This window comes from Equus asinus, chromosome 6, assembly GCF_041296235.1.
Source record: "Equus asinus isolate D_3611 breed Donkey chromosome 6, EquAss-T2T_v2, whole genome shotgun sequence".
Classification (NCBI taxonomy): domain Eukaryota; kingdom Metazoa; phylum Chordata; class Mammalia; order Perissodactyla; family Equidae; genus Equus; species Equus asinus.
Window position 1 is genome coordinate 17,073,272 of NC_091795.1, and position 61,497 is coordinate 17,134,768.

Consider the following 61,497-nt stretch of genomic DNA (forward strand, 5'->3'; position numbering starts at 1 on the left):
ATGGCCTGTCCTGGGGACAGTCCTTTTATCTTAAATTGTTTTAGGCAGTGAGGGGGAAAGATCAAAGTTTCCTTCAGAGTCTTTTGTCCTTAAAAATACTCAAGCCAAAGAGATATTTTGGAGTGGCCCATTCTGATCCCCCACAGTCCCCAGAAGTGGAATTTCTGGGTCATACGGTAGTTCTATTTTTAACTTTTTGAGGAAACTCCATACTGCTTTCCACAGCGGCTGCACCAATTTACATTCCCACTGACAGGGCAAAAGAGTTCCAGTTTCTCCACATCCTCGCCAACACTTATTTTCTGTGTTTTTTTCATAGTAGCCACCCTAATGGGTGTGAGGCGGTTCCCTTTTTATAAAGACACCGGTCTCTGGATTAGGGCCGCCTAATGACCTCATCTTAACTTGATCGTCAGCAAAGATCCTGTTTCCACGTGAGGTCACAGTAACAGATACTGGGGGTAAGGACTTCAACATCCCATAATTCAACCCATAACACATACATTCATATATACAGAAATATAATTTATATTTGGTTTTTTACAGAAATAGTATTCTTTTTTACAACTTTTTTTTTGATGTAACAGTATGTCTTGGAAGTCTTTCCACCTCAAGATATTCTTTTTAGCTGTTGCTTATTAGTACATGGTATGTACTAATATTTCAAACACCACTATAAAGAACGCTCTTTACAAGCCTCTCTGTGCATCTGGGTGAGTATATCGCTAAAATAAAGATCTAGAAACATAATTGTCAGGTTAGAGGTTATGTGTGTTTACATATATGTGTGTATATATATATTTTCTTTTTTCTTAAAGATTGTCACCTGAGCTAACATCTGTTGCCAATGTTCTTTTTTTTCGTTTTTCTCCCCAAAGCCCCCCAGTACATAGTTAGTATATTCTGGTTGTAGGTCCTTCTGGCTCTGCTATGTGGGATGCTGCCTCAACATGGCCTGATGAGCAGTGGCGTGTCTTGTGCCCAGGATCCGAACCTGCGAAACCCTGAGCTGCCAAAGTGGAGTGCGTGAACTTAACCACTCAGCCACGGGGCCGGCCCCCACATTTATATTATAAAATATCTCCTGCCAAATTGTCTGCCAAAAAGGCTATGCCAATTGATACTTCCACCAGCCGTGGGAGGAGAGAACTGGTTTCCCCACGATCTTGCAAACCCTTGACATTATCTGTCGTTCCCCTCAGTCTGGTCCCCTTGCTGCACTGATTGCCTTTCCCTGACTGCCTGTGACGTTGAGCATCTTCTCACCTGCTCTTGGTACGTCCTCTGCGGTGAACTGCCTGTGTGTATCTGTGTCAGTGAGGATGAGATTCAGCTGCACTTAACGGAAAGCACGTTACAGTGGTTCGAACACATACGTGTTTGTTTTATTTTCACATCAAAGAAATCCTAACATAGGTGGTGGAGGGCTGGCCCGGCAGCTCCATGTCACTAGGGTCCTGGACTCCCTCTGTCTTTCTATACCTTCTGCATCCTTAGGATGTGGCTTCCACTCTCAAGCTTGCCTCATGGTCCCATGGTCACCTCACACCCACAATCTAGACTGTGGAAAGGACAGGCTCTTTTAAAGAACATGTCTATCAGTCCCACTGAAGTGTCATTGGCCAGAACTGAGTCACATGACCCCACCTAGGTACAAGGAGTCTAGCTGGGCACACTGCCAGAGTCCTGTCACTGAGGAAGAAGGGGGCTGAGTGAAGGGTACAGCAGTCAGTGCCACAGCATCCTGTCCCATCTTTCACAGTGTGAGGAAACTGGGAAGGGTTGTGGCTGTGCTGGATCAGGGCCTGGTGGGTAATGGCAGATGACAAGCAAGAGGCTCTTGCTTTCCACTTCTGACAGCACCCCCTTCAGCTCTCAGGAGCAGAGTTCTTTCCAGCAGTAGCAGATGCTAGTGGGGTTCCCAGCACCCCAGTGATGAGCAAGGCTGCCAGGGGGAGGGGTGGAGGAGAGTGGCCCCTGGGAGAACCCGGTACCCTGAGTTACAGGGTGTGCCTACTGAGAACAGCCCACGTGGTCCCAGAGCCCACCCTCTGGGCTGGGTGGAGGGTGGGCTTAGACTAGAGTAGGGGCAGAAAGAAAGAAGCAGGAGGGAATGTGGGTGGTGCCAATCAGGAGTCCTAGGTGTCCTTCTCAGTCCTGCCACCAATGTTTTGTGTGGCCGTGGGTGACTCATCTGTCAAGTGGGGACACACCCACCCTACCTGCCCCCGAGAGGAGAAGCCAACAAGGTCAGTTCTTTGAGAGCAGATAGGAATCGTCGCGCAGCCGGGAGTGATTCATATCATGGGTGCCCTCTTAGAGCAGGCAGGGGGCCCGTGAGGGGGGCTTTGGCGATAATCAGCAGATCTTCCTCTGGCTCACATGGGTGGGGCCTGGTGGATCTGTAGGGCCATAGGACCTCCCCTCGCCTCGCCCCTACTAAAGCCCAGCTGCTGGAGAAACCAGAAGCCAAGAAGCTGAGTAGCCCGGATGCAGCACACAGGTGGAGCTGAGCGAGCGCTACGTGTGTACTGGGGAAGGAGCAGGCAGAAAGGAGGGTTGGGAAGGAACAGGGAGGCTGCCATCCCTGGGCCTTAGTCAGCTCGGGCTGCCAGAACAAGGTACCACTGACTGGGGGCTTAAACAACAAAAATTCTCTCACAGCTCAGGAGGCTAGAAGTTTGAGGTCAAGGAGTTGGCCGGTCGGCTTCTTCCAAGGCCTCTCTCCTTGGCTTGCAGAGGCGTCTTCATGTTCACATGGTGTCCCCCTCTACATGCGTCTGTGTCCAAATGAGAACACTCGTCACATTGGATTAGGGCCCACCCCAAGGACCCCATTTTGACTTAATTACCTCTTTAAAGATGCTATTCCCAAGTGCAGTCACATTCTGAGGTACTGGGGGTTATCCCTTCAACCTGAGTTCTTTTTAGGGGGACACAATTCAGCCTCTAATACCCTCCATCCAATATCTACCCTTTAGTCCATCTATCTATATGTCTAACCGTCTGTACTGGATGGAATAGTGTCCCCCCCTCAAATTCATGTCCACCCAGAACCTCAGAATGTGACCTTATTTGGCAATAGGGTCTTTAAAGATGTAATTAATGTGAGGCTCAAGATGCGATCACACTGCCTTAGGGTGGTCCCTAAATCCAATGACAGTCTCCTTATAAGAGGAAAGGGCATACAGAGAAGGTGATGTGAAGATGCAGGCACAGACTGGAGTGATACAGCTACAAGCCAAGGAAGGATTCTTCCCCAGACACTCGAGAGGGAGCATGACCCTGACAGCACCTTGGTTTTGGACTTCTGGCCTCCAGGACTGTGAGTGAATAAATTTTTGTTGTGTTAAGCCCCCAAATTTGTATGGAAGCCCCTGGAAACTACTACACCATCTATTCATCTATGTCACCCACCCACCCATCACCCATCCATGCAGTCATCCATGCATCATCCTCCCATCCATCCGTCATCCACCCATCCATTTTAACCCATCCATTCAACCTGGCTCCGGCCCTGGACAAGCCCACTGTGTACAGGGGCTAAGGGCTGGACATGGTGCTGTGGGAGCCCTGAGAATAAGTCTCAGGGCTGGAGAAGATGGGGGCCGGGCTCATCAAGGAGGGGCCATCTGAGATGGGCTTTGAAGGGAGAGTAGGACTGTGTCACACTGAGAAAGTAGGAAAGGCTGTGGTATGCAGAAGGAATGGTGTGAGCAGAGCAGAAGCAGGCAGGTGTCTGGTCCTGGGGTGACCTGCTGTTTGTACATATGTCTGTCCCTCTACTGGAGTGACCTCTTTGATTGCAGGGTCCTCCCCAGAGCCTAAGTTGGTGCTCAGTATGAGAGCGAGAGGCCCTCCAACGGGAGGAGCTAGGAGCTGCAGGGCAGAGCTGCTGCACCGCCGAGATGTGGTGATGCAGATGGCATCATCAACAAAGGTGCCCTGCCCAGCGAGGCCAGTGGGGGCTTGAGGATCTCCCCAGAGGCGGCGTTTGTGGCAGCGGTCTTTGGGAACATGGGGCTGAGGAGAACCTGCGAGACTGTGGAGGTGTCTGAAGTCCCGGGGATGCCTTCACCAGATGGAGCCTCTGAGGTTGTGGAGGGGTGGATGGCACAAGGCACGGGTGGAGCACCTTGCAGCCCACAGCCCACAACAGCTGCTGCCCGGGCCTTGAGAAAGTCTTCTCAGAAGCACAGAGTATAAGACAGAGTGGAGAAGAGAAAGCAGGAGAAGCTGGAAGGGAAACCCAGAAGAATGGAGCAGAGCAGGTTGAGCTTATTGTTGGAGCAGAAGTGAAAATTAAAAATTGGGTTGATCTAGGGTTGAAAAGATGAGGGAAGAGTGCAGCAGATAGGAGAGGGAAGGAGGCCATGCATGGGGATGGGAATCCCCAATGCCCAAGGGTGGCATCACCGGGGCCACACCTATCCACCCCCTCTCTCCATGCCTTTGCTCCTGCCGTCAGCTGGCAACACCCTGCGGCGTCTCTGCCCTGCAAAGGCCAACAGGCCATCTCTCCCTCGCAGCCTCCCTGGCCTCACCTTCAAGTCAGCTATGGGACATTTACCAGCATATCACTGAAAGTAGGTAAACAAATATAAATAAATACTATTTCACACAAAGTAGTAAGGAAGAAAGGATTCTAGAAATCCTTAGAGACCTAACCTGTGCTGGCTGAGTAACTGTCTCTCAGCTCCAAACCTGCCTTCCGTTCTCTGCCCGGTAATGCTGAGTCTGGCACTCTGCAAACACCTTTTCTGCCTTGCCGGCCGCTCTCGGTTAGGTTATGCCACAGGAGGTGGGGGTGGGTGGTGTGGTGGTGGATGGATTTGAGGGAGATGCGGGGTGGGAGAAAAAGGGACTTGCGCTCTCTTGTCCGCATTCTGATCCTGCGGGCACCTCCCAGCAGCATCTCTGCACCCCGGCAGCGGCAGTTCCTTCCATAGCAGCAGTTTGCAGACTTTCCAACACTCAGAACCAGCGTCGCTGTGTCCCCGGGAAGACACTAGCACCAGCTGAACAGCGCCCCTCCTCAGGGGTCAGTTTCTGCTCTGCGGAGCCATCTTCGGAGTCTCCAAGTTTTTCTCTTGGTTCCCTTTGTTTCCCGTGGGTCTCCTTACCTGAGGCTCAGGCTCTCTTCTTATCCGTTCAGTATCAACTCTACATACCTAGTAAACAATTCTTACTACAAGTGCTCTGTTCCTATCACAGGTTTCTGTCTCCTGTCTAGACTCTTGCTGACACACTCCTGTCTCTATTTTACATAGGAGGTGACTGAGACCCAGACGGACAATTTTAAGACAATACCGTGAATTCAGTGCTTACTTAACCCTAAGAATAGAGAAACTGCTTCCCAAACTGGGCTTCCATTTGGACAGAGGGCAGCAAATTCTCTTGTGTTTTTGCCAAGGACATCTGCTGATATCACAGAGCTCCTCAGCCCCACTGGATTCATTTCTTTCCACAGTGGTCACACTTCCTCCTGGCACACAGGGAACGTCTGCAGGTGCCTGCTGTCTTCCCATTTATCTGTTTTCCTGCCGTGATCGCTCCTTCAGCAAGAAGAGGGAGGGCAGCTCCGATGGCCTCGCCTTTCCTTCCAGAGCATCTCCCTGTCCTCAGGTTCTGCAATATTTATAACTCCTGAGGAACTGTCACCAGATCCCACTTTGGGAAAACCGATTGTAAGCAAAGTCCACTCATCCTCATCCAGGGAAAACTATCTCCAGCAAAATTTTTTCTGTTAGGAAAAAGTACTCTGGGCTTGGACTCAGAAAACTGGCAAGTCTGCCCCATGAGCCTCCAGACAAGCAGGGAAATTTGGGAGACTGTTGCTTCCTTCCTGGAGAAATGAAATAAGGTTGTTTAGCAGAGTTCCAGAAGGAACCTTGCCAGCCAACTAGCCCCAAAGAACAAAGGAAGTTTATCTTCATTGGAAACACGACCACCACTGCCCACTGCGGCTCCAGAGTCTGAACTGTCATCGCCGAGATGGGCCAGAGTGAACGGTGTTGAGATACGAACCTCTGAGAGGCGCTGCGAGGCCTACAGCAGTGTGCCACTGAGATACAAACGTGGTATTGCCCCATTAAATCTGACCAAGGGTTTTTCTCTGATTTGAGGATTTTCTCACGTGAACATCTTACTAAGGTATACAAATGAAATCACAGCCTTGATTTCATAAATCGTTTTTACTGAAAAGAATAGAGTGTGATGAACTCAGGGCTGTCGGAAGAATCCAGGGGAAGAGTTTGCTTCTCCAGTGGGATGTTGACAGCACGCCCAGCACCTCGGACATGCAAATGAGCAAACGGAAGCTCTTCTTTGCTTTTTCACTAAACAGATCATCGCTGGGAAACAGGACTCTGGCCTGGAGACCAGGATCCTGGAGGCCCAGTCTTGCAGAGCAGCCAGTGTGCAGCAAATGCCAGTAGGAAGCAACAAGTTTCCTACTTGCCTCAGCAGGGCGCTAAGAGAATACTGTATCTGTAAGATTACTGGAGAAGCTCCTGCAGTAGCTACCACTTTATGCTTGTACAACGTCAGCTTCCCCAAGGCACTCCTACACACATTAGGCCTGCAATATGTAGGGATGATGATGCCTATCTGACAAGTGAGGAAAGTGAGGCTTGGGGTCTGGTCCAACATCCACCACTAGGTACTTTCAGAGCTACATCTCCTGACACACACACGCATACCCCCAGTCCTGTGTCCTACGGTTGTTCACTAATTGGCACATTTCGTTTTCTCGGTTTCACAAAGGGTTTGTTTATTCATTCAACACATACTTACAGAGTACCTACTGTGCTCTTTTAGGAGCTGATCCAGAAGGCAAGGTCTCTCCCCTCAGGGAGCCGACATCCTGGAGTTGGATACATTCCAGGCTGAGGTCACTTCAGAGAGCAGTGAGGGCCATGCAGAGTGTGAGGTGACGGAGGGACTCGAGGGCCACTTCAGGAGGTCAGGAAAGACCACTCTGAGGAAGTGACATTAAGATGCCACTTTCTCAGCGACCTTTTCTGACCTCCCAAAGTGGCCAACTGGAGATCTGGGAGCACAGCAGTCCACACAGAGAGAACAGCAAGTGGAAACAGGCTCGATTTGCTCCCGGGACAGATAAAGAGGTCAGTGTGCGGGAGGATGATGTCATTCGGGAGGCAGACTCGGGAGGGGAGGGGCGGGGCAGCAGGGTCAGCCGCAGACAGGGAGGTGATGGAGGTCAACAGGCGTTTGCATTCTATCTGAATGCAGGGGGAAGTACACAAAAAAAATGACAAAAACTATGAAGAAAGGAGGCAGGAGTGACCTTCGGGTCATGGCAGAGGGGTGAAGTGAGCATGGAAACCCCCAAGAGGCCAACAGTAAAATATTGGATTAAAAAAAATACTTAAAAGACACTGGGAAGCAGACAGAAACCAGAAGAGAAGTTTAATTAAAAACAAAACAAACAACAACACAACTGCAACTGGAAAGGGTAAGTAAGCATTGCCAGTTTGTGGTTTATCGGCCCAAGGGTGCTGCCCAATGCCCACGGCTCTGGCCGTGGAAAACAGTGACGGGAGAAAGCACGGCTTTATTGGCTAAAGACACCAGAGCTCAGAGTCCAGGGCTGGGTAAGCAGTTGGAAGTGTAAAGGGAGGAAATCCTGGCAGTGTGAGACCCTCAGAAGGAAGAGGACACAAACTCTGAGCATAAGCTGCCTCCCTCAGCTGACGGTTCAATGAGGGACCTGGTGAGGCGTCTGCTCAAGACAGAGCTATGCAGAGAGCGAGCTGTGAGTCGACGCTTCTTTTCTGAGTACATTCCCCACCCACGTGCATCTTGTGTGGCAAAAACCTGAAGCTGGATGGGCAGAAGGACAGAGCCCAGAGGGGGCAGAGCAGCTGGAGGATGGGGGAATACCACCCTAGCAAGGAAGTCACGGAGAGGATGAGCTCCATCTCTGCCCAAATCCTTGGCCGACCATCAAATGTTGCAGGCAGAAGGCAGACATATGGAAGCAGGCCTTGCAAGCCTCAGTGGGCAGCCACAGAATGCCTATCAATAACTGCCTACCACAGGGGCCTCAAAGTTTACAGTTGGAATCCAGGCAAACTGCTTACCAGAAGAACATGACAGCATCCAGTCACTACAACATTTTACCTACAATATCCGATTTTCAGCCAAAAATTACTAAACACGTAAAGAAACAGGAATATATAACCTATATTCAGGAAAAAGAGCAATCAATAGAAATTGATGCTAAGGATGTTGGATTTAGCAAAGATGTCAGTGTAGCTATTATAAATACGTTGAAAGAATTAAAAAGACCTTCAAATAATTGAAGGAAAAGAAACAATCAATGAAGAAATAAGGAATCTCAAAAGAGAAAAACTACCTTAACACAGAAATCCTATAGCTGAAAATTATAATAACTGAAATAAAAGTTTTGCTATATGGGCTCAAGAGCAGATTGGAGATGGCAGAAAAAAGAATCAACTTGAAGAGAAATCGATAGAAATTACCTGAGTATAGGGAAAAAAAGATTGAAGAGAAATGAATACACATCGTCAGCTTTCAGGGAAATGCAAATTAAAACCATAATGAGATACCACTTCACACCCACTTGGATGGCTGCAAGATACAATAACTATTGGCAAAGATGTGGAGAAATTGGACCACTTATTTGGACACTGCTGGTGGGATGTCAAATGGGTGCAGCCACTTTGGGAAACAGTAAGGCAGTTCCTCAAAAGGTTACACTGAGTTACCATATGACCCTGCACTTCCATTCTTAAATATATATCCAAAAGAATTAAGAACACGTCCACACAAAAACTTGTCATGATTGTTTATAGCAGCATTATTCACAGTAGCCAAAAAGTGGAAACAATTTAAATGTCCAGCAATTAAGGAATGGATAAACAAAATGTGGTCTATCCATAAATGGAATATTATTCAGCCATTAAAAGGAATGGGGTAGGGGCCAGCCCTGTGGCTGAGTGGTTAAGTTTGTGAGCTCCACTTCGGCAGCCCAGGGTTTCGCTGGTTCGGATCCTGGGGGCGGACATGGCACCGCTCCTCAGGCCATGCTGAGGCAGCGTCCCACATGCCAGAACTAGAAGGACCCACAGCTAAAATATACAACTATGTACTGGGGGGATTTGGGGAGAAAAAGCAGGGGGGACAAAAAAAGATTGGCAACAGGTGTTAGCTCAGGTGCCAATCTTAAAAAAGAAAAAAAGGAATGGGGTACTGATGCATGCTACAACATGGATAAACTTCGAAAACATTATGCTCAGTGACAGAAGCTAGACACAAAAGACCACATATTGTACTAAGATTCCATTCGTGTGAGATGTCCAGAAAAGGCAAATCTAGAGAGACAGAAAGTAGGTTAGTGGTTGCCTTCTCTCCCAACCCCTCATCCTGCTGCCTAGAATTTGGACATGATGGCTGGATTCCAGCAGCCACATTGTAACGCAAGAATGGTTACACACAGGGATGGCAGAGAAGAGAGCTGGAATGGTCCTTGGTCTCTTAGATTTCAGGGAACTGCCATACTAGCCTTGGACTACCTTCTTCCCAATGTATTTTATATGAAATAAACTATCTTGCATAGCTACTTACATTATATGCAGCCAAACGAATTCTGACAGAGCAACCACATAAATGAGGGGGAGAGGTTTAGGATAAACAGGGTGGAGGGGAGAGGGGAGTTCACTGAAGAAACTGGTACCACCCTCGCCAGTGTTATCAGCAGCTCAGGCCCAGCCCAGATCCCACTATAGAGAAGTGTCTGGACTGAGAGACGGAGGGGACTTGGCCAGGTCTACTCCCAGGAAAGAGGGGACCAGCACTCACCTGGCCTGGGGAAAGGTGCTGGGGGCTTCAGTCTCAGCAGGACAGGATGTGGATTCTCACTCGGCATCACCGCTTTTCCTACTAATGCATGTTCACAAGTCTAACCCTCTCAATATAGCAGAGCGGGTAAGATTTTGGACACGGTTTGGAAAGCACATTCCCAAGGGGAAGGGATTATTTTTTGTTTTGTGTTTTTGGCTTCAGAGCAAGTTCTTTATTGTCAGGAGTAAATGCTAATTACATATTTCACTGCTCTGCCCTAACATCCAAGATCTCTATTTACCCAATGAATGGGGACAGGATGTTCTAGCAGAGACCCAGGACCTGCCCAAGACAGAATCACTTGGATCAGCATCTACACGTCCTGAGCCTATGATCTGAGCAGCATAAGCACAGTAGCTAAGAACCAAGACTCTAGACACAGATTTCCTGATTCAAGGCCAAGCCCTTGACAGTTAGCTGTCTGCCCTTATGCAAGTGACTTTACCTTTGTGTACCTGTTTCTCCTCTGAAAATGGGAGTGATAATATGTTCCTCATAGGGATGCTGAGGAGGCTAAATGAAGTAATCCAGAGGGTAGTTAGTAGCCACTTAATAAATGTTAGCAATTTTTACTACCATTGTCCTCCAGCAGAATTCATAGGCCCAATGGACCAATCTCAAAATCGGAATCTCCAGCCAGTGAATTCTCTCCTCCCGTCTGCTACAAGACGAGTCATCTCAGCCGCCAAGCACTTCCTGCCTTCTACCGACATGTGGGTGTCCTGTCCAGCTAACAAGACTGCATCTCCCTGAGCACAAGGACCGGGTCTAACACTTATCTAGTGGGCACTCAAATATTTTGCCAAGCGTATTTTTCCACGATTTTATTTTTAAGCATTATACATACATCTATAAGTGCACTATGATATACTTTATGTACATGGATTAGGTGGCTGCTACAGGATAAGTGCCTCCTGGGACATGATCTTCTACGAGAGTAAGGTGTGGAGGAAAACAGATCAACTCAGGAGATGAAAACTAGACATGGATACAAAGAATGGACACAATATCCTCACCCTCTCCTCCCTCCTAGGTGGTCACCCCAAGACAGAAGACATTAGTTGAGGACAGACAGAGGCACTTGGGCGGTGGCCACAGCCTCGCCACGTGCCCTAGACACTACGACACCCAGAGTGGAGACGTCCCGGTCACTGAACAGGTGAAGTGGCCCCTGCTGCCGCCTGCTTACTGGAGGACTCATCCTCTTGCCTCACAAAGACGTCAGAAAGATCCTTGTTTCCTTCCAGCTCTAGATTCTGAAGAAAGATCAAACACACGTGAACTTTGGTACACTGAGAACACCAGAATCAAAACAAATTCTAATCAAGGTAGCAAAGTAGTGACTACAAGAATGAGGTTTGTTCCAAGATTACAAGCAAAATTATGTCACAGCAAATATCATTTGCATGATAAAGCTGGTTCCAAATCCTTGCCAACCACAGGGCAAAAAACCCAAAAAGCAAGCCTTCTCTGGCTCTGGTTCTCCCTCTAAAGGGCCCAAGAGCTAAGCTGTTTGCCCTGGAAGGAGTAAGGGAAGTGGATGGGGAGGCCACCAGGAGCCCTGTCTACACGTGGCCTTTTCCAGGGCCTCCGCATCCTGCCCCATAAACCTCACCCCCTTGGTGACGTCCACAACAGCCTCTCGCTCTCCCATCTCTGCACAGGCCTTTTCCCTACCTCCCAATTCTTCCCCCACCCTCCTACCCCATGAATTCTCCACCAATCCCAGGCGATTGTTCCCTCAGACTAAATGATTGTCAGAAGTCCTTCTTGCTTAACTTCACCACCTCCCAGGTGTGACTTCTGCAGCTCAGCTTCCAGAAGTTGGTTAGCTTTGGCTAATGAGTCACACACTCCTGGCACTCAGGGCCATGGAGGCAGAGGGCCCGACATCTATCATGGATCCCAAGACCCATCACACCACGCATCTGTTGGGGAAAGCTCGTGACCAGAGTGGCTGACAAAGAATCCAGACAGGAGTGAAAGACCAGGAGAAAGTAGGCCAAAAAGAGGACCATGCTCTGGCACTAAGAATTCGTGAGAATTCTCCTGGTGGCTCTGAGTTCTCACACATCTCTATGGATTATCGTGGTGACTCTCAGGGCCAATGTTACCAGTCAAATCTCCTCAAACAGCCCACATCCAGGCCCCATAATGGCCTCAGCACTCAGCCCCACAGGTCATCTGGGGTCATCTCCCTCTTCTTCAAATGCTGAGCGCTCTGAGACCCCTTAGAGAGAGACTCGATTACAGCAAAATGAGCAAAGCAGGCCCTGCTGCTGAGGGCAGCGGAGCAGCGTTGGAGCTGACGTGACATGGCCGGCCTTGGGGAAGCCAGGGCATGACAATGCTTCTGAGTAGTTCCATTGGCTCCGTTTGGCTGGGAAGCTAGTGAGGGCCAGAGGGCTGCTCTCTCACAGGGGAGGGCAGGTTTCCGTGGAGAGACACAACCCAGGGCAGCACTGATTCTCAGACTGGCCCACCTGAGTGAAACCTGTAACCCTCTTAAATTGGACTCCAGATAAGTTTCTGAGCTTTGGAGGCACCAGACATTTCAGGAGCCTGTGAGTGCCAGGAGACCACACGCAGCGGGAGACCCCCAGCACCTCCGTCCGTGAGGATGGTGTGCAATTCCAGCCTCCCCCAGAAAAGCTTAGCAGTGACACTTGTGAACGTCAGACAGCTGCATGGCTTGTGTGAGCCCTTCCTCAGATGGGGAATCCTCTTCAGAGCCACTTGTGGATTTCTTGTCAGGATAACGATAGATCTTTTTATTTGTTTTTTTTTTCTCTTAGTCATTCTTTCTTCACGTAGTTTGCTTCTGACCTCAGATACTTTGGGCTGCGTCAGGAATCACATGGACACATTCTCACGACCATCTCCCACAACCACACACATGCTGCACGCCCCCCAGCCTTGCCGTCATGACTTCGGAACGGGACACGTCATCTCTCCAGTCAGCCACTGCTGCTCACTGCCTTTAACCAGCAGCCACACGAGCTCAGCATTCCCCAGGCGCCAACCATCCACGATGGCTGATGCATAATTGTTCACTCTTGGGAGCTAAGTGGGGTTATTTTGTTCAGGCCTCAGTTGTGAATACCCAGATGGTGCTTTCAGGACCAACAGTCAGCACCACAGTCGAACACACACAGCACGTGGTCCGGCTCAGTGGCCCTGCTACATCTGTTCTCCACCCAAAATCGAAACTAGCTTCTGCCAAATGGACAGTTTCTTCTTCAGCGAGGTCATGAGCTTAGAAACTGGCAAGAGAAAAAGTGGTCCCTGATTCCCGGTGGTAGGTCCACTGGGATTGGTTGGCAGCTGTGCTATAGGCCACCCTACAGGGGAACGTCCCTGCTTCGGGCCTGACAGTCAATCCAAAGCACAGCCAGACCTGGGAAATGGAGCCAATCATCACTGCTCTTGATTTCATTATGAGGCCAGAGGTCAGACACTGGCACACAGAAAATCCTGGGTGCTTCTACCAGCACCCCCTTTTTGCTACCACTCCATCACAATCTAATCAACCCTTTCAAACTGTACCTCAAGGTTCAGATAGGCATCACAGTCTAATACCGCCTCTCCCCTCCAGGGCAGAGCACCCGTCTAAGAGAAGGGTTAGAATCTGCCCTGGCAGTGCCCAGTGGCAGCTAGGCACCACCAGCCCTAGTGATGCTCATGGCATATGCCACAGCCCAGCCCATGAGCCTCCACATCAAGTGCCAAAGTCAGTGTTAGGGACCAGCTGCCTGGGGACTCTGAAGGACATCAAGTCTCAAGCAGTATCAAACGTATGGGTTTACCGGCTGCCTCCCTGGGGTGCCTGCCAGGTAGTATCAAGAGGCTCCTGAGAAGACAATCTCTGCCTGCTCCTTCAGTAACTGCCCCATAGCTGCTCAGCTCTGTTGGCTGGCATTGCACGATGAGGAGCCTGGCACACTGTCACAGTTGGCACTCCTGCTGTCACCTTCCTTGTGAAAGATATCTATTCCCAAGACTTTCACTGCTCTTGGTGGCTCCACCTTGCTGGCCGTTGCCTCCATATCTTAGTACCCTCTCTCCCTGCGTCTGTCTCCCTTTCATCCTCGCCTCTCCCCTCTCTCTTCTCTTGTCCACGTTTCCCATGTGTCTTCACTTTGGCGCTGGTAGAATTTGGCCTTTAAAGCCCTTGACAACCAATGATATAAAAGGACTTGTGTTTTCAGGTTGGGAACTGAGAAATCACAATTTCAGTATCTAAAATTTTCCCATTTGGGTCCTCCTCATTATTTTCATTGCTAATCACACCTGATGGCCTTTTTCTAAGGTACTTCAAGGTGCCTGGTCAATCCTCTGGGTTAAAAGTATTGCATAAGTCACTGTATTTAAGATATCCTATGAGGTTGCCCATGAAAGATCTAATAAAAAGCTCAAACAGGTTGACACAAATAGAGAATACTCCTGTGCTTACCAGATTTACCCACCTTTTCATTGGCTAAATGTAGGAGGCAGGCAAAGGCCAGAGGTACAGAGAGGTTCTGAGCCATGACGGGAGGTAGGCTGCGAAACAAAGAGGTGAGCATTTAGCCAGGTCACTGCAATTCTACACGTGATCTTAGAGAAAGGCTGAGGAGCAATGCAATGCTAGAAACAAAGGCTCTTTCATCAAGTGTAGATACACATGTCTGATGAATAAACTAATGAGAAACAAAGAAATGTTTCAGATACATTTTACAAGCAGGTTTGTCCAGTTTCTCATTTGGAAATAAAATATCGCCTATTCCATTCCAGCGATTAGTGCAGAAAAATGCCTTTTAAAGTTAGTCTATGTTAACTCATTTATCAATGCAGAGAAGAGAAGAGCTGCTAGGAGTGTTAAAACAGCAGGCGGGGTGCAGGGGCTTGGGTCTCACTGACAGCCCAGGCTGGAGCACTCTCGGCCGGGACCCGGAGGAGACGGCAGCGTCCCCACGGTTGCTGGCACACACCTCTTCTGCAGGTCCTTTGTGAGCCTGCTGAGCGTCTTCCCGTTGGCCACCTCCACCGGTTGCTCCTCTTCTCCAGTTTCTCTGTGGTTTGCCTAACAGAAGGAGGACATTTACACATCACACATTTGGGACCAGGTCACTTTTGAGAGAGCAACATAAACTTGCAAAGTTGTATCTCCAAAAAGAAAAGTCTATATCTGAACAAAACCAAAACAATTTCTCAGTTATATTTTGAAGAAAAAAGATTCACAAAAGGGACTCAGTGCCGCAGCCCTGGACCATGACACTGGCATTTACCAAATGATGGTAAACATGGATGTCAATGGCCAGCACAATCCCAGTAAAGGAAAAATTGCAAAAAGGCTTCTAAGGTCCCTGTGAAAAAAGGGAAAGAAATGACAAAACAATAAGCCATGACCACTTATAGCTTCAACTGGACTCCATAGGCAAGGGCAGCACAGAATCCACATCTAAAAGTAGACTCACGCTTTCCACTCACACACACACACAGGCACAAAACAGGGGCTGCCTCTCTGCCGGCAGGCAAACAGCTATGAAAGGGTGTGTCTGGTATTTGCATTAAAATAACTCAGAACGTATACAGGTAGTGGGGACAGCACTGGGTGACACGATAGATAAAACACCGATAATTATTGGAAGTTGGTGTCCCTTACACTATTCTATGTTCTCCCTACTTTTAAATGTGTTAGAATAGTTTCTTAATATAAGGTTGGTTTTTTTTTTTTTAAATAAACCTTTAATTAACCAGACTCCATGGAGAAGAGAGTATAAGTTGTTTAAATTCAAAGGTTAAGCAGAACCCCCTTCCTACTTGTTAAAAAGCACATTTCTCTTACATTTGCATCCCATTCCATTTGAGTTTGATAAAACCTTGTGAATATGACAGAAGCTTTATCTGACATCCAAAACTACACAGCTCAGGGTCCTCGATCAAACCATGAATTTTCACTTCTCAGCCAGCAGGAGAGGGTATAAGACAATGGGTTGGGTTTGGAAAGCTCAAAACATTCTCTGAGCAGAAGAGGAGATGGAGGGATTCTAGTTAACTCAGAGGTCCACCTAGTTGGAACAAGTTAATCAAGCTTTCACCTTGCTCTGAAGGAGAAAGAGACAATTTGACAGAATAATTTTTTTACATTTCTTTCCTGCTTAGAATACATTTCCCAAGTCAGAATTATTAAATCAAAGGGCTTAAACATTTTATGGCTCCTGAGATGTTAGAAATGTGCTATGTAAAAGGGTCATTTATCAACTTAAATTGCACCAACAGCGAATAAGTAGTCCAATTTTTTCTCAACTTCATACTGAAAAACATTGATTTTAAAGCAGCATAAAGATGCTTTGTGTTTTTTGATTACCAGCAAGGCTGAATGACCTTCTGGGTACCAGTTTACCATCTGTATCACCTTTTGCGTGACCTGCCTGCTCATATGAGCAGTTCCTTTCTCTCTCAGAGGTGTGATGTCCTCCTCGTGTTTCTGAATGAACGCTCTCTGCATTAGCTAGACTCATCCTGCAGCCTTAGACATCAGCCGCCCCCTTCCTACATGCCAGGCACCTGGAGAGAAAGCACGGCCCGTTACCTCGGCATCTGCTTGCTTTGAGGAGTCTGCCAGCAAATGCCACATGCTCTGCTTCAACTTCTTCATGTCCATCTTTTTGGCAGTCTTGGCGTAATGAATTTCAATTTTATTTACCTGAAATAGGTATGTGACAAAGTAAAAGTAAGCAAATGAAAGAAACATTTACCATCAACTCAATATAAAATGAAAGTCTGGACTCGAAGAAAATCTAGTTAAAACCACAGAGTCACAGAGCTTTCTTTGGACATACTAACATAGAGTCCCTCACTTCCATCTAATTTCTTTTTGATCAAGTATAATCTACATTAAAGCTAACCTGGCATTCCAGTGTGAAAGAGATAAATGAGTCCAATACATACGAAAGCACCAGGCCTGTCACCTGGTATGGAACACATAGATGCTTAATGCACAAGAATTCAGTGAACATGCCACAACTAGAAGGACCTGCAACTAAGATACACAACTATGTACCAGGGGGGATTTGAGGAGATAAAGCAGGAAAAAAAAACAAACAAAAAAAGAATTCAATGAGTTGAATCTGGCCAAGATTTTCCAGAGCCAAATAGCTGGCCACACCCAAGCAACACAGAAACCCATGTTTACTGCCTACAGCCTTCATTCACACAACTCTACTTGTGTGACTGGCTCACCCCTAGTCCTATGGTTGATCACGAACTTTGGAGAGATGCCTAGTTTCACACACGGCTAATTAGCATCAGCTCATTCCCTACAGCTCTATGCAAGAATCAGCCACTTGGAGAGCAACAGGTTAAAAGTGAGAAGAAAACAAATCAAGCTCAGACCAATACAGGAGGCAAATTAAACAGATCTCAGGCAAACAATATAAAATATAATTCTTGGGGCTGGCCCAATGGCATAGTGGTTAAGTTCACAAGTCCCACTTCAGTGGCCCAGGGCTCATGGGTTCAGATCCTGGGCATGGACCTATGCACCGCTCATCAAGTCAGGCTGTGGTAGCGTCCCACACACAAAATAGAGCAAGATTGGCACAGATGTTAGCTCAGTGACAGTCTTCCTCAACCAAAAAGAGGAAGATTGACAATGGTTGTTAACTCAGGGCCAGTCTTCCTCACCAAAAAAAAAAAAAAAAAAAGGGGAAAGAAAGAAAGAAAGAAAAAAATATATATACACAAAATATAATTCTTGGCTTTATCTTTACCTTCTGAGGCTCCACTACCAGATTGGACTCCCCGTAAGTGGTGATATCTAATCCTTGGACTTCAGGCAGGTCATCGTTCTCCTGTGTTGTCTTAGGTGGATGGTGAGGATCAGGTGTAAGGTCAAGGGTCCCAACTGGTCCCACAAATAAGTCATCTGACTCTTCAGAATCACTGTCTGCAGCCTGGGCAAGGAAACAGCTCAAGTTTGGAAGCAGCTGTCTGAGGGGCTTAGAAATACCTTCGAAACAGACTCTGTATTTACATAGCAAGAGCAGAGCAGCAGTGAGTCAAGCCTCAGATGGACTTCTAGGTGCCTCTAGTTATCTTCCTGTTGCACATAAACCCTACTAGGGAGGTACCTATTGACTAAGACCTCTGGAGTGAGAAAAGGAACTCAATAATCGCAACTGCCACAGTGTCCCCTTTGCTTCTAACAAATCTAGGATTCCATTTTACAGAAAGTATTCCTGAAACACCAGAGATGTGACGTGTTGGCCGGCCGGCAGCAGGTGAGAAGTTGTTCTGGGACGGAGCCCAGTGGGAACAGATCAGATCTCTGGGGTGGGGCCCAGGAACTCGTTTTTTAATAGGCTCTCCAGGTGAGTCTTACACACACTCAAAGTTTGAGAGGCACTGGTCAGAGATCAGTCTGGGTTTCATAAAAATATAACTACCTAACTCTCCTCCGAGTGAGAAAATAATGTGAATAAACTCTTCTTCCAATTCTTTTCCCTTTCCCCACACACAGGGACAAGATGAGGCCAATATTTCCCCATCTGTGACTTACATTTGCTGTCCCACCTGCAGACTCACATGGAATATTGAGATTATTTAGTCTAACCAAGGTCTGAAGATGAAGGGTAGCTTGCACAATTTCACAGCATGAGAACCAAAGCAGAGCTCCAAGCCTGGTCTCCTGAGATGTACCTCATTAGGACACACCATCTTCATATGTATATGTTTTGTTTCCCCAGGCAAAATATTAGTTCCTAAGAGCAGGAGGAGTGTTTCTTTTCCTCTGAAATCCCAAAATAGCCAAAAAGAGTGCTTTGCACAGGTGAAGACTCCCTCTCACGTTGACTGGCTTCCTGGAGTACATCCACCTTTTCCTGCACGCAGGGCTCAAAGTGAGGCAGGCCAAGGTGGTGGCTCTTGTCTCAGCTCTGCTCAGTACCCTGAGGCCTGGGGCAGGGCAGGCAGCCGTAAATGCCGCGTGATTCAGCATTTCCTACAGCCTTCCACTATAGAGGAAAGGGGCAGATGGGGAGCAGGAAAGAGACTCTTCTGCTTAGGAGAGAGGACGAGCTCTTCCCCCTTTACCTGTAATCCAGGGCAGAAGTTGGAGGTGTCGTTCGGGTTGTTGTAATCATAGTCTCCAATTTCTTCATAATGTACGGTCCCTGTCCTCTCGCCTTGGGCCATTCTAAGTAACTAGAATGAAGGAAAGAACAAGTACAGAAAGCAATTTCTAGAAAAGCAGCTACTACGAGAGGTTGGGGAAATAATCTTAGTCCCTACGGTCAATGTCCTAAAATTTTAGAGTTGTGAGGGCCCTGAGAAGTCATCTAATCCAACCGACGTTTCAACTGCACACTTCCGTGCTAGAGCAAGCCCAGCGTGGCAGGGCGCAGAGCCTGCGTCTGTCCCACACAAACCAGAGCAGCTGGGTTGCAATTAAGTCTGCACACAATTTTATTTGAAAAAGGGTTCCTTCATTAAAAATAAAACTGCCCATAGCTATCTGAAAAGAAGTCAACTTGCTGCTGCTTGAACAGTTCTGATAGGAAACTCGATCACTGGTGTCAGTCATAAGCAGCCTGCCCACTCGTGGGGCCATCACTGCTCCCTACACAGCTACAGGGAGAAACACCCAGCTCTTCTCCCCGTCGTTACACCCACGGTCTCTTATTCTGCCTTCCAGAGCCTCGCAGAACAGGTCTGTCTCCCCTCTTGGGAGTGCCTATTGACCACAGTCCTTCAGATAGTTGCAGACCCTTAGACCAGTGACTTTTACCTGGCATATGTGTCTGCGGGGTGAAGAAAATGGGGTTAAAGGTGCGTACAATTTACAAAAGCACACTGAATATTTTAATAGAATGATATACTCCAAAAGCAGCCAAAAAACAATGTTTTTGCAGTACAAATCCAAAAATAATATTAAACATGGATATTTATTGAATTAAGAAATGCCCACTTTCTTCCACTGTTCCTCGTGACACAATTCCTAAATGCCTATCCATCTGGAATACTCTCCTCTGGACACACTCTAAGCTTTCCACAGCCTACAAGAGATGTTTCAGGAAGGATATGTGCCCACTCGTGTGTTGGCTGGTTGCTATCAGAATCACCCTTTAAGATGTTAAACTGGATGAGCGGTTGATCTGTATGGTCTCTAGCCATACAGAATGTTTAATAATCCAGGGTTTACTTTCCAGTGTTCAACAGGCATTTCCTACTACTGCTCTGCTGGAAGGATGAGGGATCTCTGGCTCTTGCTGCTTGGCTGCCCTACTACACACAGGGAAACTTGGTCCTGTGGATAATCAGACGGAGAAGTTCTTTTCTCTATAAGAAACAATAATGGGAAAAATAAAAACCCAAAAAACCACCCCTGGAGTGCAACGATTCAATGACTTTGTTCTATCACCTTCACTTCTGAAAATGCAAATTACCACTTAGGCCAAATTCTTCAAACGCTCAAAATAAGGGCTGGAGGGAGGGAAGGTGGCTTTTGGCACAGAAGACTGCTGGAGGCTGGGCCAGGCTTGGCGAAGTGTCCTACTATCTTGCTTCAGCTCCCAGCAGCTTGGCTTGCTCCTCTGCCTCAGCATTGTATTTTCAGATTAGAGCAAGCTGCTGCTGGCATCTAACCAATCCTGACCGTAGCCATAGCTGCTACTACTGCTACCATTTTGCATCTTTCTGCATTTTTTTCTTTTTAGTGACAAAAATTGACACATAACATCATATTAGTTCTTTCTACACTTTAAAGAGTATTTCTGTTAAATGAATAGTATTGATTAAAAAGAAAATTATATCAGGGTTGGTTTATAAAAACAGAATGTGAGATATCAATGATTTCAGGGAACTGTTTACATATCATTAAGACCTTGTAGAGAACAGGCAAAATGAGGAAGAAGAAACCGTAAGCTGTTTGTATACCTGACACAAGATGAAAACAACCAGGAACGCAAATGAGCAGAGTTCAGATAAAACAGAACTTAACATGAACCGCTGCCTGGTTGCCTGGCAACAGGACATGCGCTTGCTACTAGCATCACCAAAAGAGCCACAGGCAAACGAAGTGAACAGTAATTGGGGTGTCGCAGTGGGCTTGAGTCTCCACCTAGATCATGAGGGAGGCAACGTGGGCTGGAGAGGACATCTGGCCAGTGAATCCACAACTTCAATGAGAAAGTGAGAGAATCAAGAAATAACTAACATCTTGTAAAAAATTCAACAAAAGATTTTATGTTTATCCCTCTAGCATTTCAGCATGTAGGCCTCAGTCCATCTAGCATCCTAACCAGGTGAGGTACCTCCAAATCTTTAGGTGCCTCTAGCTTATAAGCTTTTCCCTTTAGTTTTGATCTTTCAGTTTGATCCCTTTAGACTTGATCTTCCAGTAACTCCCCTTGGCTGACACACATTCCTCCTTACACCCTGTCCTTTTCCTCAAAGGCACTGTCTGACAGTCATGCTACCAGCCATTTGATACCTCCAATGATATAAACAAGCTCAACAACAGTGGCCTTGAGGAAGCAGGAGCAGCCTTACCCTGGTGCCTGGTTTGAGATGCAGCTGGACAAGATCATTAGTCTCGTAGTGGAAATCCGTAGGAAGAGTGGTGGCTCTCCAACTCTGGTTCTCTAAAGTGGACTTGGACAGAATAGTAGCAGCCTAGTAATTAAAAAAAAGAAAAAAGTAGTTTTTAGGTGTCTTTAATAAAAATGGTCAACTTTCTTTTTGGAAGGAGCTTCAGCACTAGTCTATCATCAGAGTTTCCAGTTCTGTATAAAAGAGTAATTTTCCTAGACATTTTTCATATTCTGAACTTGATTCTCTGTGCCACTGAGTTTGGGACTGTTTCTCAATTCCTCTAGGGATGAAGGGAGAATGAAGCCATATGTTTACTCTAAGAGTTAAATTTACAATGAATTTTTAAAAATCACATCTAAAATGGAAAGAGGAGTGCAAAGAGTAATTTAAGGAGGCACAAATGATAATAAATCCAGCACAAACCTTTGTTTTTTGAAAATACACATCAAAGTCAATATCATCATCAAAGTCGATTTCAAAATCTTTCTTTGTACTCTTCTTTCTGTTCTCTGCTTGTGAGGCAGCATCGTCTGCAGAAACGGACACAGATGTCAACACTGTTCACGTGTGAGGCCTACGTTACTTATCCCCTCCCAAGATCTACTGGCAGCCTTATCAGCTGTAAGACAGCATTTATGTCCGAGCATCACAACACACCAGGAAAGGCAAATCATTTACCTAATTTTCATCCGTAACTTATAATTTGTGTTTTTGCTAAAACACAATAAAGGGATATGCTAATTAATCCCTTCTTTTCAAAGACAGAATGCAAACACATGACGCTGGCAGAGCCCCTCAGAGGTCTGCAGTGTACTGCCTTGTGCAGTAACTTACGTGAGCCCTCTGAGCCCGGTGGTCATTCCCACCTATGGCCACTGTTCGAAGTCACGGGGCTGCTGGTGGGTAGGACAAAGTCATGAGCCCCGCCTTCCCGACTCCAGGTGCTCACTCTTCCCACTCAGAGGCCTCAGTCTCAACTGACCCCTCATCCTAGACCGGGCCAACTGACTGCCGAAGCCGGAGGCTGGCTTATCTCTGTATGCTTCTTCAGCTTATCAGGAGATCCAACAGGACAACGACTGGCATTTCCCTTCCTCAACTGAACTACTGACTGGCTGGTCATCTACATGATCTCTTTTCTTCAAGTTTCATCTAGAAGTACATACGTTTGTGTCGGGGTCTAAAGCGCCAGTGATCCGGGCCAGCCCACATTGACATGGTACGGGGACTGAAATAAGAATATTCTCCAGGTTTCATGGAAAGAAGAGGGCACATGGTCCTAATGTCTCCATCCCCGAGGGGAATCATTTCTTCCCTGTAAACACATGAAATCATGTTCTTACATGTACAGTGACATCTGTGTCGATATACATAATTGTGTATTTACATGTAAGGCAGCATATGATACAGGTGAAGGCTCTTCCTGCCTACCTTTCCACAAATGAGCCACATTTCTAGAGGAAGCCCAGTATAAATACTTCATCACAACTCCTGAGCCTGTACTTCATCCAAGTGTTTTTGCTTCTCTTAATTTTATAACAATATGATGATACCTACACAAATACTTTGGATATTTCAAAGGGCTTCATAAAATACAAGTTTACCCATGTGAGAGACAAGAAAACAGAGGTATAAAGAAGTTCAGTTTTTACACAAGACTACACAGCTAGCAGGAGAGCGGGGAGTTGGCCACAATTCCCTGAATCCCAGCTTCAGGCTCCCTGCCACACGGATGACAGTATCTCATTCTTTCTTCACCGTCCTTCTGTAAATGACGGCTCCACTAGCCCTGCTGTGGTTCCTACTAAAAGTGAAAAAGATGCTACTCTAATCTATGTCCCCCAGATGACTGGGGTCCCCCATTCTCCATCTGCTCAGCCATCTAGCTCAAATCTTTGCTGCGTGAGACGTGTCTAACTGGCGGGTCCAGCATGGTGGCTTCGGTTTGGTTTTTCACTCTTTCTGCCCAGGTACTAGAATGTGAGGGAGCACTCTCCTAAAGGCCTCTGACTCAGCAGAAAGCACATCAGTGCTGCTACACTGCCCTCTGAAGGTAAAGACAACAGGGAAACTTCAGACGGTGACGGGCTTTTACCTGTATTGAGCCATAAATATCAATCCTCTATATTACGCCTCACGGAATAAGCTAAAAAAGCTTTAAAAGGGGACTTCGCCTTTATCTATAGAATCTTTTCTTAAAAACCAGGAAACTGTATTTTTGTGTAATTAATAATTTAAAAAATGAAAATATACTAAAAAATTCACATTTCTAGTCTAGTCTGTAGAATGCCTAACCTACGTTATTAGCTAGACTGTATGCATGGTGAACTCCAGGGGGCGAAAGAAGACAGCTTCAGCAGCATCCCCTCAATTCTCATGGATACTCTTCTGTTAAAGTTTTGGCAGTTGGGCTGAGAACTTATTGGGAACTTACGGGCAAAGCTATAAAGAGCTTGGCTCCCATCCTCTGAGAGTTGGGGGGCCAAAACTGGCCTGAGGCCCTGGAGGCCTGAACTCTAGCCATTTAATAATTCTCTCAATACACAATGCTATGTGGAGGGAACCCTACTGGTCCCAACTCCCCCACTCAACAACTAACTTAACCCAGTGTCCCCATCAAACTTCTCTAATCCCTGTGGAGGAGCTCTTTATTTCTTCTACCCACCCACCCCAGGCCCCAAACATACAGCCTTTCCTTCAATTCAGCACCAGTTCAGTCAAGCTGCACTAAAACCTGCAGGTCAACGGTTTCCTCCCAGCTGGCTCCTAGCACACGCAGCAGAACGCCTCATTCTTGCAGGCACGGAGCAGGCTGTGGTCTTTAACCACAGTGAGCCTCTTATAAAGGCGTGTGCGCACACCGAGACCAGCTAGAGAACACCGGGCCCACTGCTGCAGGACAGAGGAGTGCAGCCGAGATGCTCTTGGACATAAAGCACTTTCTCAGACGTATCCTTCTTAATGTATGATGTGCACACTTGTCAAAGTGTTGCCATCCAGGGACCAATAACATGGGGCATCTTATGTAACGCTGTATTTATAATTTGGCTTTGCCCCTACCCCACCTTGAGCTAAAGAAGCCCTCAAAGACCCTGGGTGCACAGAACAATCACCCAGGGACATTTGGGAAAGTAGTGATGCAGAGCCTGGCCTCAGAGACCCTCAGTTAAGTGGTCTGGGGTGGAGCCTACCATCCAAAGCCCATTGTGTGCAGCCAGGATTGGTCAAAGGTGCTGAGCGAGTCCCAGCTCCACCCTATTGCTTAAGCTCTCCGAGCTTGTTTTCCCATCTATAAAATGGGGATAACAGGACCAGATTATAGGTTGTCACAAGGATTGATTACATTTTATACATAAATGATGTGAAATAATGCAGGTAAGGTACCCGGCACTGTGTCTGGCACAAATCCAGAGCAGTAAGGTACTCAATAAACATCAGATAGTACTATTATCATCTAGTCTCAACCCTTCATTTTATGGATGAGAAAAAGACCCTAAAAGGTAATGCCACTTACCCCACATCTCACAGCTATCCATGGCAGAGTCAAGTCTTCAGTTCAAACACTTCCTGAGCTCTCAGGAAAGGCCAGCATCATACCAAGGGTAGGGGATTTCAAGATGGACAAAACCTGAGACTGGAACCTAAGCCCCTGCCCTCAATGCACTCAGTAGGATGGATTCCAAGATTTTGTTCTGTTCGAAACTTGGGAGAGAAATGGAGACTTTTGTGCAAAATTTGCTCAAAATAACCATCTATAGTTATAAAAAAATGAAAATGACTACAGCCCTTTGCTACCCTCAGTTCCTCAGATGTCACCTCACTCTTTAGGAAAAGCGATAGCTCCTTTGACATTTGAAAATGATATTAAAAGACCTCATCCCACCAACTGGCCTACCATTTCTCACCTCTTAGAAGATAGGTTGGGAGCAGAGACAAAATTGCAGGTATACCGATAGCACAAATCAGTGAGGAGGGAGCCCACAGACCTAGATGGGTAATTTTGCCTTGACGTGCCAAACGTTCAGTCCCTCGACCTCTACTTGGATTTGAAGAGACATTATGAATCTGATCATTTCCCACCTTGGCAGAAAAATTAAGCTCAAGAAAGCAATCTCTTATCCTGGACACAGTCAAGCAACGCTCTTAAAGGGATTTTTGCTTCAGTGGGAAACTATAGGACAACTTCTAAAGTTTTACCCCTACTAAGCCAGCTTGGCTGTCCCCAGTCCGGGGCTTGCAAAGCTGCTGCCAAAGGCCCAGGAGTTAGCAGAGGGTCTGCTCGTTCTAGCGGAACGTCCTACACCCAAACCCATTCAAAACCTTTAGAGGCCCTCGGCTCTACAGCATTGTGGGGGCCCGCTTCCAAATGATATCTGATTTTTCTTATGATACTTCCTAGAATAATTAAAAATTTAAATCACTATAGACCAATTCTCCCACCTCCCCTCCCACTCAATATGCTCAATTTGCTTCTTTCATTTTCTCTGCTCCGGGGGCCGGCCCGGTGGTGCAGCAGGTAAGTGCGCATGTGCTGCTTCGGTGGCCCGGGGTTCGCTGGTTCGGATCCCAGGTGCTGACATGACACTGCTTGTCAAGCCATGCTGTGGTAGGCGTCCCACATATAAAGTAGAGGAAGATGGGCACGGATGTTAGTCCAGAGCCAGTCTTCCTCAGCAAAAACAGGAGGATTGGCAGCAGATGTTAGCTCAGGGCTAATCTTCCTCAAAAAAAAAATTTTTTCTCTGCTTTGCTCATGCCCAGTCTGTCTATCTGGTATCCCAGCACTACCCAACCCCCTCTCTGCCTGACCCTTCAGGCAGGGGCCACTTTTTTTCTCGAAGCAACACACAAGCCTATTTCTGTCTATAACTGATATGGAGTGATTTAGTCAAAAGCCAGACTAAATGCAGTGTCGAGAGGGAATGCGCTCCATGCTACTAAAATGCAAGCGGTAACAATGGCCAGCACTGAAGCAGCTACTATATCCCTGGTACTTTGTTCCAGCACTTTACATATTTTAGTCCTACCTAAACTCCTGCAATGTCAGTTTTATAACCAGTTGCTGGCTGAGCAAACACTCAAGGCAGGTGTGATTCCACCGTGAGTCAGAATGGCTCAGCCTGTGTGGACAACTCGGCGCACAAGTCCAGCCAATCACAGAGATGAAATTAGATTGTCCCAGCAGGGACTCTGTTAAGAACTACGGGAAACTCCTATGGGAACAATTCCCACAGTCCTGACAGCCTTACTGGCAGCTCTGAACGTGGCAGGGCTCCTCTGAGCTCCTGACTTCTTCGGGATCCCCAGCTGTGGTGTGGTCGGGTTCATCGTTATCATCAAAGTCGTCTTCCAGGGGCCCCTTCGGGAAGTCCCCGCAGTCACTCTCCTCCACCTCGGCGTTGATGTCGAACACCTCGTCATTCTTCTTAAACTTGTCTACCAGGGCCGACACCGACTGGAGGGGAGAGAGGCTTCTCTAGTACTCCTCTTCCCCAGAAATTCCCCAGTCACCGCCGGGGGAACGGCCTCACTGGACGTGCCTTCTCACCCCTAAATTCCAGTTTCCAGCCTCCTCCCCTCCCCATCCCCCAGGGCCAGTGTTCTCATGACAGTAAAGCACTGAGGAAGTTTATATTGTGTGGCACAGGATGAAGCTGTATTGTTATTAGGCACATTTTGTAAAACATGGAACAGGAATCTGTATCCATTAACTGCATGTTTAGAGAAAGCAGTTTTCCATGGAGATCATTTATTTTGGAAGTGGTAGTAAGCAGGCTAAAGGGGGCCATGCTAAAAATACACAGAGGAAAGCTTTACACATGACAATTTCTCAGGAAGCTCTGTGCCAAGGGACTCGACCCCAAAGAGCAGGAAATTCCTCGAGCTTGACAGCAGCTTAAGACCAAAGGCCACTGGGATAACCATGTTAAAGAGTAAACCTGATAAAAAATGGGCACCCAGAACGGCAGGGCTGCCTCACCCTAGGGAAGCAGAGAAGAGGGGACACGAAGCCGATCTCAGGATTCATGTGGCTACCTAGTGCTCCTGCTGGAGTTCATAACCCCATTCCTACCCCCCAGGTTTTGGTCCCTAAAGAAGTGCCAAAGGAAATATTTTCTGTACTCTTGGCTAAATAAAAATAATGCCACAGTTTTGGTTCCCATTGGGCAGAACATATCTTGGGCCATCTCACTGAAACCACCAGCTGTTGGAGAAAGGCCCAGAGCCTTTAGAAGTCCAAAAGTTGACCACACCTCATTATGTGTTTCACTGTCCCAATTAGTGAACTGGAAGCCGGCCAGGGAAGGGCAGATCTGGCGATCTTCGGCACACTGCTGCAAGGGCGCTGGAGGACAGGAAGATTGCACAGAGATCAGAGGTGGATGCAGCACACGCTTCACGCCCTCGGAACGACCAGAGCAGCACTGAGAAGAGAGGTACAGTGCCCTCTTGTTCTCTGGCGCCAAGCTCTGTGTCACAGACTGCTCTCCAGGGACAGGGCAGATGCTCAGGAACACCCACGCTGGAGGCGGGCTCTGCACTGGCATTCCAAGACGTGGCAAACACTAGGGTAGAAACCTGAAGCACCGGCATTTGACTCTGAAATGGACTCCATGCCCGTGCGGGAAACAGAAACCCTTCCTTCCAGTGTACTGAGAGCACAACCAGTCAGTGATGCTGCTTGTCTCATCCCAAACTGAGTCAGCTACGGATTACCCTCCTCAAAGGAAAAGTGGCCCAGCTGAGAGCATAAACTCGAAAAATAGGCTCTTAGCACAAAATAGTTAAACTTCGCAAAATTTAAACAAGAGAAAGGATGAGAAGGGGCACCGTAGCATCTGTGTGTGTTACCGGAGAGGGAGGATCAAGTTCACACAACACACAAAAATGATTCCACACTCGAACAGCGATGCCATTCTCGCCTGGCCTCCAACCTCACCTGTGCCTGTCACAACATTCTCAGATGATCCCCCCCCGAGGTGGGGCTGGCACGCACATGGAGGGGTAGGGGGTGGGAGGGAGGTTAAAATCCTCACCAAGATAGTACAAGGGGCTGACAACAGGACAGGGCCATTCTCAGAACACCACAGAGGAGTCTGAAAACAATTCACAATACCTCTTCTCCTCAGGACCCCCTGGATTGGTAACAAATAAGAACAAGAACTCTCTGGCTCAGGAAAACTCTCCTAAAGCCCCTTTCCCAAGTCCAAACTCTGACCCTGCAGGGTTAGCCCAGGCTCCAATACGTGACTGAGAACTGGCTGCTAACGGGGCACCTGAGGGGTGGGGCACGTACACACCAAGAGCAACAGTCACATTAGCCACCGCTGTCTTAGACTCCCTGCTGCAGAGAGGAGGGAGAGCTGGTTTCTCTGGAAAAGATGCCCAATTTGGCATTCTGGAAGAACCTTCTGAGTAAGTGAAATAAGCAACATAAGGGCACAATGGGCTTACCACACCCCATGGTTTTATGCAAACTTTTCTGATGGCTGAAATGCTCTGGTGAAAGGTGTCATGTGTACTTACCTTTTAAATCCGTCATGTCCACCCAACCTAAATCTGGGAACTCGAGAGGGGCCTCAGTGGAGAGCACCCGGACATCGGAAGGAAAAAGCAGCTCACTCCTGTAGTCGTGGCAGTGGAGGGTGGAGAGAAAGACTCCTGCTGTGCTGCACTCATCGAATGAGGCTATAGTCCTCTGAAACATGGGGTCAACCTGAGCACAGAAACAGAGAGGACCGAAGAATTATGGGATGCAGCCAAAGCAAATACAAAAGCTTGTTCACTGGACCCTGCTCACACACAGCTGCATATACTGGACTGAAATGTCTGTGCAAGATCAAGAGTGCAAGGGGCTTTCTAATTGATCAGGTGAAATCCCATCCTGACAAATACAAATTCCAAAGAAAGGCTGCACGTGGTCAGACGAATTGTATATCGCTCCAATACACAGTAAACAGTAACAAGTTTATACTGTGTCAGTCTGCTTACAATATACCTGGACTCAGATCCTTCTGCTGGTCTCTTTCCACGAGCCACTGTTTGTAAATGGCTAGCTCTAGAGGAATGCTATCACAACCAATTCTGCTGACTTAAAAAAAGCCTGTGTGATGGATCTGTTGGCAAGATCCCATTATTCCTCTGAACAGAAATATTTTCAAAAATTTGGAAGAACAAAACCAAGAGACCCAGGAAAGGACAGGCAGAGTCAGCAGGGCTAGACAACTGGGTAAAACATGGGAGAGGCTGTAAGAAGGCCCCCGAGACTGGATCAAGGAGCAGGAGTGGAGCGGCCACGTGACACCAACCCCAAAGGCAGAACAGGACACAGGGCATAAGAATAAGAACAGAGCAGGCACATACACGTGTGGCGAGAGGGCAGAAGCCACCTGGGACTCCACAGGTGGCCCTATGACAGGGAATAGGTTTGGTACTGGGTTCACAGGTCTTCTTGATGTCTTAGGATGTGGTTACTATGAAGAGTGGGGGCCTTGGATATGACACAGAAGTGGCTCTCTGGCTCTTTCCTGGCCCCCTTACCTCTGACCCCGACCCCACCAGAACTGAGATTCTCCTCTCACCTTCCCGATAAGCCCGTCTCACCATCCTCCTAGTCCCAGAGGGGCACATATGTCACCTCCACGTTCTCCCCGTCTCCTTACCCCTCACTCAGTCAGTCACACGGCCTGGTAGGTTTCCTCCTGGTGTGTCTCTACCATCTATTCCTCCCTTCCCACCCCCAGTGCCACCAATACAACCCTCGCCTGAGTGAACCTGTGTCCCTGCAGGGTCTCTCCCATTTCCTGTCCTAAAAACACCAGTGCTGTTACTCCCGTTCCCTTCCTCAAATGCTAACCAGAGCAATGGTTCCCCACCTGGAGCCCCACACCCCTAGAGGTCTTGTGCGAATAGCTAATGAAACTCAGCATTTCAAAGAGTCAACGCGGAAACTGTACACTGACTCGCATTAAAGCTGGAAACACTCATAACTTTCCTCACTTTTGTCCAGAATTAAATCATGCCAGTGTGAGAACAATGGTTCTATCATGTAAATTAGACCTGATTGATATCTTTGAAAGTAATTTGACGGACAATAGGAACTATTGCTGACTACATAGTTTGGGTAGATGAACCTTTTGAAACTCAGGTCCACAGCAAGGAAGAGAGACAGTAAAAGAAGGCCTTGGTAGACAATACACTGCATGGTAAAGTCCAGGGTCGTTTCAGCCTTTTATGAGTAGATCATCAGCTCTAGCCACACTTGTCACCGTCCAGCTCCCTAAAGAACTAGAACTTTCCTGTTTTGGGGCCCTTGCTCATGCCTCTGCCTAGAATCACCTTGTTGGCAATGCCCACCTGACAAATACCTACGCTTCCCTTTAAGGCCCAGTTCAAACTTCACCTCTCCCATAAATTCTGACCTCCACCCACTGACCTCCTATAGCTTGTGCCATGAACTTCCTTGCACTCTACCTATCCGTGCTCTCGTCGTCTAAGGAACTGGAGCATAATCAGGCTGGAATATCCCAGGACAGCAAGCATTTTGCACAGTCGAGAGCTGTGTCTAAAATAGATCAGCTTATACACAAACTAGTGTTCTCCACTGGTCTAGACACACCCACAGAACATCTGCTTTCTCATCTCCATGCCACCTCCAAGAGAATGCGAGTTCAAGCAACCGTTGAAACTTCAATAAGTCTGGGACAATCCCTTCCCATTTTTGAATCTTCTGTACTTTTGGCTGTTACAAGTTTATGACAGATTACAGAGCAATAAAGCTTTACAGAATGGGGATACATGGTGCTTCTTCAAGACTCTCGATTTCACTTGGCACGAATACACCACGGCCTGACAACCGCAGGCTCGGAGGGAACAGTGCTGAGTGCTCTCGTTTCCTCTTTCTAACAAAGAAAGAGGTTCGTGTAAGCATCCTTAGGCTCCCCAGAGTTGTGTCTACCTGGTAAGAAAAAAGATGGTTGGAAAACAATTTCTAACCACACTGTTAAATCGAACATTTCACTGTAGAACCAGAAGGAAAAGCAAGAATGATAGTGAAACAAATATTCGGATTATCTGAGAAGAGGAAAAACCAAGGAGAATTGGGGAAGGCAGGGTGGGAGATGATTTCATGGCTACCCTCAGATGTGCCCAACATAGACCAGGGATAAAGCACTTCACCATAACTGAGTCACTAACACAAAACCCATATGTGGCTGGGGCCAGTGTTACCTGGTTTACAGTTTCACCAAGTGAAATTGAGAGCCTTTTCCCAGGTCACACAGCTAAGAAAGTGGAACCAGGATCTGACCCTTATGTCATCTGCCTCCAAATCTGGTACTTCCCAGGGTCAATGCTGACACATAGATAAAAGAAAAGAATATAGGTCCCTTCCCCAAAAGTGCCCGCTACCCTTGCCCCCCCCGCCCTCTTTAGTTTTGGCCTCAGTGGTTCCACCTTCCTCAGGCCCTTCCTGACCCATCCAAACAATTCTCACCCCAACACAGGCTGGAGCCATCACGCAGCCCAGAGTAGAACTGCCCCATCCCTCGGAGGGAACTAAGCAGACCCCTCTCTCCTAGCCCCCGACCCCGTACGCTCAAGCCTCACCACTACCATCTGCCGTTCAGACCGCCAGGACTAATCTCATTATTGCTCTTTATTTCGTTTATTAGTCACACATACAAGACCCAAGACCCCCAGGATTCCACATTTCCCAGGCTCTAAAACCTATACAGCTCTGACATCCTCTCTTTGGTCCTCATCTCCTTTTCCCTAACAACTGATATTTTCCCCCAGGGCCCTCTAGCCTCAGTCAGTCATCAGCAAAATTCCGAGTATTCCCTACTTCTTTCCTAAAGGTTCTCTCCATCGACGTGCTCTAACTCATTCATTCTCAATGGGAGTTATATCACTCTCAAGGGGGTAAAAATTGATTCTTGGGAGAGGGTGAAAAGAAATCTTAGACATTACAATAATCTCTGCTTCTCCAAACCTCAACCCTATCTGACAAAATCTTATTCCCTAATAATTTCAAGAGGGAGGGGTAGGAACAATATCCAAAAGGGCTCTGAAGGGGGGAAGATAATGACAAGGCTGAGAAGAACTGCCCTAATGAAACTCGGTGCCCACCCAACAACACTGCTTCCTCCCACAGTCCCCCAACCCCTGGCCGAGAGGGGGAGGGGTGGTTTCCTTGCTGCTCATTGCAGCTTCCAGACTATTCTTCCCAATTCCTAAAACTTTCAGCTTTGAATGTAACATCACTTTACTACCCTCTGCCCATCTGTGTTGCAATCATCTTCCAATCCCCAGGTCTATCCCCTTCTTGGAAGATTCTACGACTAGCTCTTGGCTCACTACTATTCTCCAACTTCACTGCTGTGGTAGTTTTTGGTGGTTTCAATATCCATATATTGATCCATCCAATACTCTGGCCTCTCAGTTCCTCGATATCCTCTCCTTCAATGGTCATGGACTTCACCCTGAGACCCCCGGCCTCTAAGTGATCTTAGCGTGACCCCCACACCTCCGCTGCCTCTCGCTCCCTTGCCTGTTCTCTGAACTGAATCATTAACCATGACTGCAACCTCTCCGTGTGCTCAATTCCAAGTGTCCCTCTCCAATACCCACCTATCTTTCCAGCACTAAGACGTCTTTGACCCTATCAGGCCCTATGACCTACTGATCATACGGCTTCACTGTCCCTCACTCCCCTCTCTTGCCAGCTAAAGTTCCATAAGCAATGACTATAACCACTTCCTCGCAATGTTCTTAACTCCAGCGCCCCTTTCCCTCAATGTCACATTCACTCGGCTAAACACACCCTCCGTTAAATCCAGCTTTCTGCCTCCTCCATGCCTGCACTCAGCTACTCATGACTGGAGAAAGACACCAAGTCATGCTGACTGACCTCACTTCAAATCCATCTGCAGCTGCCCCCAAGTAGATCCTAACGGTTGTCTGGCTAGCAAACGGTATTTCCCTCATCCATGCACTCACCCACCCTCCCAGAGGACTCTTTCTCACCTTTCTCTGTCCTCAAACCTCTGACACTTTCCCCCTCCACACTCACTGTCAGTTGATGACCTGGCTTCCTATTTCATTGAGGGGGACAAGACACAACCAGAGAACATCCAGAATGCTCCCCCAACGCACACTCAAACCCCATCTCCCGTCAGCCGTGGGCACTCCTCAGCGGAGCCCCATCTGCACTGTCTGCTCCTGCCCTTCTGACAAGCTCAAGGATAGCACCTAGCATGTCTCCTCTCTTTTCCGCACCATCAACAGTTCCTTCTCCACTAGACTATTGCCACTGACAAGTAAACATGCTGTTAATTCTCCCATTAAAACAAACAAACAAAACAACCTCCAGATCTTACTTTCCCCTCCACTTGCCATCTCGTCACTCTGCCCCAATTTATAACAAAACTCTTCCAAACAGCAGCTGAGACTCAGTGTCTTCATTCATCTCTCCCCATTTGTTTCCCCCCTATTTATTATGAAAAATTTCAAGCCTACAAGAATGCTGGAACAGTAACATGAACCTCTGTGTAACTTTTACCTAGATTTCCCAGTGGGTAATGTTTTGCATGTCTGCTTTCTCTCCCCGCCCCTGCCCCCAACAGAACCTTAGTAAAAGCAGATACTATGACACTTTACCTCTCTGCTAGTTATTACGCTATCACCTCCCAGCTCCAAACCTCCCTTCTATCTTCCGCTCTATGATGCTGGGTCTGGGACCACACTTCAGCTTTGTCAGCAGCTCCCTGATGGGCTCCACCAATAGGGGGCACTGGAGGGAGACTGCAGGGCTAGAAAAAGGAGCAGGGACTTGCTTCTTTTGTAGGCTCCCTCTTCCTGCCAGTGTCACCCAGCAGTGCTCCTTCACCTCAGATGCAGTGGGACCTGCCTGTCCCAGCCGCTAAATTCAGTTTCCACTTTTTCTCACACTCACGGAACTAGCCTCATCGTGTGCCCCTCAGAGACATGAGCACCAATCAGCATGCTGTCCTCAGAGGTCCCGGTCCTGGGCCCACGAGCCCCTCCTCCAGACTCGGGGACACCACCACCAGCCAAGTGGCGCCCCTTTCCGGGAAGTCTGAATTTCAGCTCCACAGAGCCCCTCCTCAGGCGGCCACATTTGCTCACTCCCTCCTCCCTGCAACTTTCTCATTCAAATACCACACTCTCCCACCTACTGGCCGTTTCTTCTTCTGCTCTGTGAACTCTTTAAGACTGGGGTACCCCAAGGCTCAGTCCTTTTTCCACATACACTCATTCCCTCGGCGATCAATTCCAGTCTCATGACCTTAAGTACCATTTACGAATGTCATGGAGGTAAAAGCAGCAATCTAGTTCATTGTTGGTGGGAGAGTAAACTGGTATAATCTTTATTTGAGGGCAATGGAAATTCCATGTCTCAGAATTTTCCTATAGATACACTCCTAGAAGACTACAAAGATAATGTATACAAGAATGTTCACTGAAAATTTTAATAGACAAATTTTAAAACATTTTGTAGCAACACCTGTTTGCTTTAAAGTAACTGTGCTAATTATGAAAGAGGCCTCTGGTACCATTCCTTCAAGCAGATTCCTTAGGATTTGCCAGATGGTAAGGTTGTTTAGATGAAGGACCCTGGAGCCAGACCACTAAGCTTCAAATCCCAGCTTACCTACTAGTTGTGTCATCTTGAGCAAGTTAATTAACAGCCCTGCACCTCAATTTCCTCTTCACGAAATGCCACAAGGATGTTGTGAGGATTAAATGTTAACAGAGGTCCCAAGCTTAGGGCCACACAGCATGTCCAATAAGTACACAGTAAATGTTAGCTAGCACCGTCACGGCTGCAGGTACCAGGAAAGGAATAAATGCTTTAATCAAATTTCTCAGTGATTTGCCATCTCTTGCTCCTCGATCATTCTGAAATACTGAGGGGAAAACAGGGACTTACCCGCTTCAGTCTTCACTGTCAAGCTAAAGGATGGTAATGCAGATATCAGTTGAACACTTTACTCCCTTGAGGCCTACACCAGCACACACCAGAAAGGCAGGCTTAGCCCTGCACCCCTGCAGCCCGAGCTTCCTTGTGAGTCAGAGACCATAGCGCGCACACGGCTCCTTACCTCGCACTTCCGATCCGCCTCAGGGACATTGAGGTTGCTCACGTTCTGCTCGATGGTTTTGTATGAGTGCTTCTTCTTTGGCTTTGGAGGCTTTCGGCCGGCTCCCATTTCAGCAGCACTTCCATCTAAAGGAAAGAAGCAGACTGTACTGCGCCATGCTTTGAAGCATGTAATTGAACCTGTTAATTCAGGTTCTTCAAAACTCTAAAGAGTGATAATTTAAACGTGCCGTTCTCTCAAAGCAACAGGCACAGCTAATCCACAGATTATGGAGAAACCACACTGCTAGATTAAGTATTTGGCTTCTAATACAAGTCACTTTCCAAAGATCCCCAAATCAGAAGCTTCCAAATTGGTGGTGTTTCCTCAATCTTGCTTAAATAAAATCTAACAGCTTTTATAAAGTCCCTCTCCTTTTGGAAGACAAACAACTCTAGTGTTTGAGTATCTTCTCATATACAATGCTGAAATGTCCATGTCTTTAACAGGAAGAGAACATTTCTTATGACTTCATTCTAGTACATTACTCAAATAACTACCTGCTACACCCTATAAAAAGCCCCTTAAATCCAGATCCTAACCCACGCACCTGCACCTTGGCTCTCGACTTCTTCCAGAGACGGCACATCTTTGCCCAGTCCCCCAAGGACTCTGAATACGTCAGTGTGGACAGCATCTACACGCACAGCATAGATCTTGGCGCTGGCATCCAGAGTGCCAGCAGCCACCTAGTCAAACAAGCAGAACGACACTCATGAGATGCATAAAAAAGAACTTCTGAGCAGGCAAAACGCAGCAAGCTTCATAAAATATGTACTTGCTCTTAAGTAAAAAATGACAAAGATTCCCCTAAGAATGACAGAGAATAAACAGAACATAAAAGGAAGATATCCTCTCTACATTTCATCAGTTTAGGAAAGAAAATGAAGTAGCTAATAAAATGTCAAACAAGAAAGGCTCTCATGTATCTGTAGAATTCAACTATTGTGCTACGCTAAGGATCAGAAATAATTATCATTAATTCAGATGCAAGAGAAAGTGGACATCCCTCTTACTTTAAAGTTGGTCGGTTCGGTGTCTTTCTGTTTAAGAATCTCTGACATGAAATCAATCAAGTGCAAGCCAAATGCATTCTTGGTAGTGATTTTCTGAAAACAGGAAATTGCAGGAAGGTTACTTATTGCCTAGGCTCATGTAAATAACGCTACCCTGACAGAGGAAGCTAAGTTTTTACACATGAAAATCCCACATCTCGCCTCGGATATCAGTTCCCGCAAACACCTGGTGACACAGCTAAATCCATGTGTGTTCCTCTCATTCTCAAGGCCTGGAGAGGGACGGCACACAATTCCTGAGTGTCCACCGTGCGCAGGCCCTGTTCTAAGCACTGCATACAAAGGGACTCAGGCGCCCTCAGAACACCTCTATGAGGCGGGAACTATTCTCATTTTACAGAGGAGGACCCTGCAGCAGAGTGGCTGGGTGACTTGCCACGGCCACACAGCTTGTAAGTGGCAGAGATAGGATTCCAACTCAGGCCACAGCTAGATCTCACAATTAGCTCCAGAACTCACAGTATTAACCCCTAGGCCATGCTGTCTCTCTGGAGACACTGCAGGTGGCAGGTAACCTGTCATAAGCAGCACCAAAAGTCTATAAGAATCAGTAAAACCATAATGAAAAACACCAGCATTAAGAAGAATTGCTGGAGGGCCAGCCCTGGTGGCCTAGGGTTTGATTTCAGCATGCTCCACTTCAGCAGCCCAGGTTTGGTTCTGGGCACAGACCTACACCAACTCGTCTGTCAGTGGCCATGCCATGGTGGCATCTCACAAACAAAAAGAGGAAGATTGACAACAGATGTTAGCTCAGGGCAAATCTTCCTCGGCATAAAAAAAAAAACAGAAGAGAATAAAAGCACACAATTATCACTGATCACGCATTCTCTACAGAATCAAAAAGACTGGATTCCCCCTGTGATCAAGTTGTAAAATCTTCACTGATACACCAGCAGATACTCACATTTTCAGTGGATAGTTTGATACACGTGGAGTAATGCTCTGCAATCTGTGTGTTCGTAAACTTAGGAGTCATAGCTGAAACATCAATACTCCTAAATAAAAAACAAAAACAAAACACTCTGGCAAGGATCCATGACACTAACTTTTCAAAATCCAGGCCCAGAACCCATGAGATATTGTGGAGATGCCAGACCCACACAACCCACATTGAGGTGGCCACCCCAAGGAAGCAGCCCAGAATACTCACCTGCTGGAGGGGGAGGCCAGGAAATGAGGCGAGTCGGCGTTGAGCTGCAGGTCAGTGACCCTGGAGCGCCTCCGCTGCAGTCGCTCCTTTTCATCGTCATTCTGGGGAAAGTCTTTAAGGACTGGGGTATCAGGAGTACTGAGAGAGGCCTTCCTGGGCAAGGCCATCGAGAGCACCCGATCTGAAGGTAAGGAGGCACTCTGGGGGTCTCCACAGGTATCTGAAGAAGAGTTACTCATTGTGCCTGACAGTGATGAACAAAACACTTGCTCAAGAAACTTTCAAGAGAACATTTCCCACAGCTAAAGGGGGACTCGGGGCCTGTCACACAGGCGACGTTCACTGCACATTTCTCACCAAGATCTTTTCCAACTCTATGGCTAGAACCTCGACAGTCTGGGTTTCTTGGTGGGTTTCTGATGCTTCTTTGCCGGTCTGAGACAAACATCACTATGTAGCTATTGTGAATCTAAAGTGCTAAACGGGATAGAAAGGTGGGTAAGAAAAAGTTGCTGTCTCTGATAAGCTCACAAACTAAGAGAACAGACACATATAACCATAATGCCAGGTGAGAGAAAGAAGATGCTGAGATAAGGGTGAGGTATGGGCTATCAAGTCAGACAGGCTAGGTTCTAATCTCAGCGGGGAGACAGAATAATCAACACAAACATGGAAATAAATAGAATGTTGCAAAGAATCACCCACAGATTACTTGCTAACTGCAAAGGGAAAATGTCTTTTACAACGAAAGATCTAGTAGCCACCAAGTTAACCAAAAATCAAATGTAGCCTCTCTAACAATGAGACAACTTGAAACTTACCTCCTGATGGAACAAAATATGAAATTCAAGTATCACCCACAAAATATTTCTGCCAAAGATGTTTAACCTAAGACGTTAGATCTAACTTCCAGTTTATAAGAAATACAAGGGCCAGAGGAACAAGTTAAATGATATCACAAGGAAACTTTCAGACAAATTCAGAATGTGGGACACTTTACAAGACAACTGGCTTAGTCTTTTAAAAAAGTCAACATCAAAAGAAAGTAGAGGGGGCACGGTCCTGTGGCCAAGTGGTTCAAGTTCCACACACACACTGCTTTGGCAGCCAGGTTCACAGGTTCAGATCCCAGCACAGCCCTACTCACTCACCAGCCACGCTGTGGCAGTGTCCCACATGTAAAGTAGAGAAAGACGGACACAGATGTTAGCTCAGGGCAAATCTTTCTCAGCAAAAAAAAAGAAGGGGGAATTCTTCTCAATGAAAAAAAACCAGAAAGTCATACAAACTGAAAACAATGTCTGAATTTTCAGCCAATCCTTGGTTTAAACAAAAAAAATCAGCTATAAACAACATTTAGGGGATAAATAGGGAAGTTTGGGATATAGTCTGGATATCAGGTAACATTAGGTAATTGATTTCTATTTTCTTAGCTGTGATAACGGTATTAAGGTATGTAGAAGAATATCTTTACTTTTGGGAGATGCACGAGAAACAACTTAGGTGTGATGTGACGGGATATGTGCAACTTGTAACTAAATCAGCCAAAACTATGTGTGTGAGGGAGGAGGATAAAGTAAATGTTGCAAAATGTTAACAATAGTTGGCTCCAGGTATTGAGTATAAAGCTGTTTATTGTCTTAGTCTTTCCATTTCCCTGTGTGTTTGAACTTTCTCATAATAAGTTAGAAAACAGATGACAATGTTAAATGGAGATAAAAGCACAGCATGGGAGGGGAAGGAGGAGGATGGGAGAGTGGAGGCCGGAGGTCATTTTAAATCAGTGGTCAGGAATGGCTTCAGTAAGAAGGGAACATCAGAATCCAGACCAGGCAGATAGGGGAAGCAGAAGAAAGAGCAAGTTCAGAGGTGGGAACGTGCCGGTGTGTCAAGGGGCCAATGTGGCTGACGGAGTGAGAGAGGCTGCGGGCTCTCAGGCTCTCCAGGGCCTGACAGGGCAGGAACACCAATTTGTCTGAATAAGGAAAGGACAACTGGTAAAGGCCTATGAGCCTGACTTATGGGCTGCTGTAAAGACTCTGGCTTTCATGTGGAGCAAGAAGGGAAGTGACTGGACGGTGGTGGGAAGAGGAACAAAGTGGTCTAACTTATGCTTCAAGAACATCCCTACAGCTGCTATGCTGAAAATGGACTGAAAAGGGAGCAAGAATTGACAAGCAAGAAGACCAATTAAGAGGCGACTACCAATAACCAGGACCAGAGATGATGGTGGCTCCGACCCTAAAGGTAGCTGTGGAGGTGATAAGCAGTGGTCAGACACTGGATAAAGTCTCAAGGTAGAGCCAACGTGATTTCCTGATCGATTAAAGGCGGGGCATGAAAGAAAAGAGAAGAATCAGGATAGCTCCAAAGTTACCCTGACCAACTGGTGAAGTGGAGGTGCCACGACCTGACAGAGGAAGACCGCAGGAGCAGCTTATCTTTGGGGAAAGGAAGCAAGATCAGGGCTCAGGTTTGGACATGCCGAGCTTGAGATGCTTACTAGTCATCCAACTGGGGTAGGCTAGACAGCCGGATGTTTAAGCCTCGAGTTTAGGGAAAAGTTCTGGGCTGGATATATAAATCTGGATATCATAAGCATAGAGAGAGTATTCAAAGCCCTAAGACTAGATGAGAACACCAAGGAAGTGAGTGTAGATAGAGAAGAGCAGAGGGCTGAGTCCTAGAAAGTTTAAAGAGAAGGAAAGAACAAAGAACCGTCAAAAGAGATGAGGAATAAGCCAGGTGAAGAGAATATTTCAGGGGAGGAAGGAGTGATGAACAAAACACTTGCTCAACAAACCTTCAATAGGACTTTTCCTATATTTAAAGGGGTTTGGGGCCTGTCAAAGGGCGGGAAGTTCACTGCACATTTCCCACCACAACCTTTTCCAGCTCCAATATTCAATGGCCAGAACCTCTACAGTTTGGGTTTCTTGTGGGGTGATGGGTTTCTGATGCTTCGTTGCCAAGTTAACAAGGTTTGAGATGAGGTCAAACTAGAAGAGGCCTGAAAAGTGAGCATTGGACTTAGTAACCTGGAGATTACCAGTGATTTTGACAAGAGCAGTTTTCAGAATAGCAGGGGGAGGAGAAGGTCGACCAGGTGCAGATTCAAGAGATGGGACAAGAGAAACTGGAGACAGCAAGTGGAGACAAGGTTTTCAAGGACTTATGCTGTAAAAAGAGAGAAATGGGAGGGAGGCAGTTGAAAGGGAAGTGAGACCAAGAAAGCAACTTTGAGATGGAAGAAAACCCAGCTTGGTAGAAAGAATGAAGCAAAGAGACTATTAGCTTCCTATGGCTGCTATAATAAATTACCACAAACAGTGGTTTGAAACAGCACAAATGTATTCTCTTGCAGTTCTGAAGTCAGAAGTCTAAAATCAAGGTGTCAGCAGAACCGCATTCTTTCCGGAGGCTTTAGGGAAGGACCTGTGTCCTTGCCTTTTCAGCTTCTAAAGGCTGCCCACATCCTTAGCTTGTGGTCTCTTTCTCCCCTAACCTCATCCTCTTGCTTCTGTCATCACATCTCCTTCTCAGATTCTGACCCTCCGGCCTGCCTCTTATGTGGCCCACTGTGATTATATTGGGCACATCCAGATAAGATCTTCAACTTAATTGTATTTGCAAAGGCCCTTTTACCATGTAAGACAACATATTCACCATTCTGGACATCTTTGGGGGACCAATATTCACAGAGATCATGCAGAAGAAAGGGTAAAAGTTGCTAAACCATGTATTCAAGCAGATAAAGGGGTTGCCTTTGCTGAGAGCACAGACAGCCCATCCATGGCAACAGGAAGGCAGGCAGGGATCACAGGAACGGATGCAGGTAGGGGAGCAGGTGCAATGGTGAACTCATGGATGTTCTCTTTTGATTGCTTTTATCTTCTTAGTAAAATAGGAAGTGAATAAAAACCTAAAACTCAGCAGCTAAGGGTGAGGGCTGGGGAGGAGGTACTGGAGATTTCAGGAGAGAAAGGAAGTTATCTAGGAGAAGCAGAGTGGATGAACCAGGAAATACAGCATGACTACGGGGCAGCTTTAGGACCCCTGGAGGCCATCAGTGTGCAGTGGCTGGCGCAGAGCAAGCAGAGTTGGAATTAACCAGGGTTATGATTTCGTCAAGCCAGTACAAGCATGCAAGAGGTGGCCAAGGAGTTACAGGTGTATGAAAGGGAGTGATTACGTGGATTGACCACGGGACGTAAGCTAAGTAAGGAGGGGAACAAGGACATGAGCACGGTGAGGGACAGTGAAAAGTAGAAGAATATAGGTCAGCTGGGTCAAAAGATTGTTGGAGTCAGGGAACAAGACGGAGTGAGGTGGAAAGACAGGAGTGATATTGAGAAGTGGGGTGCTTAAGATCGAGATGACAGAGTGGTTGCAGCTGTTGATAGTGACAAGGTCAGGGTGCAACTCTGGTAGCGAGTGGCTATGGCCTATAGCCATATGGTAGTGAGTGGTGGGGCAAGAACCAAGATCACTGGAAGAGAGATGAAGGAACTGAGAGACCTTGGGAGAAAGTTTCCAGATAAAGAATCAGAAGGCTTGGTTTCAAACCCCAGCTCCATCACTAACTAGCTGGAAAAATTTTAAGTAAATGCTCCAAGCTCCTGCTTCTTCATCCTCCAAATGGGAATAAGAATGTTTATCTCAGCTGGTTCAGAACTGGCTATATATATATATATATATATTAAAAAAAAAGCACAATATAACATATTAAAAATAGTGATATACAATAAACACCAAATGATTGCCCATGTGAGGGGAAAGGGAAAAGGAGTGGCAAATAGAGTAAAAATCAAAAAATACAAGAACCTCACCTTCCCCTGATAGCTTGCCACCAGCTGAAGAGTATGATTAACATGACTCTCAGCTGAGGTCAAAACAAACAAAAGAAAAAGTAAAAACAGGAAGGGGCAAGAGACATTGTCAGAGACCGAATCAAAAGGACCTGTGACTATTTGGTGTGGGCACTGCAAGGTAAGGGAGGGAGCTGGAACCTGGGAGAAGACATCTTAACAGAAATAGGAAGCACCGAGGGAGGAACTTCTCTAGGGGGAGACTCAAGATGGGAATTAGAAACACGCTTCAATTCTTGGAATATTCTTTCTCTGATTTCTCTTGTTGCCTTTGATATCACAGAGCTGTTTATTCAACAGATGGTTATTGAGCTCAGAAACACTTTCCGCACCATCTCCTCACCTCCTACTCGTTTTTCAGCCCCCTCTGGTCTGGCTACCATCCCCACCACTTAATGAAAACTGCCTTATCATAATCACCTCCAACTTCCATGTTGCTCAACCCAACCGTCACTTTTCAGGCCTCACCGCTCTTGAGATTCCACAGCAGTTGAAACAGCTGACAACCTCCTGCTTCTTGAAACACTCTTGGCCTCTATACCACCCCTCTCTTCTGAGTTCTTCCAGCTCTTCCTTCCCTATCCAACTTCTAAATGTGGGTCCTGGGTGCTTTTTCTACAGGGTCTTCCTAGTGTTCTCACGGTTTTAGAATCTACATAATGATGATGTCCAAATTTATTTCTCAGTCCAAGGGCCACTTCCCTGAGTGGCCCATATCACTCGCCCAAGTGTCAAACTCTTGTCCAAGTGTTTATTTACTTCACCTGTCTCTCGGGTAAGTCATTTACCCCGTCCAAAAGGTAACTCTCAACTTCCAAACCTCTTACCAAGACTTACAAAGTCCCTGGCTACCGGGGCGACCTCACTCACTGTTTAGTCAGTGTTCTGGTCCTAGCCCGAGCCGGGTTCTTTCCTGCTTGCCCTTTTTTTGCTCCTGCTTCTTCTGCCTGGAACACGTTCCCCGGTCTCTGCTTTAAGATCTTCCCCGAATCCCTAATCCATAGGGACCCCTCCCCCAGCTCTGCTATTCTCAATCACAGCACTCAGCCTCCCCTGTGATTATTTCGTTTGTTTACTGTCTCCGCAACTAAAATACAAGCTCCAAGACTTTGGGATCGTATCTGTTTTGTTCTTTACTGTATCTCTGCACCCGACAGAGGGTCTGGCTCAGAGGGAGCGCTCAATACTTGTTGAATAAGTGAAAAAATAAATGTCTGCGTGTTAAGCATACAGTGGTAACCACAACGGCTCGAGGGCCCTGAACTAACGCGCATTCCAGGAAAACCACCTTTTTAATGGAGAGGCACGGGGTAGCGTCCCAGGGGAGCGGGCGCCCCACACCCAGCTCAGGGACTGACTAGTGGGGCCGGCCCGCGCGCGCTCCAGACGCCGCGTCCTGATTGGCGGAGCGCGCTCCGCCCGCCTGTCCCTTCTCCCGCCGCGAGCCTGCCTCCCCCTCGGCCCGCGAATAAGGCCGGGAATACCAGCACTGCTCGCTCAGGCCCGCTCACCCTCCGGCCCGGAGCACCGCTTCACGCCAGGCCCTTTCCGCCGGGCTCTTCCCGCGGCGCCTCCCTCCCGCCCAGCCTCACCTGGGCAGAGCGTTCCCATGTCACTCTCCACGTCTCCCGAGCGGTTTAAATCGCGCGCCGTAACGCCCGGAGCGCCGTAACGGCCGCGGTGACGTCGCCCGGGGGCGGGGCCAGAGGCGCGCCTGCGCAGACCTTCTTGTCCTCCGCGGGAAAAGGATCGCCCTCGGGAGCTGGGGCTTGAGACGGCGTGGAGGGAGGGCTCTGGACTCGGGTCCCGTGGTTGGACTGCAGGGGGTCCGCGGACCACCACCGCCCCCCCCGAAATGTTATGAAAACTCCCTCCTTGCGGCCCCAGACGGGGAACTGGGCGCTAGAGGCCCAGCGTGGAGCCGAAAGGGCGAGCGCTCGGCTTTCACGGAATTTACTTTCTAAGGGGGCAGGCGGATTAGCAGGAAACCAGGTTGATTTCCCACAGCCACCTGTGCTGTGAGGGCAGCAAAACGCTAAGGAGGTGGAAAGTGATGCCCGGGTGTGGGAGGGAGGTGAGAAGGAGCCCGCACCGGAATGAGGCGCGTTCCAGGCAGGGGAAGGACAGATGCAAAATTTTGTATGTAGATCTTTAAGTGAAGGCCATCGTTTTTATTCAGAATCTTGTGAAAAGCTTCCTGGATATTTCGCCCACGCCCCCCAAAAGAAGGTTAAGATCGGAAGTGAGACGGGTGTAACATGCTGGCTACCCGTTCACTCTGCTTCTTCTGACCCCAAGAATTGTATTATGGGAGGAAAGGCCAGGACAATTCCCCCAAATATCCCTAGAACATCCTCTAATTTCTTATAATACACGTCTGGCATTTTATACGTTGTTTCTCGTCAAGGGTGCTATTGGCATTCAGGATGAAACAATTCGTGATGTGTGGGACTCTTGGGCTCTTTGTAGGAGTGTTCAGCAACCCTGACACCATTTGTCCACTAAATGCCATCAGTGTCCCTCAGTCATTTTGGCAACCAAAAAGCACTACCCTTTGTTGAAAACCACTTTTTAAGCCTATTTGGTTTTTGCACAAACTTGTGCTCCCAGTGACCACATCCAAGTCTTTAGCGTAGGGCAGCGTGAGATAGAGGAAAAACCAAATTTACAATATTCTCCATCTCAGCGAATACTATGAGCCACCCAGGAACCCAAATCAGCTGGCAGGAGCCATCCTGGATGCCTCCCTCCCCCTCACTTTCCACAGTGTACAAGCCCTTGTTGAGCTCTTTACTTCCTAAAAAATCTCTCCGAGCCCTGTCTGTCCTTTCTGTCCACATTACCTTCTTGGTCTGCAGCAGCCCCACACCTGCTCTGACCCCCTTCTCATTGGGCTCAGGGTGGTGGTCGCTAAGGACAAATCTGACCTGTCACTTTCTCCCCGAAGTCTAAAACCAATGAAAAGTTCCATTGCTCTGGGACCTTGTAATCTACAAGGTCCTGCAGGGTCTGGTCCCTGCAAGCCTCTCCAGCCTCATCTTGCACCTTGCCTCCCCTGCTCCCTGCACTCCAGTCACTTGGGCCTTCCATCAGACGGGCCCTCACCATGCCCACTCCCACCACAGGGCCTTTGCACATGCCATGTCCTCCAGATAGGCTCCTCTTCATGCCCATCTTCACCCAGTTAGCTCCGACCAGGTTTCAGTTCACCTCACTTCCTCAGGGAGGCCTTCCCTGATAGGCTTAAATGTCCTTACTGGAGGCTTTAGTGGAACTTGTCACCTTTGCAATTTTACGTCTGCTGGGGTGACTTTTTCAAGTCTGTCTCCTCCATGAGGACAAAGCTGTGTCTTTGCTCACCCTTGTTTCCCCAGGGCCTGGTGCTAGCCCTATACACAGCAAGTACTTAAATATGTATGGAATGAGTGACGTTGCAAGACAAGTTTAAATCCTAGGCTGGGCATCTGAACTCTGGGCCTCATTTTTTTCCCCATTTATAAAACAGTGATGATAATACCCCCTTTCACTGGGTTTGATGAGGAAATAAGTATTAAACTTGTGAGCACATATGCTCAGAGCACACTAGAGTCCCTGTCATCTCACTCATTAGTTCTCTCTGTGCTGAGTGCGTTTGAGAGAGGAGAGTAGGAACAGGTCTCGATCCTCTGGGTTCCATGTGGGCACCAACTAAGAGCAGTGGGGATTTGCGGGGGTGGGAGGTTGCACTGAATCAGGCGCCTCTGAAGAATCGGCTTGGAACTCCTGGCAAAGGATGGTACTAGGTGACCCATTAGGTGAGGCATGAGGCTGTTCCGTGGTTACAGTGGAGCCTCCTGAGCTGACTGCTTGGAGCTCCATGTGCAGGAAGGCAGAGCCGGATCCACCTGCTGTGTCTCTTGTGGGCCAGGGCCACCGGGTACAGGCAGATAGATCATTCACCTCCCACTCTGAATGCCATCTTTGTTGTTTGGGGTTAGGACTATGAGGGTGCCATAAGACTGAATGATTTATCCGTGGTATCAGTGCTATACAAAGCTCATTTCCTCTGTCTGTACAAAAATAAAGTAGTGGGGCCCCTCCCCCATCCCTTGCCTGCCAGAAAAGCAGGACTGGTTCCCCTTCCCGATTTCACTCCTCACCAAGATTCTATTTCCTCAGAATGAACGGCAAACAGCCTTAGTTTAGGTGAGGAACAATAGTGTTGTCAGTTGGCTACCCGGACAAGCAAGCTTTTGCCTTCAAATTTGCCCTGACCTTCCAGCCTGCAGCAGGCTTATATCAGAAGGTAGTTCATGATATAAACCATCTAGTCCGCTGGGGCTCAACAGGCATGTAGTTGAAATGGCTTTGCATTCATTTTGGCCTCTGAGCAAATGCCTTTAATTTTTGTATGTGATATGAAATTCCTGACTTCCTAAAGACTGGGCTAAGAACCAACAATTTCTGTCTTCCAGAATTTCCAAACAACATATTACCCTTCATCGTAAAATTAATATAGTGGTTTTTTGTTTTTCTAAGCACTTTAACCCCTACATCTTGTTTTATTCCCAAAACCACGCTGGAAGGTTGCTAGGACAGGTATTGTCTTCCAGACTCTCCCATTTACCAACTATGTGACCTTGGGGAAGTTGTGTACCCTCTCTGTGACTCAGTTTCCTCATAGTAAAATGCAGGGGATAAAGCACCCACTTCATGGGGTTATAGTGTGAGGATTCAGTGAGTTATCAGATGGGAAGCATTTAGAACAGTGCCTGGGCTATCGGCAATGCTCAGTGGACGCTAAGTATTCCCATTACTTTAACCGCTGTTATATCCTGGGTGCCAGCCAGGTATTGTTTTAGAATAAAGCTCAGCTTCCTAAATATCTGGAGAAGTTTCCTCTTTCACTCTAAGAGTATTCCCAGAACACTCCAGCTCTGTTCTTTCCATTACTACTTGTTTTCTCTATACTCTTTCTTACACCCTCTGCCCCACCCAAGCTTTGCTGGCTGTTCCCTTTGTAGTCTTCTGCCCACTCATAACCTTACGTTGTCTTTCTTGCCTTTTACAGACTAGAACCCACGCAGTTCTAGAACATACCACCTTCTTTCTACCTGACAGACTCATGCCTTCCAGAGCTTATGCATGTTGTTTGGAGCCACTGAGATCTTTTAATTTGGCTCATATTTTGGGCACCATGCAAATGAATACCCTAGATTTCCTTTACATTCTGAATTATTCTTTCCTGGCTCCTGGCCACACCCCTGGGAAACCACAGGGCAGACTGGTTCAAGGTACATTGAGAAATACCAGGACATACTGGATGAAGCTATCAGGGTAACGTGAACTTCTTGGGAAAGGCATGTGAGAATGCTGATCTGTTGTGTTACCGCACAGATTCCAACTGATTCAGAACATAGCCTCCTTTATTGATTTGGAAGCAAAACACCAGCAAATTATTTTCTAAACAAAAGGCATATGCGTGTTTATAGTACACCAAAATCCCACTAGCATGGAACCAACCATCATTGCATCTTGAAAGCAGTACCTGGCAGATACCAGCAGACAACATGGCAGCACAGCAGCTACTGGCAGTGGTAGCTGCAAACATCGAGTGGCATCAGCTTCTGGGACACTTGTAATTTATTCTTGCTGGGGGGAGGGTGTGGATTCTACAACCAAAGCCCACACGGCCAGCATCTAACGCCCCCTGAAGTCAAGTTAAATGTGGAGCCAGGTTCTCCTCCCCAGCAGATCTTCCTGGCACGCAGGGTAGGAACAGCATTGGTATTCCCAAAACAACCACACCCACAACTAGAGTCACATTTCTTAGCACTCCTCCTCAGGATGCCCAAGGTTTTAAAAGAAGGGAAAAATACACCAATCACAAGTCTCCAGAATCACGACCTTGTTATGAGTTGGACTGCTTCACAGTCCCTTCCTGTCCAACCTGGCAATGGGCCTGGATTGTGGTGACCCCGCTTTGCAAAACCGCAAACATAGTTCAAACAATCCCTTTGTTATCTCTGAAAAGGGAATACAAAGGCATTCCCAGACTGAGAAAAAGCACAGCTGCACAGGGTAGCTGAACCTTCTTTCCATATAACAAACAAGTGGCTCCCCTCAGAAACTGGAATTGTTCATCTCAGAGCCCCCAAAAAGACTGTCCTTGTTAAGGGTTTTGTAATGTTGCTTCCAGGCACTGAGAAGGTCATCAGATTTTGGCTATTTAATTTTAGTAAGTACATTATCTCAATTATGGGACAAGTCTCTACTGACTTAATATTTGTCAATCAATGCTAATAAATTATTTGGGTAGTATTGGAATTTTTTTCAGATGCATTAAAAGTTATATTATATGAAAATAGGACTAAATTAAGAAAATGGAAAATAAACATCTTGGATCTACTTTCAAATAATGAAGGTCTGAAGAATTAGATCCTAAAATATGAGAAGCTGCCATCACAGTATTTGGGATAAAACGGAGTGCTATCAGCTTGGTTGGGAATTAAGCTAACAGTTCAACAAGGAAACCAGTTTATAAGGAATGTGCTGGGAGTCATTCACAAAAAGGAACCAGCTGGAATGGAGGTATTCTCTAGTTCTCTTTTGCTTCCAGTGTTGATACAAAGCACAACTTCACAGGCCCCCTCTGGATCTCAACTCATTAGCAGCAAGATCCTCCCATAACATCCGTTTCCCTAGGCCCTCTTTGGGTCATGATAAAAGTTATGTGAGGAGAAGAAAACCTCAGAAGACCCACCCCAGATTAGGCCCTGCAGGCTGGACCTCATCCTCATGACCACTTCACACACTCCTTAAAGTGTCAATCTATCACAGCCCCTATTTGAAAAGTGAAGGTCACATATACCACTGATGGATCTGAAAAATAAACTCTCTTGCAGCCTGAGGAATCAGAAATACTTTCTCCCCCTTTTTAATAGTCCTTATATTAATGCGCCCCAGCCAATGGGGCACAGGGCAGAGTTTTCACCTGGGTCAGAAGGTTGTGGAACTCTTCCACTGCCTGTGAATGTGCCATGGGGTTTAGCACCAGGTGCTGAAAGAGATTGACAGGCTCAGCATTCCGAAATGTCTTAGGGATCGGGATGGTCAGGGGCAGGAAGGAGTTACCAACGAGGAAATGATGGAGGGACCTTTGCTGGAGGCCACGGCCCAAGAACCAGAGGATGTCCTGGAGCCGCTGGGGAAGCATGTTGTGCTGCCAGTCTGTTAGGGGCAACCGTAGCAACAGGTGCATGAGGGCTGTTTTGAAGTGGTAAGAGGTAAGGATGGGACGAGATGCTCCTTCGGGTAAGCTCTGAAGATCCCGGAGACTTAAAATGATCTGGAGGCACTTGAGGTGACAGGTGTTCTCAGGAGCAAAACGCCCTACAAGCTTTAGGAACAAGTGCTCACAGGCAGCAAAGGACTCCGGCCAGTCCACACTGGTGAGCTGCTCCTGGTCAGGGGCCTGACTTACCAGGTAGACCAGCGTGTCTTCCCGTTGCACCCCCAGGACCAAGCGGATTGAGAGAAAGCGGCCTGAGCGGTAGTCCAGCCTGAGCTTGCAGGTGGTGGTAGATGGTGGGAGGCTGAGTTTAAAGTCATACTTGTGGGCCACGAGGGCCCAGGCATTGCCCACCATGTTCCGGAACCACTGTACAGTCTTGCACACATCCAGGTGAGAGCCGGTGCAGAGAGCCGCCTTGATGGAACTGTTACTCTTGCCCAAGACGGCTGAGTGGTCCCCGTGGTGGTGCACCAGGCACAGCACGTCCCCCAGAAGCTTTTCACGCTTACACACGCATTCCGACTCCACCAGCACACAGCCACAGCGGTGGCCTAGGGCAGGATTCCTCATCTCCAGCACAAACATAGTGCCCTGGGGGGGGACAATGGGCACCAGGATATCAAATTTCTGTGTCTCATGTAGGGTTCCCCATTTCTCGAAGGCAGCCCCAATGCCCAGGCAGTCCTCCAACTGTGGGTGAGCCTCCCGGCGGCTGAGCACCCGACAGGCCTCAATGAGGTCGTCCACAAAGCTCTCCACGAACTCACAGGTGCAGGGCAGGTCACGGGTGACATTCTGGACATGGACTTTGTAAAAGGATTCCAGGGCCTCCCTCGAGGGGAAGTCGGTAAGCCAGTTGTAGGAGGTGACAGGCACAACACGGACTTCCTCCTCCTCATCACTGCTGGAATCAAAGGCCGGCTCATGCTGCATGTTCTGTCGCAGAAGCTCGAAGATGAGAAAAAGGCAAAAGAGGCCGGTGTTCCACAGGTTTCCCAGCATCCAGCCCAGAAGCCCCTCCTGGCCATCAGCCTGGAACGGCCACCCCATGTCTTTCTTCCCCAGCACTAACTGGTCACTGGATGTGTCTCCTCTCCAGAAATTCTCTGCCTTCTGCTTCTGCTCAGCTGCTTGCCTTCTCTCTTCAAACTCTATCTCTAACTGGCGCATCTCCTCGCTCATCCGCTTCTCCAGCTGCCGGCTTCTGGCTAATGTGTCCAGGTCCATCCGGTCACTGACCATCAAGGGGTGGTGAACAACATACATGACTGCCAAGAACAGAAGGCTTATCACAGCCATGGAGGCCTCTGCATCTGGAGAAGTAGGAGGGTGGGAGTCAGTGGTGATCTTCGGGACTCATCTGCTCTCCAGTGCGTATTCCCAAGAGCCCTGGAACCCCAAATCCTGGAAGTCAACTACTCAGGAAGAACAGAAAGCTCACAGAGCTGGAGTTGGACAGAGCAAGGGTGGTCTGCCCCGGAGGAGGTCTGGGAGGAAGGGGGTAGCAGGCTGTGCCACTCATTCTCTCTACTGCTTTCCCTCCACATGGTGTGGGTGGTATTTAGGCTTCCAGAGTGTGGACAGGGGACTGTTTTCATTGCTGTGTAGGATGGGGAGGGGAACCCTTGTGGTAGGGTGGCCTCACCCAACTCATCAGTCTACCATGGGCACCAGGTGTGCCCTGCTGCTCCCAGAGGCTGCCTTCCACGGGCAGAAAGCACTGGTCTGCCTGAGCAGCATGTTTCCTCTTTTCAGGCAGCCAGCCCCAGGCCCCAGCTGCAGCATCCCACTTCCTCTGTGACTTCACAATCCTCATTCTGCTCACCCTGTGTCCTCAGACCACTCAGCCTCTCCTCCTCCCACGTGCCCAGTAGGCCAAGCCCAGTGGGCGCCAGGGAGGCACAGCGCCACCAGCAACCTCTCCATTGCTTGCTGCTGTGCTCTCTGACGTCCTAAGGGGGCTGCCGGATGCCCCATCGGTGGGCGGGGCCCATAGGCACGCACAGCTCCACCTCTCAGCCCGGGAAACTTGTGAAGAATCGGGTGCCCAAGGCCACCTGACATCCGGTAGTGGTCAGTTCACTGCCTCCCCACCCCCCCCCCCCCCCCCCCCCGAGGCCTGAAGCATCTTGCATTCACCCCACTCGTTTACAAGCTACTGGCTTACCCAGATCATGAAGGACTATGCCGCGTGGGCGCTGAAGGCAGGTGGGGAACTCTCCTCCCTTTGGAACTTGGCCTTGCTTAGTCTCACCGCCTTCTCGAGGAGCCCTGTTAAAATTTAGAAGGTACCTGGGGGCTTGGGCTCAAAGCACAGTGCCCCCCCTCCCATTCATAAGTTCCTTAAATTCCACGCCCAGGGATGGGAACTCTCATCCGCCTATCCAGACAAACCTCCTCTGGGTTTCTCCCGGGACCTGGCGCCAGGTTACTCACCGTCGGTGTTAACAAGAACACCATCTTAAAGAGACAGCGCGGCCTGCCCGCCCCCGCCTTCTTCTCGGCGGGGTCGGGGCTCCGGGTTCCCCGCGGGATCCGTCCGTGGGAGTGGTCCGGCTCCCCTCTCCCGGGGAACACACCATGTTTGTCCGAGTGTCGATGTTCTGTGCGCGGCCGGCCCCTGGCACCCCACGGAGTCGCGCCCCGCTCCGAAGGCGCCAGCCCCGCACAGCGGCTCCCGCCGTCTAGGCTCCGCCCAGCCCCGCCCAAGCTCCTCCCACCCAAGCCCCTGCCGCCGAGCGTGCAGCCGGAGCCCCGCCCTGGGGCCCGGTGACCCTCAGTGCGCACACGCGCCCTTTGTGCCGGCGCCGCGCCCGTGGGGTTGTGTGCGGCTCCTAGGAGCTGCGGCCGCCGACTCGCTGCTCAGCCTCCGCGGAGGGGCGCGAGGGGGCGCTGCGGTGCCGGCTGCCCGCCTCACTCAGCTCGGTTCAGGGGAGAATACGGTTACTGGGAATCTAAGTGTGAGAATCGTGGTAGAGTAACTAGGAATTGACGGACGGGGGGTTGTCATTCCCACTTTGGGCTGGTCCTGCGCAAAATGGGACAGGAGACGAGGTGTGTTGTCAGCATCCTCAAAGTGCCTCACTCGCAGCCCACCCCCAGGCTCAAGTGTCTCTTCCAAACCCTTTTCTCCTATCAAAGTGGCTCTCATGAAAGGACCAGAGAGCACCCAAAGACCTGGCTTGAGGCCATACTTGCCGCTCACTAGCCACGTGGGAACAAGAATCCTAAACCTACGGGGTAGCTCTGCTGATGAGATGGGTGTATAAGAGAGTGTGGAGGCTGGACAAGCCCTAGGATATATCAAGAAATACCAGCAGAATGGGTTTCCTTCAGGATCTTCGGAGCATCAGAAGAGCCCACAGCCCTCCTGTGCTGTGTCAGCTGTCCAAGGAGGAAAGGAAGTGACGATCTCTTGATACTTACTAACTAAAGTCCTTGTGCTAAAAGACAGTCAAGTTTCAGGCCTCCTTATCCAGAGCAATGCAGAGGGGGCCCCTAACAACTTGGATAGCGCTTCCAAAAGTATTGACTTAATCATGCAAGGGGAAAGATTGTTTTCTGGATGACGGTGACTGAAGTTCCAAAGTTACTTTATAAACTTGCCTGATGAAGAATAGACCACAGGCTACAACTAAGCATTAGTGCGTTCAAGCAGTGATAAGGAATTCTCTTATTTTTAAATTTATGACATGACAGGATGAAAATAAACATTTCAGAGTGTGCAAACTATTAGTGTTTAAAGCCTTGTGTTTAAAGATGTGTGTTCATGGTCAAATAAGGGTTTGTTTTAAAAATGATTGTCGAGTTAGTAGACATTTGTTAATTTATGGTCTGCACAGAAATGAAGTTGGTTGTTATACTGAATTAGAGTCTCTGAACTAGAGAACTATTAATCCATTTAAAGATCACACTTACATCAACAAAAGGCCCCCAAGCATTTCTTAGCCTATTTTCTGGTGATTTTTCTTCTTCAGCATGATGTGAAGTGACTGTTGGCTTAATCAGGGGGATTAATAGGAACCAAGTCATCTGGACACATTGTCACTCATCCTAATTGGTGATTGTACACGAATGACGAGTAAACTGTAGCAGTGATTACTTGGTTTAACAACTGAACTCCACTGTGGCGGGATTTTCCCCTGTCAAGCAAGGAAACCTGCTTGACAATCCCCCCAAATAAATTAATTTTTATCATTAAAAAAATACATTATAAAGCACAGAGAAAGCAAGTACCTACATAATCTACTTGAGTCTGCCTCTTGCCCAGAAAACCTAAATTATGCTTAAAACTATTAGCCTTTTGGTGGGAACAGTTGCTCAAAAACTTCAGAATGTTGGGAGAAACATCAATAATAATTTTTTAAAATTGCAAATGATTTTGAGTGGTTTTCCTTGGCTCTTGATAAATCGGCATGTTACTGATAACTGCTCAGTTGCTGTTTATTCAAGAAGCCGATGCAGAGTTTGCAATTACTGAAGAATCAGACATTACCAATAATCTTCCTGTAAAAATTACAGGCAAGAAAATTTTGAAGAAGTTGAGAAAACACTAATTCAGTACAACCTGAAATGGAATCTTCTAAGATGTGTTGCAACTGACGGTGGTAAAATAGATGTGGAGCAGAAAAAGGGTTAGATGGACAAATTTACAAAGCATGTGCAAATATAAGGTGTTTAAAGCCTATGGTTATTCATTGTATTATTCATCAGCAGATACTTTGTGGAAAATTTTGAATCGTCATGTATTAGTGAACTAACAGTGTCAATGGTGAACTTTGTTCACTCTCATAGACTTAAAAATCATCAGTTTGGTGTATTTTTGTCAAAAATAGAAGCTGAATATCCTGACTTGCTCTACCAAACATCAATTTGTTGGCGTGGCAGTTGTAAAGTTTTATTGCCACTGTTTTGAGCTTGGAGTTGAGATTAAATGTTTTCTAAATGAGAACTGCTCTCAACTACTATTATCAAACACTGAATGACTTTCGAAATTAGCTTTTGAGGCAGACTTGATACTGTTTCTTAATGAATTGAACCTAAAAGCACAAGGCAAAATGACATCTATATGTGAAATTTATACTGTGATGATATCATTTCAACAACTTTGAATCACAAGTAATAACAAGCTGCATTAAGCAGCTTCTCTTGCTGTCAAAAAATAAAACAAGAAGCAAGATGTCCATTCCACATAAATTTGCAGCAGATATATTTTCTGAGTTTAAACTACAGTTCCAGCAGGTTATTAGATGTCAGTGCAAGTGGAAAGGATAGTTCCATATTTCAAAATCCTTTAACTTTGCAACCAAGGATTTCTCAAATTATCTTCAATTAGAAGTGATTAATCTGCAATGTGATGACATACTCAGAGGCAAATATGGAGAGAAGAATCAAATTATATCAATGTTTTCCAAGCAATGAACATGCTCTATTAAAATCATATGCTTGCAGGTTAATATCTCAGTATTTGGCAGTACCTATCTGTATGAAAAGACATTTTCAGAGAAGCAATATGTAATAGCTCATTACACATCTGCATTAACAGATGAACATTTGCAATTTATTTTTTTATTTTTATTTTTTAAAGATTGGCACCTGACCTAACATCTGTTGCCAATCTTTTTTTTTTTTTCCTCCTTCTTCTCCTCCCCAAAGCCCCCCAGTACATGGTTGTGTATTCTAGTTGTAGCTCCCTCTGGTTGTGCTATGTGGGACGCCACCTCAGCATGGCTTGATGAGCGGTGCCTTGTCTGCACCCAGGATCCAAACTGGCAAAACCCTAGACCGCTGAAGCAGAGCACGCAAACTTAACCATTCAGCCTCAGGGCCAGCCCCTGCAATTAATTTAGATGATGGGAAACACTAACTTTGAATCCTGATTAAGTGACATGTTATTTCCAAAAGAAAAAAAGGAATTCTAGGGCCAGCCCCACTGGCTGAGTGGTTAAGTTCGGTGTGCTCCCCTTCAGGTTCGGTTCCCAGGCACAGTCCTACACTACTTATCTGTCAGTGGCCTTGCCGTGGTGGCAGCTCACATACAAAAAGAGGAAGATTGGCAACAGATGTTATCTCAGGGTGACTGTTCCTCAGCCAAAAAAAAAAGAAAAATTTCATTTTCTCATTAGTTAGACCCATATTACAATTATTATTATATTTTGAATTTTGTCAATAAAAATTTTGTGGAAATTTATTTTCTCTCTTGTTATATAAGTACCCATATGCTATCCTCAATTCTCTCTCCTCGCTGGCAAACACTGAAACATTTACTATCTGGCCATTTACAGAAAAAGTTAACAGATCTTGGCTTTTAAGCATTAAAATGTGCACATTTCCCCAGAAATTTATTTTTAAAGTTTTATCTTTATCTAAAAATGATACATGCTCATTGTAAAAATGCATACTTTATAGAAGGAATAGAAGAAAGAAGTTACCTAGAGATAGCTCACACCCCGCCACCCAGAGGGAAGTATTACAAGTTTGGGGAGCAGCTTCGAGACATGATTTCTGCCAGTATTTCCAAAAATGTGCCCCTTGGGACACTAGTTGCTCAAGATGGCTTTCAACAAGAGGATTTGTATGTTTCTTGATAACATTTTAAAAACTCATAAATGCAAAACATGATCATTGTGAAAAGTTTGGGAAATAAAGTATTAAAAATCGGCTTTTGGGGGCTGGCCCCGTGGCCGAGTGGTTAAGTTCGCGCGCTCCGCTGCAGGTGGCCCAGTGTTTCGGTTCGGGTCCTGGGCGGGGACATGGCACTGCTCGTCGGACCACGCTGGGGCGGCGTCCCACATGCCACAACTAGAGGAACCCACAACGAAGAATATACAACTATGTACCGGGGGGCTTTGGGGAGAAAAAGGAAAAAATAAAATCTTTAAAAAAAAAAAAAATTGGCTTTTAAAAAATCACCCTTAATCCCGTGATATGAGAAACGATTCCCAGCAGCATTTGATGGCACAATCTAACCGGGGAACTGAGGAGAGTTTAATAAAGGTACAAAAGGGTTTCAGAGTTTAGGAAAAACTATAAGGGATGGTTATCATTCCTGGACCCAGTCCAATGGGGAGCCCACTTCGGGGTGAGGGTGAGGAGGAGGGAGTGATTTGTTACCAGAACTTGGAGAGGGTGGCTGTGTGGACAGGATGTCTGATAAGAAAAGGTGATCTTCGGGGCTGGCCCAGTGGCACAGCAGCTAAGTTCACATATTCTGCCTCTCGGCAGTTGGGATCCCAGGTGTGGACATGGCACTGCTTGGCCAGCCATGCTGTGGTTGGCATCCCACATATAAAGTAGAGGAAGATGGGCACCGATGTTAGCTCAGGGCCAGTCTTCCTCAGAAAAAAGAGGAGGATTGGCAGCAGTTAGCTCAAGGCTAATCTTCCTCAAAAAAAAAAAAAACAAAAACAAAAAAGAAAAGTTGATCTTCACTTGAGAAGACAAGTCAACCCTCTGGGACCCCCACAGGAAGTGAGCTGAGTTTCTCAAGACTCATTTCCTGCTGATGCCTCCCATTGGTCAAAACCAACTGGAAGCCAAAGAACAAGGGAGCCCCTTAATGTTGATGCAGACCTTCTAGGTCAGTGCCCCAGGGCACAGAGCAGGGAGGAGAAAGTGCAGAGAGGACCTTCAGGTACAGAGAAGATGCACATGTCACTGCTGAAGGTACCCAAGCTTGTCTCCAACAAATGCCAGTCTATGAGTTCACACTGGAGACAACACTGCTTCAGCTATGTTCAAATACATTTGGATCCCCACTCTTAAGACCAGATTTGGGCTCACTGTGCTATTCTCCTCTAAAAGGAATCAGAAGTCCTTGGAGGGTGACAGCACAACATGTCAGGACATCCAAAAAGTCAGGTGAGCCTAGAACATCTTGCTGATGTTTGAAAGTGAGGGAGCCATGATTAGACCCATCTCAGGTGATGTTAAAAAAGGTGTGAAGACATCGCCCATCAAGCCGTGCTGTGGCAGTGCCCCACATACAAAATAGAGGAAGACTGGCACAGATATTAGCTCAGTGACAGTCTTCCTCACCAAAAAAAAAAAAAAAAAGTGGGAAGAGGCTACACAGAGAGGACTCCCACTGATGGAGTGAATGGCAGACTATGCGTGAAAAAATTATAATCATTGGGAAAGATGTAACGGCTCTGTGAAGATATTTTTAAATGATACACAAACCATAAAGTTTTTGTAGCAGATTTTTCTGGTGCACCCACACGTTTCCAATATTTTTACCAAAATTAATCAAATAATAAATCTTACACTCATGTTCTGATCATTACACAATATACCTATAAAAATACACAAATAGGGGCTTGCCCTGCGGCCCAGCGGTTAAGTTAGCACATTCTGCTTCCGTGGCCCTGGGTTTGCCTCTTCCAATCCCAGTGCGGACATGCCACTGCTTGGCAAGCCATGTGGTAGCAGGTGTCCCACATATAAACTAGAGGAAGATGGGCTCGGATGTCAGCTCAGGGTCAGTCTTCCTCAGCAAAAAAAGAAGATTAGCAGCAGATGTTAGCTCAGGACCAGTCTTCCTCAAAAAAAAAAAAATACAGAAATATACTGCATATATAAAAAATAGAATGTGTAAATCTACATTAACATGGAAAATAGACCATAGCATATGAAATGGAAAAAAGCAGGTTACAGAAAGCATGCTATGGTTTAATCCCACTATCTGTGTGTCCGCTATATGCCTAGGAAAAAAGCTTCAAAGGGTGGATTCTAAAATGTTTGAAGTGATTTTCTCAGGCTGGAGGGATCGATTACATGTGACTTTTACCTCTTTCTATGCCTATTTCGAACTATTTAACAAACAATTATAAGGTACCATTTTCACAGCATAAAAGTAACATCCAGCGCCCAGTTGATGAATGAATGGGCCGTGTGCCCAAAGCTCTAGTGTGTCTCGGTTGGCTGGAGCTCAAAATGCGTTTTCTGAAAAAACAGGTGCGCCCACGCCGGCGTGTTTAACCAGGAGCGTAACCTCGGGTGACGCTTTGTGCAGGGGCGGCGTCCTTGCGGCTCCGGACACAAGGGGAAGCGGCTTCCTCCTCCAGGTCGGTTGGCTGGGCCCCACGAGCGCCCTCCCCAGGCCCGGACCGCCCACGCCTCCCTGCGCCCCTCATCCTGCCTCTGTCCCAGCAGCCACGGAGGCGCCTCTCCCTCCCACGCGCCTTTCCTGCCCGCTCCAGGCTCTCGGCCGCGGGACGGCCCCCCGGGGACACATCGGTCACGGCGGGCGAGTTTGGGGGGCGGGGGTGTGGATCATAATGACGCTGGAGCGTGGTTGCGAGCAGCTCGCGACCTTCCCGAAAGTGGAGAGCCCGTGAATGAGGATCTGAGCCACAATTCCGCTCCATTTCACAAACAGAGTGCTTGCGCACAGTTTGAACGTCCACGGGCTTTCCTGGAAACGCGCGACCCCCGCCCCTGCGCCCTCGGAGGCGCTTGTCCTCCGGCCGGGACGCAGTGAAGCCCCGTTGTCGTGTTATAAATTTCTTTCCTTTTATTTTTGTTTGTGTTACAATTAGCGTTTCGTTTAAAAACTGGCCATGAGCATCATTTTACCTAATTACAAATTGCATTTTAGGATGAAAAAGGCGTGCTTTCCGACGGGGCAGCTGTTGCATCCGGGGCTGATCCTTCCTTGGAGGGACCTACCCCCACAAAGGAAAACCCCGTAGACGGGGTCTGTCATCTGTGTTCACGTTACAAAACTTGGCACTGGGGGCCGGCCCCAGGCCGAGTGGTTAAGTCCGCGAGCTCCGCTTAGGTGGCCCAGGGTTTCACGGGGTTCGGATCCTGGGCGTGGACATCGTAGGCTCATCAGGCCGGATGAGGCGGTGTCCCACATGCCGCAACAAGAAGGAGCCACAACTAAAATATACAACTATATACTGGGGGTTTTGGGGGGAAAAAGCAGGGGAAAAAAAACCAGAAAAACCATGGCACTTAAAAACTGCATCCTGGTTAGTTGGTTATCTGTTGGTTTCGCTAATGAAATTCTGAGACCCTTAAGGACAAGGACCAAAATTCTCGTTGTGCAACAGCTAAGTGTTTTTGAATGAATCAATGACACAGGGTGTTCCAGCCATGAAGAGCAGGAGAGTGTTTGGGGTGGGGTAGGGACTGTACCTTCTTTGTACAGGTTGTTTGGAAGTTGAGGATACCTTATAGGGAGCAAGCCTAGGATCCACACAGAATTCTGACCAAAAGGGTGAAGAAACTGAGTCTATGGCCAAGAATCAGATAAGCAAAAACCATTTAGATCTTAAATAAATATTTGGGTTTGGGGCTAGAGACAGCCGATCAGGGTAACCAGGCAATATAGCTGTGATGCAATAAACAAGTACATGACAAGCCGTTTCTTTCAACCACAAATTTCAAAAAATCCTTTTTTTTTTTACAACTCAAGATTTTCATCAAACCAATTTCTTATCACAAGCTCAAAAACTTACCTGGCTCTGGTGACAAACATTTTGTGAAGCTTGCTGTACAATGAAGGCCTATGTGGACACACTTGTCTGTTGCTAATGCTTTTGAATGTAAGGGGAGAGTAGAAAATTGCTGCCTTGTTTTCAATCAGCCAGGAATGTTCTGTGGAGGAGAATTATTAATGAAGGAGCTGCTACGTGTCCATAACATGCACCACTCTTGCTTAATAAATCTGAATAACATATCAATGCATGTTATTTACTTCTCATATATTCAGAAAAACAATGAACAGTCTCTGTTAATTGTTGTATTGTTGGGAGGACAACAAATAGATGCTTTTGATTAAGTAGGGATTTTAAAGATATAAGCAGATTCTGTCCAAAGTCTGTTTTGTTTTTTTTAAAGATTTTTTATTTTTTTCTTTTTCTCCCCAAAGCTCCCCAGTACATAGTTGTGTATTTTTAGTTGTGGGTCCTTCCAGTTGTGGCATGTGGGATGCTGCCTCACCATGGCCTGATGAGTGGTGCCATGTCTGCGCCCAGGATCCGAACAGACGAAACCCTGGGCCACCGAAGCGGAGCACGCGAACTTAACTACTGGGCCATGGGGCCGGCCTGAAAGTCTGTTTTGATGAATTGTTCATTCATTCAACAAATATTTATTTGAACATTTTTTTTATAACTATGGAAGGTATATTGGGACCAGATACAATGAGAGGTATGAGAACAGGGTCAAAATTCTCAGCAGAGATCTCAGCTATATGCACAAATTTCCCGTTTGTTCTCCCATTTTGCTCTTGGTTTGCTAATTACCATTCTTCTCTCTCCTTAATGTTCCGTTCTCTCGTTATGGAGTTTTCTTTCCATAGTCTGGTCTATTTACTTTTTCTTCTTGTGTTTCATTAGCATTTTTCCCAAAGGTTTTTAGAGTTCTTACACAGATTTTCAGCCATTTATACATTTGTTAAATATTTAAGCTTTTGAGTAAAATAAACATTAAAAAATGCATAAACATTTTTATCGAGTAAACACATGGTCAGAAATGCATTCTGTCTCCC

At 47.2% G+C, this 61,497-nt stretch overlaps 2 protein-coding genes across 8 annotated transcripts; both read right to left on the reverse strand.

Annotated features, from left to right (window-relative positions):
• Nucleotides 1–10,697: 10,697 nt before the first annotated feature.
• On the reverse strand, nucleotides 10,698–44,450 carry NCAPH (non-SMC condensin I complex subunit H). 3 transcript variants are annotated; one of them, XM_070511711.1, is made up of 19 exons: nucleotides 44,317–44,401; nucleotides 38,214–38,333; nucleotides 37,857–38,100; nucleotides 37,611–37,701; nucleotides 36,644–36,736; nucleotides 36,178–36,316; nucleotides 35,589–35,713; nucleotides 28,990–29,179; nucleotides 27,717–27,808; nucleotides 26,712–26,917; nucleotides 22,629–22,777; nucleotides 21,886–21,992; nucleotides 21,421–21,543; nucleotides 18,964–19,074; nucleotides 17,643–17,825; nucleotides 16,463–16,576; nucleotides 14,859–14,950; nucleotides 14,355–14,430; nucleotides 10,698–11,144 (listed from the first exon to the last, which is right to left on the reverse strand). In XM_070511711.1, the coding sequence occupies exons 2-19, from the start codon at nucleotides 38,302–38,304 to the stop codon at nucleotides 11,037–11,039; spliced, it is 2,334 nt and encodes a 777-aa protein (XP_070367812.1). In that variant the 5' UTR covers nucleotides 38,305–38,333; nucleotides 44,317–44,401; the 3' UTR covers nucleotides 10,698–11,036. The 3 variants fall into 3 exon arrangements, with proteins under 3 accessions (XP_070367812.1, XP_044628832.2, XP_070367811.1); XM_044772897.2 differs by lacking the exon at nucleotides 38,214–38,333 and having other exon boundaries at nucleotides 44,317–44,450; XM_070511710.1 differs by lacking the exon at nucleotides 38,214–38,333 and having other exon boundaries at nucleotides 37,857–38,076; nucleotides 44,317–44,448.
• Nucleotides 44,451–48,111: 3,661 nt separating this feature from the next.
• ITPRIPL1 (ITPRIP like 1) lies at nucleotides 48,112–52,857 on the reverse strand. Of its 5 annotated transcripts, none has more exons than XM_014859121.3 (3): nucleotides 52,434–52,824; nucleotides 52,165–52,268; nucleotides 48,112–51,310 (listed from the first exon to the last, which is right to left on the reverse strand). In XM_014859121.3, the coding sequence occupies exon 3, from the start codon at nucleotides 51,294–51,296 to the stop codon at nucleotides 49,656–49,658; it is 1,641 nt and encodes a 546-aa protein (XP_014714607.2). In that variant the 5' UTR covers nucleotides 51,297–51,310; nucleotides 52,165–52,268; nucleotides 52,434–52,824; the 3' UTR covers nucleotides 48,112–49,655. The 5 variants fall into 5 exon arrangements, with proteins under 5 accessions (XP_014714607.2, XP_014714608.2, XP_014714609.2 ...); XM_014859122.3 differs by having other exon boundaries at nucleotides 52,165–52,254; nucleotides 52,434–52,713; XM_014859123.3 differs by having other exon boundaries at nucleotides 48,112–51,386; nucleotides 52,434–52,711.
• Between the last annotated feature and the right edge of the window lie 8,640 nt (nucleotides 52,858–61,497).

Bases quoted from the DNA above. Each gene is read 5' to 3' on its own strand.
- NCAPH (XM_070511711.1), bottom strand. From the start codon at position 38,304: ATGTTTGTCTCAGACCGGCAAAGAAGCATCAGAAACCCACCAAGAAAC. The intron at 38,101-38,213 runs GTGAGAAATGTG...CATCACTGTCAG, and splicing joins TAGAGTTGGAAAAGATCTTG to GCACAATGAGTAACTCTTCT. The intron at 29,180-35,588 runs GTAAGGAGCCGT...TTCTGTGCTCAG, and splicing joins AGGCGGATCGGAAGTGCGAG to GTTGACCCCATGTTTCAGAG.
- ITPRIPL1 (XM_070511713.1), bottom strand. From the start codon at position 51,296: ATGGCTGTGATAAGCCTTCTGTTCTTGGCAGTCATGTATGTTGTTCAC.